This window comes from Cynocephalus volans, chromosome 4 (assembly GCF_027409185.1).
Source record: "Cynocephalus volans isolate mCynVol1 chromosome 4, mCynVol1.pri, whole genome shotgun sequence".
NCBI lineage: Eukaryota > Metazoa > Chordata > Mammalia > Dermoptera > Cynocephalidae > Cynocephalus > Cynocephalus volans.
This window is the reverse complement of record NC_084463.1, coordinates 103,314,874-103,386,962: the sequence shown is the minus strand read 5'-3', so window position 1 is coordinate 103,386,962 and position 72,089 is coordinate 103,314,874. Positions and strand designations below refer to the sequence as shown.

Genomic DNA, 72,089 nt, shown 5'->3' with positions numbered 1-72,089 from the left:
AAAAGTGCTTAACACAATGCTTGGTACATAGTGCTCAATAAAATGTAGGTAATAAAAATGAGACTATTTTCCCTGCTTAATGCAGTAGTTCTGTATTGCTGCAAATACCATACTTAAATGGGTAAGTGAGAGTTGGAGGCTAAGTGAAAAGAAAAAAAAAAAAAAAGCAGCTTGACCTGCATTGCTGAAGCTTTTCTCTTGTCCTCTGATTATACGCCACTGAAGATGTCCTACCCAGTGGCCATACACAGCAAGGTTCTTCCAATCCAGTTCTCAAGTTTAGGGTTTTGGTTTGTTTGCTTGCTTTTTTAGTTTCTTCATCACTTCGGTGAAAAGGTCTCCCTTACATTTGCCTACAACCCCATCTCTAATAAGAAAGCCTAGGATTGGTTAACACCTCTTTCACCATATAACAACTCTTGTCAAATTGAAATCAAATTAAGGATGGAGTGGAAGTGTGTATGACAAATATCTTTTATCCAGGCTACAGTACCACTTCATGTATTTTTCATGTTCTTATCACATCATTTTACTTCCTAAGAACATGGACATGTAGCTTAGTCCCAGACCTGGACTCAAGATCTCAAGTGCGGACCAGACCGTATTAATTCCAAATGATTTCATTTCTCAAACCCTCATTGCCCTAATATTGCGTCTGTCAGGGCCTCATCCTGGTGAGTCACCACATCAATTGCGTGACTTGCGCGGACGTAACTGTTGTATATAACCTGAGAACTGTTACTTAAGTGTCCAGGCAGTCTTAAATGAAGGGTTCTTATTTACCAGGCCTCAAGATTAGCCTGTCTTTAGCTCTCACTTCCTGCCTCCACTCTATAGAGGGCTTCCAGGCTGAGAAGTTGCCATATCTTGAACCTTAGATACTGTCTCTACCCACTCCTCTTTAATTTCTCATCAGAGGCCTGGCCCCCATGAATAATTGGATGGATCCGATTGATGGAAATCTGTGTTCAGGATGCCATCTACTGCAGATGCCACAACTCAGTGTTGAGCTCACTGCTTAAAGAGCTGCAGAAAAGCCTGAGGATCCAGAATGCCTGCTCCCCACTCACCACTGGTCCAGGATCTTCCTCTTGGCTGCCCTGGATCAATCACCTGCCTTCTGAGGGCAGCCTCCACTGCTGCCCTGCCCCATCTGTCCCCGCCCCAGCCCTGGTAGCTTCTGACTGAGCGTAGCTTAGATGACCTTGAGAGTGTTGGTGGTTTGTTTTTTGTTTTTTGTTTTTTTCTTTATTTACTTTTCTCATTAGCATTATTGGAGATTCACATATGTTATTAGTCTTTTAAAACAACAGGACATTCTGATGGTCGGCTATTTCTTTTTTTTTAATTTTTATTTCACTCAGCCTATTGCTAGTGAAAATATTCTTGCTAATATCAACAGCCATTGCTATCGAGGATCTGTTGCCAGTCCAGTGATTTCTTTTCATTCTCTGTTTTACTTGACCTCTCCAAAATATTTAACATTACTGCCTGCTCCCTCATTTATTGGTTAATTTTTTGATTGACATGTAACATATATTCTATAAAATACATAAATGTCAGCTGTACAGCTTGATTAACTTTTATAATGGCAACACATGAATACACCCCACGTAGCTACTACCCAGATCAAGATACAGACCCAAATGCTTCCTGGTTGTTGAGGTGCACCGTTTTCAGAAAGCTCTGCCCAAGTTCTCCTGAAATTCATTTCCAACTCTGCTCCTGCCTCTGCCTTCAACCCTACAGAGACATTCACATGAAGACCTGGAGGGTCAATCATTAAAAAGTAGCTTAGACTAGTCACTTAACCTCAGTCAGCTAATAATATGGACATGTGAGGATTTTTCATTCCTATTTAAAGATGAGGAATACAAAATTCAAATTAAAATTATGTTAAGTTAAAATCACTAATTCATAACTCATTTGAATGGAGCCTTTCTGTTTATGACAACCCGGTGCCCCTGCCTGAGTGCCGCCCCTCTCTAACTGAACATGTTCCCAATCAGCCTGACATCTTGACTTTTTTCTTTTTTCTTTTCTTATAACTCCCCTTGGTCCCTGAAAAGTTTCTCCACCGTCCCAGTGTTGGACTTACCCCTTCTACTCTCGGCTTTGCACCAAAGTAGTCATGTATTTTCATTCCCTCTCCCACTTGCCTCATCCTCCCATCATTTCCAAGAAAGGTCTTGGTATCAGCAGTACCCACCAGACCTGGCCAGATTTTCATAGTAGGATGGGGGGTTTATATCCTCCTTTCTGAGGTGACCCTGGTTTTGAAACTGCATGAGCCCAATCTCCAATCCCCAAGTAGTTACCCACGTAGTTATGTGGTGTTTTCTCTATTCAGCTTTCTGTGATGGGTCTCTGCCTGCTGGTCCACACTTCTTTAACTCAAAAGGAGAGATTCATAAAAGGCCCTTATGGTGAAGGGTAGAAGGTGCAGGAAGAAGGACAAAAGATCAAAGGTGACCAATGTAGAGTCATGGTGAGGACTATCCTCCTTTCCAAAGCCCTCCCACTGGGAGCCCTTTCTCCCCTTTAGACACTCTGTCATCCTGCCTTTTCCCTGGATACCCAGCCTTCCCTTGGCTTTTGCCCAGCAGCCAAACACTGTATCTCCTCCAGAGACTGGCTTCCTTTGTGCTCTGGCCCCTGAGGCTTTCCAGATTGCAGAAAGAGGAAGCTCCTTAGTGTATGACGAGTCTTTGTTTCATCAACTCCACAGAGGATACTTAAAAGTTAGACTGAGAATGTAGAGTGCATCCTGAAAGGAAAACAAAAGGCCCAGGATTGGTGAGATTTGTGAAAACCTGCTATGTTCCAGGAACCCTAATAAATGCTTTTAAAGATTCTCTCATTCAATTTTCACAACCTTTGAAGAAGTTGCTATCATTACATCTACATTTTATAGATGAAAATAAGGTACTTAGATGGTCACAAAGGTGGTAAGCCAGGGAGTCAGGATTTGAACTCTAACAATCACAATCCATTGCACTTTGTTGTACAACTATTCACACTGACAGTGCTCTCAATCTCTCAGAGTCCACTTCATTGTTTCTCAGTTCTGCCTGGGGACTCATGGTGCTTCACTGGTTAAATATTTCTCATTACACAGTGTTATAAAGTATCATTTGAACAAAGAAGGGAAATAAGATGTAAGGGATAAAACTGGGGGAAGAACCACAAAGCACAAAGGTATAAAAAGACAAAATATCCTCCAAAAAGAGAATAAACCAGAGAAGGTAAAGTGCAGGGTACTTGAAAGAGAATGAAAACGAAAGAGTCTAGAGGGGTGCTTGGGACCATGTGTTAAAAGTCATGACTTCTGCCTGGGCATTATGATGAGACAGGAATAGAGTTGAGAGAAAAGAGCCAGCAATAACAACATATAAAGATTTTTTTTTATTTGTTAATGGCCAAAAAAAATTTTTAGTATGAAAATATAAAAAAATCAGGAGATAATGCTGCATGCTCCAGTTCCCCAAATCCTTAGCAGAGAAAGAGTTATTCCTGATGCTAATGGTGAGTGGCCTTCCATTGTCTTTTTCCTGGAGGTAGCAGGTAGGAATGGCCTGTGTGCCTTCCTCCAGACCTAGCACACTGCTGATGACCTGCTGGATTTAAGTTCAAGTTACTAGGCTTAGGATCTATTTAAAGACCCATGTGTCAAGCCTGCAGGAGGACTAGTCCCACCAACAGCCATGCTTAAAATTTTCGACTCTAAAACCTATGGGTCTCTGTTTCCCATAGGATAATTCAGAGAACAGGCCAGAACATAAATATAAACAAAATGGAATAGTGCTAGGAAAAATGAGCAATCAATTGCAGAATGCAACTAGGATACTGCTTTAAAAGCCCCAGCATGAGACAGGGCAGCTGAACTGTTACAGTGCCAATGGGGACAGTTGGACAACTGTCTCCTAAGACTCAACCTGGCTCCTACTGAAGCATTAAGAACAGTGGTGGATCCTCACAAAGAGAAGGTGGCCTTAATCTCACTTTACCATAACCACTCACACGGCAGAAGAGTTCCAAGAGGAAGAAGTACTTCAAAGAGGACAAAGACTCAAGATAATATAATAATGATACAGAGGAAGGGTATTCCATGTGGAAGAAAAAGCTTTCAACAGCTTTGATTCTCCATTTTTTGTTATTATTTCCTCATAATCCTTGTCCTTAGAACTTCATAGTGTGCATAACATGGAAGAATCCCTGGAATTACATGAAACTAATCATTGGACAAACCTGCCGTAGCCTGTAAAGGAATAGAAAATTCAGAAAAAATAATTAAGAGGTGTGTATTTCAAAAATTGTGCAGGAATGTTTGACTATGTGTTTACTCAGTTTTGCCTTCTTGTGGTCAATATATTAAGGCTAAAGAAAACTGAGAAATATTGACCTAATGTTTTAAGCGTCAGGGAAAGTTCAAGTCCATTTCCTTCCCTCTCTCTTTTCATTTCTCTACACTGTACTCTACCCCCAACATAGGGGAGGCATTTAGAAATATATCAAAGAAATGTCCTCAGGAACACACATGATCCAAGTTTACTAACTTACTATTCACACTACCTGAAGTAGGGCCTCCAGTTCCTGAATATCCCCCACCCCAAATATTACTATGATTCCCCAGGACACACCTGTAGTAGGGACCCCAGATGGCACCCAGTGTGTATTATGTTCATGTCCATGTGTAACTCCTCCACTTGAGTGTGGCATGGACCTAATGCCTCACTTCTCGTGAACAGAATGCTGTAAAAGTGATGGGATTTCACTGTGGAGATTAAGTTACAAACAGACTATGCTTTCCATCTTGCTCTCTCTGTCTCCCTGTCTTTCTCACTCTTTCTGAGGTAAGGCAGCTGCCATGTTATGAGCTGCTCTGTAGAGATGTTGACATGGTAAGGAAATTAGGTCTCTGACCAATTTTCAGCAAGGACCTAAGTCCTAACAACAGCAACATGAGTGAACTTGGAAGCAGATCCTCCTCCAGTTGGATCTTTAGATGACTGCAGCCCTGGCCAACACTTTGACTGCAACCTACAAGAGACCCTGAAACAAAGACACCCAGTTAAGCCACACCTGGAGTCCTGACCCACAGAAACTATGAGATGATAATTTTGTGTTGTTTTAAACTGCTAAATTTGGAGGTACTTTGTTGCACTGCAAAACATTATAATCCAGTAGCTAACCACATGAATATTGTTTCACTTTTATGACAAGAGATTAGAGGTCAATGCTGCCACCACTGACCACTATTTTTCTATTGAGGGAAGTTACCTGATTGTGACTATCCTAGACCCTCTGGGTCTTTAAACTGCATGGCGACCTGTGAGAAAGATGACTCTCTTTCTCGACTGATAGATGGCTCTCTTTCCCCAATGAAAATAGAGAGACGGATCTCAAGGAAATGTTGCTTATGCCATGGTATGTCAGAGTTAACTTACAACCCTTTGTGCCTAAGGCCCTTATGTATACCCAGAGCAATGGACAGAGGACAGATGTAATTAAAAGCCTCCAGACTGAGCACCTAGCCCACCTCTCACATTCAACATGCCTTGTTCCTGCCCCTCTTAGGAGACATTGTCTGGAAGCTCTTCAGCAACACTCTGCAAGCAGCAAGCAGACCACTTTTGTGCTATCTGACCATTTCCCCCATATGCCCAGCACTATGTGGAAGACAGTTATAATGTGTAAAATTGAGAAGAGATTAATAGAGTATTCAAAGAACTGGAAAGTTATAACTAAGAAAGTAAATAGAAAATAGAAACAGAAAAATTGTATTATTCTAATAGAAAATAGAGCAAGTTACACAAAGAGTAGCTTTAATGGCTATAAAGTGTGTGTCAAGATGCTCAAATTCACTAATAATGAGAAAAATACAAAGATAATATTAGTCCTTCAGTGTGGCGAAGATAGAAAGCCAGATAACACCATGGATTAGTGAGGATATGAGGATATGAGAATACTGATGCACAAATTCAGAAGTGTATTCACACATCCCAGGGGAAGACTTCAATGATGGATGGAGCTGGTAGTTAATACCCCAGCTTGCTCAGCCCTCCTGTGGAACATCTCTAAGGTGTGTCCTATACAGTCTCTCAAAGGTCTCCAGCAGGATTGACCCCCTCCCTGCCCCGGTTAGCCACAGTTAAATCTATTCCTTATATTAACCCTGTATCGATATTCTTCCTTTCCATATATTATGCTCTACTATCCTACCAGTGCTACCTAGGATGATTTCTCAGAGAAACTACTTGTATTCCAATCGTTGACTCAGGGTCTGATGCTGAGAAAATATTATCTAAGGTAGTGTTATTCTTGCCTTGTTCCTAATCTTAATGGGAATGTTTTACTGTTTCTCCATTCAGTAAGATGCTGGCTTTAGGAATGAAGTTTACACATCAATTATAAATGATTTTTATTTTTTGGAGCATTTAATGAGCAATAGATGCCAAAGGACATTTTAAAACATCTCTGGGGAGGGTATATTTTGTTTTTCTTTAGATCTATTAATATGGTGAGTTATATTAAAGGATTTTCTCATTTTGATCCACATTTACATTCATGGAATAAATTCCACTTGGTCATGACGTATTATTTTCTTAGGGCAGTTGGATTCTGTTTCCCTATATTTTATTTAGAATTATTGGTTCTGTACTTGTAAAGATATTAGTCTTTAGTCTTTCTTTTTTGCAAAATCTTTACCAGGTTCCACAATCAGTGTCATAGTTGATTTGTAGAGGAAAAAAGATGGTGTTTTTGTTCTTTCTCTGTGATTATTCTCTTTTTTTTTAATATTACTCTCCTATTAATTCATCTGATCCTAGTGGTTTTTGTGTGAGTAGTTATTATTCAGATTTACTTCTTTAGTACAAATTTGTGTGCTTGTGTTTTCTACCTCTACTGAGGTCAATTTTGATAAAATGTCTTGTACCAATTTCACCCACAGTTTCTCACGTATTTGCATAGAGTTATGTAAAGTAATCTCTAATCATTTTTATTTTACTTAATAGGTTTCAGTTGATATTTCCATCGTCATTTTATACTTTGTATACTGTGCTTTTTTCCCCTTGATTAGCATTTTCTCTGCTGTGTTGTCAAAGAACAAGAATTTTTACTTATTAGACATTTTTAAACTTAAGACCTTATGTATACACTAATCTTTTTTTTAAGATAATTTATTGTACATATATGTGGGGTACAAAGTTGACTTTCAGTGATTGTATACAATGTGTGATAGTCAGATCAGGATAGTTAGCTTATTCATCATTATGATATATAATCATTCTTTGTGTCCATTAACCAATTTCTAATTAACCCCCCTCTCTCTCCCCCTCCTTTCCCCTTTTCTACCTCTAGTAACCACAGTTCTTTTCTCTCCTTCTGAAAGTTCAATGTATTATTGTGATTGTTGTTTCTTTCTTTCTCTCTCTCTGTCTCTCTTTATTGTTTATTTGTTTATGTATGGATTCAGCTCCCACTTATGAGTGAGGACATGTGGTGTTTCTTTCTGCACCTGGGTTGCTTTACTTACCATAATTTTCTCCAGGCTCATCCATGTTGCTGCAGATGGCAGAATTTCATTCTCTTTTATGGCTGAATAGTATTCCATTGTATCTTATTCTTTACTTTTTTGTTTTATTTTAGCTCATATTGCTTTTCTGTTTATAACATCTAAACTTAGAAATTCTATTTAGTTTTTGTTTTATCAATATAAGTATTTAAACATATAATTTTTCTCTGACTACTGCTTTTATTTCATTGTTTTTAGTATATACCTTTTTTTTTTTTTTTGAAATTTTTTTAATTGTGTGTTGGTTTTCTTTCTTATCCAAAATTTTTTAATAAATATTTTTAGGATTTCCAGGTGTATGAGTCATTATAAAGTCTTATTATTGACTTATTATATTGTACTTAAGACTATTTAATATTTGTGCTTAATAGAACTTATTAAAGTTTTCTTTGTTATATAATATATGGTCACTTTTTGTGCCTATACTAAAGAAAAAAAGAACTTAATAGGAGCTAAGGGCAGCCCCATCCATCCAGGAACAGACAAGAGAGCACACTTGGGGTCCTAGGCAGGAGCTGAGGACAGCATCCCCCACCCAGAAGCAGGCAAGAGAGCATGCTGAAAACATTACTTCTGCACGGGTGGACAACCACAGCCAGTGCCATAGCCATGGCTGCTGCAAAAGTGGCTCACCACCACAGCAGTGGCCACAGCCACTGTGCAGGAAGCCCACCAGACACCTGACTGTATTGACTCAAGGAGAGTCACCAGCAGAGACCAGAAAAAGAAGAGGATGTCTCTCCTTAAAGCCCACTCCAGAGTAATAGAAAAAGCTACTGCTCTACCAGATAACCAGACATCAACATGGAGATACTAGAAATACAAAAACTCAAGAAAATAGGACACTACAAAAGAGTACAGTTGATTCTCAAATACCAGACCCTACAGAGCAGGAAACCCTTGAAATGACTGAAAGGGAATTCTAAGCAACAATCTTAAGGAAGCTCATTGAGATTCAAGATGATGCAGTCAGACAACATAATGAAATGAAAAAAAATCCAGGATATGAAGGAGGAAATTTACAGAGAGATTAATACCTTAAAAAGAATGTAGCAGAACTCATGGAACTGAAAGATTCAGTCAATGAAATAAAAAACAAAACTGATAGCTTAAGTAGCAGGCTAGAACAAGCAGAAGAAAGAATTTTTGAAGATAGTCATTTTGAAATAACCCAGACAGAAAAAAAAAGGAAAAAAGAATTTTAAGAAAATGAAGTAAATCTAAGAGAGCTAGCAGACAACCTTAAGCACAAAAACATTCAAATTATGGGTGTTCCAGAAAGAGAGGATAAAGGAAAAGGCATGAAAAACCTATTCAACAAAATAATAATGGAAAACTTCTTAGGTATAGGGAAAGACAAACACCTTCAGATGCAGGAGGCTCTAAGATGCCTAAACAGATTCAACCCAAAAACATCCTGTCCAAGACACCTTATAGTCAAACTGGCAAAGCTCAAAGACAGAGAATCTTAAAAGCAGCAAGGGAAAAGTATCATGTCACCTATAAGGTAGCCCCTATCAAACTAACAGCAGATTTATCAACAGAATCTCTACAGGCCAGAAAAAAAATGGAATAATATATTCAAATGCGAAAAGAAAAAAACTGCCAGCCAAGAATACTATACCCAGCTATCCTTCAGAAATGAGGGAAAAATAGTGTATTTTCCAGACAAACAAAAACGGCAGGAATTCACCACCACATGACCAGCCCTATAAGAAATTCTCAAGGGAGTCCTGCATCTGGAATCCAAAAAATGATAATCACTACCATGAATACACAAGAAAGAACAAAACCAACTGGTAGAACAAAAACATAAATGAGAAACAGAAAGAATCTAAATCTTACCACCACAAAAAACCATAACAACAATGTAACAATGCCCCTGCTTCATTTCTGATTTCAGTTATTTTGGTCTTCTCTTTTTTTGGGGGGGGGGTCATTCTAAAGAAAGGTTTGCAAATTTTGCTGATCTTTTTAAAAAATCAACTTTTGGTTTTGTTGATTTTAAAATTTTTTTCTAATTTTTCTTGTGATTTCTTTCTCGTCCCATGAATTGTTTAAATGTGCATTATTTAATTTCCATGTATCTGGGTTTTTCTGAGATATCTTAGTGTTGTTAAATTCCAGTATAATTCTGTTGTGTTCAGATAGACATATTCTGTATGATTTCAACTTATGAATTGACCCTTTCATCATCATGAAGTATCATTTTTACTTTGGGTGATATTCTTACTTTCTGAAGTATAGTTTATGTGATATGCATATATTCACTTCAGCCTTCATATGCTTACTATTTGCATGACGTGTGTATTTTTAGCCACATTTACTTTCAACTTATTTGTATCTGTATATGTAAAGGACATATTTTGTACATTAAACAAAAGAACTTAAGCTCAGCCAATGAGAGGTAGCAAACAAATTTATAATTATATAACCAAGGATTTTCCACTGGGATAGATAAAACAAGGCAACTGTTTCATTGCAACCAATCAAATAACTTCTTTATTTTGTTTGTTTATCCCATAAACACCTGCCCCTGATGATAGGTCATCATAACATTAAACCTTTTCGGTATGGTGTTTCCCAGTCTATGAATGGCTTCTTACTTGAATAAACTCTTTAAAATTTTATTGTGCTTCAGATTTTTCTTTAACAATTAACAATACCTTTGCCAGCATGACTCAGACATTGACAGAAATGAAAGTTTATGACTGTTCTTTTAATGACAGATGGGAGGACACATACAACTGAATTAGGGAGGTAAATAATATAATAGAACAATCTGTGCGTTTTGCAGAAAACAATTAGTCATTGCACATGTTGGAGAATGGAATGTGAAAGCACTGACTGAATCACATAAGTCCAAGATAAGACAAAAGTATTCCTAAGTCAATCAAAAGTTGTTTTCATCTATCTATAAGGCACTGATACTCGGTTGAAAATAACTGGTCAGTGAATTAGCTTGAGCATGTCACACCTACATTCATGTGTTATCATTCCCTTGATTGTTTTATGAACTCAATGTTAAATCAAACTAAAATTTGGACTGAGAAAGCCTCCGTACTTGCACACTTAAGTACTTAAGTACAAACCACAACCCTAGTATGTAACCAAATTGAAAAGCTAATTTAGAAGTGTGCTTCTGTAGCAATAGGTGAGTCAGAGCCAATCACAGCAGCCGTACTTCAACCACACAAAGGCAGCCAACTGTTTAAACTGTGTTTAAATAAGACAAATGCCACGCTTTAACCAATCCAGCTATTTCTGCACCTCACTTTCCTTTTCTGTATGTCACTCCCCTTTTTCTGCAAAAAAAAAGATTTTTTCTAAAAATCTTAACCAACCACACCACAGCAGCTGAGTCCCTCTGAATCTGTTCTGACTCTAGGGCTGCCCGATTCATGTATCTTTTAGGGATTTTTTTCTCTGCTCAATTAAACCCTCTTAAATTTAAGTTGTCTAAAGTTTTTCTTTTAACATCAGGAATGTTACATTTCCTGATTTGAATGTCATGTTAAATGTCCCATGAACAAACAACAGGAAAAATTTTGACAACAGAGTCATTGGCCCCTTTCAAAATGGAACTGATCTGTCAGATCTTATCAATGACCATATCTTCTATGATATGTCAGGTGATGTGCTGAATCATAAAAAGACCAAAAAAAAATTTTTTTTAAATGTTCCCCTTAGCTCTTAGGTATTTTGATTTGACAACTGAAATATCAAGTACAGTAGTTTTCTTCATTTTATGAAGATCTTAATGAAACCACAAAGACTACAAATCAAAAGATCAGTACTTACTGAATCTATTTCAATTGTCTACCGTATGTATGACTATATATACACACATGTATACATATACATACATAAACACACACGTATGTATTCATTTAATGACCATAGAAGGGTTTCAGTTTCCAGTGATAGCCAGGATAGTGAGGCTGCTAAGAATTGACTTCCAGACTGAGTTCTTGACCTCTTCACCACTTGCCACACAAAGCAGGTTGACAAATCCTCTCTGAGATTTTGGAAAGTAATTCCTAACAACCTCTCATTTTATCCAGAAGATTTATTACCTTTTAACCAGATCATTTAATTACACTGTCTGAATGTCCTCATTTGTAAATTGAAGATCATATAAAATATATAACTTACCTCATTATTTTAAGAAATAAATGAGTTAGTACTACATGTACAAAGTTAATTATATTGCCTGGCACAAAGTTAAGTGCTTAATTAATATTTATCATTACGATCATTAATAAAAATAATACTAGTTTCAGGGAGAATACTCTATGTAGTTGTTGAAGTAAGATTTCAGCTGAGCTTAAGAAATTATCAAGGCTTTTCACACCCTTTCTACTCAAAGTATGGTCCTCAGACAAGTAGTGTAAGTTTCACCTCGGAGCTTGTTAAAAATGCAAAATTTGGTCTTTCACCTCAGACCCACTTAATTTTAACAAAACCTCCCAGGTGATTTGTATACATATTAACATTTGAGAAACACTATCATAAACCACTCCTTTTTTTAATTGAAACACAATTTATTGTACATATCTGTGGGGCACAGCATTGAATATCAATACCTATGTGCAATATGTGATGCTCAAATCTGGATAATTAGTATATTCAACATTATACAATGTAATCATTTTTTGTGGACTTTTACCAATTTCTTGCTAATCCCCTCTGCTGCGTGCATCTGGGATATGGTGTTAAGCCCTAGAATGAAACCAAAAAGGAGAATTTAGAGGCTGAGGTTATAGCTAATAAGGTGGCAAATAAGTCTATATTCAGTAACTCCAATGACTCCAACTTGGTTGGATCAGTTTTACAGTCTTTTTATAAATGAAAATCTGCCACTTAAAATGCCCTAAGACATGCATTGGACAGCTCAGGAAAGTATAGCATGAAAGGAAGAGGTTTTAGGCAACAAACGGATGGATTTTAGGCAACAGTGGAAATCTTTGACTGCCTGTAGGCATTGCAACCTCAACTCTATGTCGTTGGGAACTAGTGATTAAGTCTAGAATTCACCAGGCCAAAGCTTTGTTTAGATATGCCACCTAGGCGTAAAGGCAAGTGTCACACTTGTGTGTAGGTGTGTTCGTGAGTGCATACATGTATGCATGCAAGTAAGCAGATACACAATTCCCATTTCAATCATGCAGCCCTTTTAGCTTGAGCTAATTTTCACTAGAATTCTTATATTTTCCAAGGGAACAATTTCATTCTGTGCCATCAAAAGCCAGCAATACTACCATCTAGTGACAAAAGCCTGAAAGATTCCAGTTGCTTCTCTACACAAGTATCTCTTTATTATAGAAAATACACCAGAATTTTCAAAGCAACAGAATAATTCTCCTTAGAGTCAGGTCCCTTTAGTTCAGGGTTCAAATCAAGACACAAATTATTAAGGCCTTTGGCCTTCTGTCAGGATAATCTATTATTTCCAGCTATCTGCATGCATCCTTCTCTAAAGTTTCCGTTGTTAGAAAGTGAACCAATTAATAAAACACATCTTAAGTGTTTCATTTTATTGTCCAAATTTTCCTGTTTCCCATATTTTAGTTGTAATAGTTTTGTCTCTGTTTATTATTTCATGTATGAATGAAAAATAACCAAAATTGGGATGATGATTGTATTTTTGCTATGTCTGGTTACATAGTATTTTATTCATTTTTGCTTATTTTTTTACCTTAATTAAATTTTTTAATTACGCTCAATTTTATTGTATCTGTTTCATGATTTCTTAGCAATAAGGAAATATGATAGTAAGCATGAAAGCAACAATAAAAGAGCTCATTGTACAGTCAGGAAAAGTTTGAGGGTTTATTCCATTAACCCACCCACAAGTCCTTTCAGAAGACTAATCAGTTATGAACTTTCCCCAGTAGTAGACTGTGTAGCACCACACAGATCCCCCTACAGGGACGAAATATTCATTTACTCAGCTAGAGTGTCAGCTGCTGGGAGCTCACAGCTACATTTCTTTCCAGGAATTACCTTCAGACAAAGGGAACTGCACCACCCTAATGAAATGACTGTCCAATGATTGCGTCCAAAGACCTGTCTCCCTTGCCCAATTTAGGACAAGTACATAAAACCATCTCAACTCCAGAGTTGCTCATAGGATCTTCTAAGAATTCTGAAGAAACTGCATTGTAATTTTCCTTCTACCTCTGAAAAATCCCCTTTTCTTCACATCTGCTGGGATGTTTTCCCTGAGCATACTTCTTTATAAACTTTCTGCATGAACAGTCTGTTTCTGCCCAATTAAAGACAGTGGACAGCAGGATCAGCCACAGAAAGAACATTCTCAACTGTGATTACATGCTGGCAGGCTGGAAATGACCCCTCAGAAGGCTGTTGTCTATGTTGTCCTGGACACAATAGAGCAGACAGTCCTTGTCATGGTAGGTCATATGACTCTCTTCTCCTTCTTTTGCTAGATAAAAATGTACATTTGAGGGATAGGAAAAGTTCACTAAAATGTGACTAACAGTGGTTATGTTCTTTATTCTGAGTTGGTTCTACATGTGATCACAGCACTTAGGGTTTAAGTAGGAGAGTGTTGTAGGTAGCCAGTGATCCCTACCTCCTAGTATTCATGCCCTTGTGTAATTACGTCCCCTGAGGGTCAGCAGGACCTAGTAACTTGTTCTAACCAATAGAATGTGGAAAAAGCATTCAAATGTCACTTCCAAGATGAGGTTACAAAAAGACTGTGATTTCCATCTTTCTCACCCTTTCTTACTTTCTCTCTCTCAAAGCCCTAACTCCTGGGGAATCAAGCCAAACTTCCATGTTGTGGGAAGCCCTATGGAGATGGCCATGTGACAAGGAACTTATGTCTCCAGGGAACAACCAGGGAGGACCCAAGGCTGCCTCCAGCCATGAGTGAGCTGGGAGGTGGATAATCACATCAGCTGAGTCTTGATGTGACTGTAGCCCTGGATGACACCTTGATCGCAGCCTTCTGAAGGACCCTGATTAGAGGCATCCTGCTTAGCCATGTCCAGATTTCTGGCCCACAGAAACTGTGACATAATATGTCTTTGTTTTAAACAACTAAACTTAAATTTAAATGGGGTAATTTGTTGTGAACCCGTCGATAACTAATAATTGATACTTCCTAAAGTATATTATCCCCAATCTATAAACATGGTCTTTTCCAAATCAAGTACTATGTGTAGAGCCCCAAAAGGTAGTGAGAATTGCATGTTTGGAACGGTGTATAAATACATGGCTGAAGGGATAGTGTTGTGGGCTGAACGCACAGAGGAATCCCATACCGGCGTCAGTGTTACAGCTCTTTATTTTGTGTTGCAGCTCTTTGTTCAGTGTTAGAGTGCCCCTTTTGCTTATAAGCAAGGAGAGCACTGGGGAGCAAAGACTCCTAAACCAGTGTCTCCCAGAACAAAGGAAAGGACCACCTTATATAGCCTAAATTCCCACCCTTTTCCCACCCAAGTTCCCATTCAGGTCCTCTTATGTAAATAAGGAATGCAGTCCTGCTAATTTGGATTGGCTGATTATGGGACACAATCCACTAGTCACTTCTGGAGCCTAATTTGCATCCGGCCCTTGGGGGATGTGAGACTGCCTTTATCTCACAGAGGGCAGGTACAGGAAGCAAGCAAGCTAAGTCACAGAGGCCAGAGTCTGCAGTTAAGGCAGTCAAGCGTAGAGTTTCTAAAACAGTTTCTCAAGTGGAAAAGGGGAAAGGCTTAACAATTAGAAAAATAAATGCTGGTGAGGTTGCAGAGAAAAAGGAACTCTCATACATTGTTGGTGGGACTGCAAAATGGTGCAGCCTCTATGGAAAATGGTATGGAGTTTCCTCAAACAATTGCAGATAGATCTACCATATGACCCAGCTATCCCACTGCTGGGAATATACCCAGAGGAATGGAAATCATCAAGTCGAAGGTATACCTGTTCCCCAATGTTCATTGCAGCACTCTTTACAGTAGCTAAGAGTTGGAACCAGTCTAAATGTCCATCATCAGATTAGCAGATATGGAAAATGTGGTACATCTACACAATAGAATACTACTCTGCTATAAAAACGAATGAAATACTGCCATTTGCAACAACATGGATGGACCTAGAGAGAATTATATTAAGTGAAACTAGTCAGGCACAGAAAGAGAAATATCACATGTTCTCACTTACTTGTGGGAGCTAAAAATAAATAAATAAATACACAAACAACCTGGGGTGGGGAGGGAAGAAGACACAACAATTCCTTGAAGTTGATACAACAAGCAAACAGAAAGGACATTGTTGGGAGGGAGGGGGGAGAGGTGGGAGGGAGGGAGGTTTCGGTAATGGGCCACAATAATCAACCACATTGTATATTGACAAAATAAAATAAAACTAAAAAAGAGAGAGAGAGAGAATGCTAGGTCCTTTACTCTGTAGTTTCTTATAATCTGGATTTTGTCTGTAACAAAAAATATGTTTCTTCATTTCACAAATTTTCTGTAAATTATAAGCTTTATCTGGAGGTTCAACCAAAAAAAAAAGAAAATGCTAAGGGTTCCCTGCAACAACTGGAAATCAGTTTCATGTTACTGGACGTCCTTATAAGTTGACTCCAATCACACCTGTCTCTAAAACAGTGTCATTCATTTTCAGACAAACAAGTATGAAACAAAGTTAACTGAGTGACAAGAAAATTTTTTCAACTCTGAAAAATTTTAAATAGGAAGAAAAGTCAAATAGTACAATAAAAACCTGTATACCCACCAATGAGATTAAATATGTATTAACACTCTGCCATGTTTATGTTAAGTGCACATGGATATATGTGTATGCATGCACTGATGGATTTTGGACGTGACCAGCGCCATTGTGCACACAATAAGCACAAAATAGCCACTGGCCTTGTCTTCCACTCCAGCACCAAACCCCTCCCCACCTTCCTTTACGAGAAGCCTCATAACATAAACAGAAACCCTTTTGCTTCTGCAAGGGTGCAGTTCTCCACCCTGGTTGCATAGTTTCCACATTAGCATAATGACCCTCCTTGATGGTATCAGCCAGCCCTTGGTGCACTATATAAGCTCTACAACCCCCACACCTGTTGCTATCCCCCATTTTCAGGGCAGCCCCATGCTGTTCCCCACTTTGAGTGCAGCCCAGCAGATTCTTTTCCTTTAATAAAGCTTGAATGGTACCCAGCATCTCGGCTCACTTTCTTTCATGCACATGTGTATGTTTACATATATATAAAACACACACCACATACACATGATACACACATAATGGTATTTCACCTCTAAATACTCCAACGTGTGTCTCCAAGCAATGAACATACTCATACATAACGTTAGTATTCATCTCACATTCAAATTACTCCACTTGCCCTAAAGACTTAATTAATAGGTGATTTACTTTTTTAAACTATAAGTTATTTAATGTTCGTGCATTGCACAAAATAATGCTGCTTTATTCTCTTTTAATTTGGAATAATCCTCTCACCTTTGCCCATGAGCAAACTCCAGATTCTCTCCCGCATTTGTTTGGTCCTCATGCCATAGATGATGGGGTTTAGGGTGGGTGGGATGACCAGGTACAAGTCAGCTAACAGCACTTGGGTGTGCAAGGACACTACGTCCTGCCCTACCCAGGCTACATAGATCGATGCCATCCCAGGTAGATAGTACAGAGCCATAACCCCCACGTGGGAGCCACAGGTGCTTAATGCTTTCAACTGAGCATTCCTTGAAGAGAGAGCAAATACTGCCCTGAGAATCAAGATATAGGAGGCAGCAATGAAGGCCACATCAGAGCCCACAATAATGAAGGAACAAATCAGACTGTAGAGACTGCTAGGCATGGGGTCGGTACATGCTAACTTGGCCACAGCTATGTGCTCACAGTAGGAATGGAGAATCACATTGGAGCCACAGAAAGGCAGATGACTCAGCATCCAACTCAGTGGAGTCATGGATATGACAGCTCTGATGGCAATGGTCACACACATTCCCAGCATCACCTGAGGTGTCAGAATTCTCTTGTAGTGTAGGGGCTTGCAGATGGCTACATAGCGGTCAAAAGCCATGGCCAGCAGCAGCCCTGTCTCCACAGCTGTGGCTGCATGGACAAAATACATCTGAGTGAAACACCCATTAAAACTGATGGAGCTGCCTCCTGAGCAGAAGGTGCTCACCATCTTGGGTACCACAGAGGAGGCCATAACAATGTCCTCAACAGCCAGAACACACAGGAAGCAATACATGGGCTCTTGCAGAGTGGAATCCACCCAAATTACAGTCACGATGAGGGTGTTTCCTAACAGGGCTACGGTGTACATGGCACTCAGTGAGATAGCCAGCCAAGGATGTGAAGACTGCAAACCTGGAATACCCACAAGGAAGAAGGTGGCAGGGAGTTCCATTGTGTGGTTGTAGGGTGGCCCCAGCATCACAGGTGAGACTGCTTTCCTGTTAATGCATAAAGTGATGTAAGAAAAGGATGCAATCCTGTAAAATGTGTTCCTATCTGTGGGGCTGGGAAAGTCTGTGGATATTGTCAGCGTGGTGGTATTCTCAGGATCACAAAGCTGACATCTGATAAAGTTATCCTGTTTCACCTTCCATCTTTCTCAACTTTATTTGCCTTACCAATATCTATTTATCATTCAAGGATCAGTTCATGGGTTACCTCTTTTTGGAAGTCTTCTTTGCTCTCTTTCCTCCCACATTTCATGGCCAGGCTAAGTTAAATACCTTCTTTCTCAGCTTTCATAGAATCTCCCATGTTGACAACTGAGGGACAAAAATAATAATTTTAATACTCTATCTATGACTTTACTGTATACATTCTAGTGTGTGTTTCTTTTCCTGGTCTTATTCCAAGTGTGGGATTATTAGCTGTGATGCACAAGTCCATTGAAAGAAGATATGTGTATTCATACTATACAGTTTTTGCAGAATGAGTGATAAATCGAAGGACAGAATTTGTCTTTTATTTCTTTATGCATGGTTACTAAGACATAAGAATTGTTCAGTAAAATGATGAACTTCTCAATGTCATACCTTGCATCTTCAGTATAGTGCCTGGACAAAACAACACTGAAGCATCCTTGTGGTTGAAGAAATTCATTAATGGATTCAAGAAAATAATGCCATTAGAGAATAGCATTATCACTTTTTACAGTAGATAGTACATTGTCTAGAAAGATTTATAATCCCTACCTTCTCTAAATTTTAGCCTAGGTTTCCTTTTGTGCTATGTTCAATTAATAGATTAAGTAATTACAAATAAAAACTTTGGAACTACCTTATAGATGAACCTCCCCAATAAGTTTTAATGATTTTTCAGTATAGCTAATTCCCTCTCCCTGATAAAATACCAATACATTCCAGACAACAAGGAAGCACATTGTATGTAGCACTACTATGTAGAAAAATATAGTATTCATAATCTGAGTGTATTTCTTCATTTGTGAAACAGTACAACCATCTATTCCAAACAAGACAGTTGGTATAATATAAATAACATTAAATATTTTTTCCAACATCACATCACAAGTATGTGACTCTCAGATTTCCATCTGTGACTCATAGCTATGACTCCCAGATGTCCATCTATCCCAAGATTAGTAACTAAGAAAGCAATTATGGACACTGCCAAAAAAAAAGAAAAAAATGTTAGGGGCTTCAATCACCAAGTTTTCATGAGACAAAAAGAGCTACTACTCTGTGCAGCCAGGAGCTGAGCTCCAACACCTGCCGATTTCTGTTTATTGCTGCATTCATCCTCCATATGCTTCATCCAGGTGTTACCATATCATATAATGTGCAATAATCTGGTTGGGTAAACCTGAACATGAGGGGTCAGCACTAACTACCATTCCATCCCTGTGTGCTGTTCCTTTGCTTACTCTCCCCTCTGGCTGGTTTCCTTGATTCCTTATGGAGTTTGGGCCTGTGCACCTTTCCCAGCCATCTGAGAACACTCCCTATTGTGGGACCTTCTTCCTCTGGGGTACCACTCCACCTTGGGGGCCATTGGTCGAACTTCTTCAAGGGACCCCTAGTTTCTCTTTTTTAAAAACAGCATAGAAGTCCTACATACTTTTGTGTATCCCACTCAAAATGTGGTGTTGATCCTACATCAACTAGAGGCAGAATAGCAGTGTGGGTAAAGGCATTGGTTCTAGATTGATTCTCCCTAGACGGAAAAGCCTACTCTCTCACATCCTAGCCATTATGCCTTGGTCAAATTATAAAAGCTCATTGATAAGATGAAGATAACAGTCTCGCCTTTATAGAGATGTTTTGATGTTTAAGTGAGAAGCTACGTAAATGTGCTTAACAAGATAGTTGGTACATAATGCTTAATAAGATGTAGATAATAAAAATGAGACTATTTTCCCTGCTTAATGCTGTAGTTCTGTATTGCTGCAAATACCATACTTAAATGGGTAAGTGAGAGCTGGAGGCTAAGTGAAAAGAAAAAAAAAAAAAAAAAAAAGCAGCTTGACCTGCATTGCTGAAGCTTTTCTCTTGTCCTCTGATTATACGCCACTGAAGATGTCTTACCCAGTGGCCATACACAGCAAGGTTCTTCTAATCCAGTTCTCAAGTTTAGGGTTTTCATTTGTTTGCTTGTTTTTTTTTAGTTTCTTCATCACTTCGGTGAAAAGGTCTCCCTTACATTTGCCTACAACCCCATCTCTAATAAGAAAGCCTAGGATTGGTTAACACCTCTTTCACCATATAACAACTCCTGTCAAATTGAAATCAAATTAAGGGTGGAGTGGAAGGAAGTGTGTGTGACAAACATCTTTTATCCAGGCTACAGTACCACTTCATGTATTTTTCATATTCTTATCACATCATTTTCTTCCTATGGACATAGACATGTAGCTTAGTCCCAGACCTGGACTCAAGATCTCAAGTGCGGACCAGACCGTATTAATTCCAAATGATTTCATTTCTCAAACCCTCATTGCCCTAATATTGCATCTGTCAGGGCCTCAGCCTGGTGAGTCACCACATCAATTGCGTGACTTGTGCGGAAGTAACTGTTGTATATAACCTGAGAACTGTTACTTAAGTGTCCAGGCAGTCTTAAGTGAAGGGTTCTTATTTATCAAGCCTCAAGATTAGCCTGTCTTTAGCTCTCACTTCCTGCCTCCACTCTATAGAGGGCTTCCAGGCTGAGAAGTTGCCATATCTCGAACCTTCAATACTGTCTCTACCCACTCCTCTTTAATTTCTCATCACAGGCCTGGCCCCCCCGTGAATAATTGGATGGATCCAATTGATGGAACTCTGTGCTCAGGATGCCATCTGCTGCAGATGGCATGTACTCTCTTGGCCAAGCCCCAGACTAACATCCACCTTGTTCTCAGTCCTGACACTGTGGCATGCATTTGCCCTTCCATGTACCTCCTGGAGAGCTTAGCACTGACTGACTCCACACCCAGGTGAAAGCAGCAGCTGTGGTGGGAGTCCTCAGGAGTTGTCTAACAAGCCAAAGTTATGAAACATGATTGCAAACTGTGGTCTTTATTGAAACAAACAAACCAACAATAAAAACCAAAACCCTAAGCATAAGAAATGCTGTATAACAGAACAGAGTGAATCAAGTAGTGGGCTCAGCATCACAGTCAGATTGAAAGAACATTGCTGTGCATAGCCACTGGTGAGACATCTAGTGACAGATCACGAAAAGATGGAGGGAAGCTTTTGAAGCAGAACGGTGGTAAAGAGTGAGAAGAAAAATAAAGTCAGACTACCCTTTAGACTGCTCAATGTGTTCTAGATGCCACAACTCAGTGTTGAGCTCACTGCTTAAAGAGCTGCAGAAAAGCCTGAGGATCCAGAATGCCTGCTCCCCACTCACCGCTGGTCCCGGATCTTCCTCTTGGCTGCCCTGGATCAATCACCTTCCTTCTGAGGGCAGCCTCCACTGCTGCCCTGCCCCATCCGTCCCCGCCCCAGCCCTGGCAGCTTCTGACTGAGCATAGATTAGATGACCTTGAGAGTCTTGGTTTTGCTTTTTTTTATTTATTTACTTTTCTCTTGATTAGCAGTGCTAAAGATTTACGTACATTATTAGTTTTTTTTAACAAACAGGACATTTAGTTTGGTTTGTTATTTGTTTCAGACTTTTTTGTTTTGCTTTTTTTTTCACTCAGCCTATTGCTACTGAAAATATTCTTGCTAATATCAACAGCCATTGCTATCAAGAATCTGTCACCATTCTAGTGATTTCTTTTCATTCTCTATTTTACTTGACCTTTCGAAAATATATAAGATTACTGCCTGCTCCCTCATTTATTGTTTAACTTTTTGATTGACATATAGCATATATACTGTAAAATGCATAAATCCCAGTTTACACCTTATTAAATTTTTATAATGGGAACACCTGAACACACCCATGTAGCTACTATGTGGTCAAGATACGGACACAAGTGCTTCCTGGCTGTTGAGGTGCACCATTTTCAGACAGCTCTGGCCAAGCTCTTCTAAGACACATTTTTAGCCCTGCACCCGTCTCTGCCTCCAGCCCTGCAAAGACATTCACATGAAGACCTGGAGGGTCAATCACTGAAAACTAGCTTATATAAGTCACTTAACTTCAATAACTAAATCATAGGATATGTGAGGATTTTTCAATTCTACTTAAAGGATGATGAATACACAATTTAAATCAAAATTTTCTTTAAGGTAAAAGCAGTAACTCGTTTGAATTTAGCCTTTTGGTTTAGATAACCCTGTGCCCCTACCTGAGTACCCCTAACTGAGTCCTGCCCCTGTCCAATCAAACATGTTCCAAATTAGCCCTACCATTTGGTTTCTTTTCTCATAATTTCCCTTGGTCTCTAAAAACTCTCTCCACAATCCTAGGGTTGAACTTGCCCCTTCTCTCTGCCTTGAACCAAAGTAGTTATATGTTCCCATTCCTTCTCCCACCTCCCACATTCTCTCATCATTTCCATAACAAGGTCTTGGTATCAGCAGTACCCACCAGATATACGCAGCCCTTAATATTAGGGTGGAGTGTTAATAGCCTCCTTTCTGGGTGACCCTACCATTGCAACTCCACTAACCCAATTCCCAACCCCCAGGAAAGTTACCCACATCCCTGGAGTTTTCTCTATTCAGCTTTCTCTGATGGTCTCTGCCTGGTTGTCCAAATTTCTTTCACATAAAAGAAGGGGGGATTTATACAGGACCCTTAAGAAGGAGCACGAAGAGGTACGAAAATCAAAGATGAACAATGAGTCATGAGGAGGACTATTGTTCTTTCCAAAGCCCTCCCAGTGGGAGCCCTTTTTCCCCTTTAGACACCTGCCTTTTCCCTGGCTTCCCCTGGCCTCTGCCCAGCAGCCAAACACTGCATCTCCTCCGGAGACTAGTTTTCTTTGTGCTCCAGCCCCCAGGGTTTTCCAGACTACGGGAGGAGGCAGATGCTTAGTGTCTGACAAGTCTTTGTTTCTTCAAGTTCTCAAAAGATAACTAAAAGTTAGAAGAGGTTTGATCCTGGGCCAGTGAGCCTCAAAAAAAAGAAGAAAAAAAGAGAGAAACAAAAATACAGAGTGCAACAAGAAAGGAAAGCAAAAGGCCCAAAATTGGTTAGATTTGTGAAAGCTGTGTAGCAGGTACCCTAATAAATGCTTTTCAAAGATTTTCTCAACCTTCTGAAGTAGCTGCCATCATTACATCTCCATTTTACAGATGAAAGTGAGGTGAATAGAAGGTTACAAAGGTAGTAAGCCAGAGTCAGGATCAAACTCTAGCAATTATAATTCACTGTCCTTTGCTGTAGAATCATTCACACTAATAGGGTACTTAATATCTGAATGTCCACATCACTGTCCTTCAATTCTTCGTGGGGACTCATGGTGAGCTTCACTGGTTAAATATTTCTCATGACACTGTGTTAGAAAGTATTGTTTGAACAGAGAAGGTTAACAGGATGTGGAAGAGACCAAGGAAGATAAAAATTTCAAACTGAGGAAAGAATAGCAAAGCACAAATGTATGAAAAGACAGAACACTCTTCAAAAATGGAACAAACCAGAGAAGGTAAAGTGCAGGGTAGTTGAAAGAGAATGAAAATGAAAGAGGCTAGAGGGATGCATGGGGTCATAGGTTAAAAGTTATGATTTCAGCCTGGGCATCATCATGGGACAGGAATGAAGGTAGGAGAAAGAAGCCAACAGCCTCAAGATACAATTTTTTTTTTAGTGGAAAGTAATATACATAAATATATGGAAATATAAAAATCAGGAGACAATGCAAATGCTCCCAGTTCCCCAGATCCTCAGCAGAGACATAGTTTCTCATGATGAGACTGGTGAGAGCCCTTCCGTTGTCTTTTTTCTTGGGGTGGGGGTGGGGAGGGCCTTTGTGCACTTCTCAGCCTGACTTACAATATTCCTGATGACCCAAGGATTTAAGTTCAATTCACTGCGCTTAGCACCTATTAGGAGACCCAGGCTTCAAGCCTGCAAGAGGACTGCTTCCACCAATTGCCGTGTTTAGAACGTGTGGGTTCCTGTTCCCTGTAGGATAATTCAGAGAACAGGCCAGAACATAAACATAAACAACAATATTGAATATTGATAGGAAAAGCTGATGATCATTGTAGAAGGCAATTAGGATGGTACTTAAATAGCCCCAGCATGAGATGAGGCAGCTGAACTGTTCCAGTGCCAATAGGGTTAGACGGACCACTTTCTCCCAGGCCTCAACCTGGCTCCTGTGGAAGCATTATGAACCCTAGTGGATCCTCACACGCAGATGGTTCTTTGTCTCACTTTCCACACCCACTCACATGGCAGAAGAGTTCCACCAGAAAGAAGAAGTACTTAAAAAGGGTGAAGACCCAAAATGAAACAATAGTGATACAGAGGAAGGGTATTCCGTGTGGAAGAAAAAGCTTTCTATATCTTTGATTCTCCCACCCTTTGTCATTATTTGGTCACAGTCCTTGCCCTTTGACCTTCGTAGTTTGCATAATAGGGAAGAATCCCTAGAATTACATGAAACTAATCATTGAACAAAGCTTCCATATCCTGTAAAGAAATAGAAAGCAGAAAAACTAGGTAAGAGTTATGTATCTCAAAAATTGGGCAGAAGTGTTTGACTTTGCATCCATCCAGTATTGCCTTCTTGTGGTCAAGATATTAAAGATACAGAAAACTGACAAATATTGTCCTAGCTCTTTAACCTTCAGAAAAATGTTTAGTCTAATCCTTTCCCTTTTCATCTCTTCACACTCCCCCAAAGGGGAAGCAATCGGAAATGTATCAAAGATTTATCCTCAGGAGCACACATGTTGTCCAGGTTTACTCATTCACTTACACAAGCTGATGTACTACCTCCATTTCCTGAACATCCCTTGCCCCAAATATTACTAAGATTCTCCAGGAAGTACCTGTAGTAGGTACCCCAAATGACACTCAATGGTCCCTTTCACGTGTTTATGCCCACGTGTAACACCTTCCCTTGAGTGTGGAACTAATGACTCACTCTCAAGAATAGAATGCTGTACCTGTTGGCCATTTGTATGTCTTCCTTTGAGAAATGTCTATTCAGCTCTTTTGCCCATTTTTTGATTGGATTATTTGTGTTTTTTTTACTGTTGTTTTGAGTTACTTGTGAATTCTGGATATTAATCCCTTGTCAGATGTGTCATTTGCAAATATTTTCTCCCATTCTGTAGGTTGTCTTGAAAAAATGCACAACATCACTAATCAGGGAAATGCAAATCAAAACTATTGAGATATCATCATCACATCCCGGTTAGACTGACTATTATCAAAAAGACAGAGAATAACAAATGCTGGCGTGGATGCAGAGAAAGAGGAACCTTCCTACACTGCTGGTGGGACTGTAAGTTAGTGCAGCCATCATGGAAAACAGTATGGAGGTTCCAGGTGCAATTGAGAATGAATATTCTTTATTATCAGAGTGAAAGTTGTTAGTCATATTGTTTAGGTTTTATATAGTTTTACTAATTTTGTGTACTTCATTTTTCTTGGACTGAGAATGCGACGTTAATGTCTTCTACGATTAGTCTGTTTCTAGTCCTCTATATATCCCCTATGGTTTCTGTTGCATGGAGGGGTTGTTTCATCATTTGGCATGTATACATATATAATTTATGTCTTTTTTATAAACTAAGAAGCCTTCAGCATTATAAAGTATCTTCCTTTATATCACTTTTAATTGTGTTTTAACCTTAAATCTTCCTGCTCTGATATCAGGAAAACAGCCCACGCTTTATATTTACATTTGCATGGTACACTTTTTCCATCCCTTTATTTTAGCCTATCTGAATCCTTTGTTTTAGGGTTGGATTTTGCATTCTGAGATAGTCTGAAAAATTCTTTTAATTGGTAAGTTGAACTAATTTATATTTATTGATATGAATAATACATTTGATCTCAACACTATCATGTTATTTTATTTATATTTACCATATTGCTCTATAGGGGCTGTTCTCTTTTCATGTTAGGGTGGTTTGTGTTATTTTCTATTTGATATCTTTATATTAATAAATTTTATAATAAACTTTTATTCTCCCTTCTTCCTATTTGGGCTTTCGCATTTTTGCCTGAAAGTTTCAAACAATGTGTATTTTTTCCTGTATATTACCTGTGTGACAATGAGTGATCTCATTTTAACCTTCTCTTTTCACTCTCTTTTCTGCTCTCATTTTTATTTGCATTTTTTCCACATGGTCAGAACATATAATATTTGCTTGCCATTCTTCACCCTTGCTTCACATTTTTTGTCTTAGCTAACTATTAAATATATTCACTACTCACCATCAGTCCATTTGCCAAAGTTTTTTCAGTCATCTTCTGGTTGGGTCAAACTTACTCTCTACTATTATTCCTCAGGAAAGGAGAACAAGTAGAATATTCCATGTCCATAATATCTAGCATAATTTTTCTGTATCCTTGATATTGCAAGACAACTTAGCTGGATATAAAATTTTAATTCACACTTTCTTTTCTCCAGTATTTTTTTTAAATGTTGCTCTACTATTATCGAAATTGCATGTTGCTGTAAAGAAGTATAATTCAGAACTGATTTTATTTTTCTTGTAAGTGACTTTGGCTTTTTTGGTCTGAAGACCAAAAGCATTGTTTCTTTATTTTTAATATTTGATGAACTCACTAATATTAGTCTCAGGATTGACAATTTTGGTTAATTTTTCCCAGTTGTACAATGGGTTCTATTTAAATCTATGTTATGACCATCTATAATTCCTATTTATTTTCCATTTTCTTCATGGATTCCACATACATAAAAATCTAAAATGTGACCCAGCTATCCCACTGTTGGGAATATACCCAGAGGAATGGAAATCATCAAGTCGAAGGTATACCTGTTCCCCAATGTTCATCGCAGCACTTTTTACAATAGCCAAGAGTTGGAACCAGCCCAAATGCCCATCATCAGATGAGTGGATACGGAAAATGTGGTACATCTACACAATGGAATACTACTCAGCTATAAAAACGAATGAAATACTGCCATTTGCAACAACATGGATGGACCTTGAGAGAATTATATTAAGTGAAACAAGTCAGGCACAGAAAGAGAAACACCACATGTTCTCACTGATTGGTGGGAGCTAAAAATTAATATATAAATTCACACACACACACAAAAACTGGGGGTTGGGGAAGAAGATATAACAACCACAATTATTTGAAGTTGATACGACAAGCAAACAGAAAGGACATTGTTGGGGGGGAGGGGGGAGGGAGAAGGGAGGGAGGTTTTGGTGATGGGGAGCAATAATCAGCCACAATGTATATCGACAAAATAAAATTTAAAAAAAAAAAAATCTAATATGTGTATATACATACACATATATTTATCTTAGATTTCTTTGCCTTTCTTATATGTCTGTCACTTTCTCTTTGATCCCTTTTACCTCTTTCTTTATCTTGTTCTCCAACCTGGGTGTTTTAATTCTATTTTCAATATCCGTAATGAAATTTTACATTGAATCTCTTCTCACTTGGGCAAATTGTAATTTAGTTTACATTTCTACACATGATTTCCTATTTTTCTTAATTACTTTCCTTAGTCCAGTCAAATTTTCTTTTAAATCTTCCTGATTTTTGTTCATTTATTTCTTCCCAAGTTTTGAGTTCTTATGTGAAGAATTTTTTTAATATCTGTAAATGCTTACGACATTGATTCACATTGTTGTGTTACAGTTTTCCTTTGCCTCAAAGTTTTTGTTTGTTTAATTGAGGGAAGTTGAAGAAGTTTCAAAGGCTAAAATACTTTAATTCAAGTTTTTTTCTTATTATAATACCTGTATATAGATAATGTCTGTCATTTTCTGTTCATATGAAAACATATATTTTTCTAAGCCAACAATAACAATTTTATGTAAGCTTGTTTGGAAATTTGTGGCGATGCACTACATCTTAATTCATGAGTGCCCTGTTGATATAGTAACAAACAGTTTATAAAATAGTACTATCAATAACATCCTTATCTGGGGAAGGGAGAGTAAAGGTACTTCTCTGTCTTAAAATTTTGGAATTCTGTGATTTTTCTTTGTTTCTCTAGAACTCTTAATTTTCACTGCTTGTTTCCAGGTGTCCTTTATCACTAGCCCATATTATTTTTAGTATAAAATGGATGCAGCACAGATTAACCACTTTCCATGGTTGTTTCTGTTTTCTCCTCTGACCTTTAATGCTGGCAATGGTGTATCCTACATGTTGTATAATATTTATGTAATGTAGTGTGAACAATGCATCTCAGAGTCACTAATGTACTGTGAACAATGCATCTGAGTCACCTCCCTCTGAGTGATGCCACTTAAATGTACCACATACAAGTGTGTTGTCATTATGAACTTAACAGTTTGGTTTTGACTTTACAAGTAGATTAACTGTTGTGCTCTGTACAGAAATAATGCTAACTTAATTTTTTAATACTGTGAATATGGTGACCATGTTTTCTACGAGTTCAGAAAATAAAAATGAGAGTGATTTTAATACTGGTGTTAAAGTTAACTAAAATGGAGACCAGGTCTAAGAATCCCTGAGCAGACCAAACTAGGTAGGACACGACCTAAACCTTGCTTGACTGGCAACCATGAGCGAAACTTAACTTGAACTGTTTCTTTTAATCACCTGTATTACAAAAAAAAAAAAAAAAAAAAAGCCAGAACCAATTAAGTTCAACCAATCAGAAGTAGCCAACAAACTTAAAATTATAACTATGGACTTTCCGCTGGAGAGACCAAATAAGGCAACTGTATCATTGCAAACAATCAAATAACTTCTTTATTTTGCTTCTGCATTTACTCCATAAATACTTCCCCCTGATGATTTGTTATCAGAACATTAAACCTCTTTTGGTGTGGTGTTTTCCAGCTTACGGATTGCTTCTTACTTGAATAAACTCTTTAAAATATTATCATGCCTCAGATTTTTCTTTAACAATGCCAATGCCAACATGACTCTCACATCACCAGAAATGAAGGCTAATGACTATGTTAGTTTAATGACAAATAGGAAAACATATACAACTGAACTAATGAGGTAAATAACCTAACAGAACATTCTGCACAATTCACAGAATTGAATTTGAGGTTGCACATGGTGGAGAATGGAAGGTAAAAACACTGACTGAACCATGTAAGTCCAGAATAAAACAGATAAGTATTTCTAAGTCAGTGAAAAGTTGTTTCCATGTCTCTAGAAGGCACTAATGCTCAGATGAAAATAGCTGGCCAGTGAACTAGCCTGAGCATGTCACACAAACAAACTTGTATTATCATATCATTCTCTTGATTGTTTTATGAACTCAGGAATGTTACATTTCCTGATTTAAAGGTCAAGATAAGTGTCCATTGGAAAAACAAAGAAAATCTTGACAACAAAGGTGTTGGCCCCTTATAAAATATAGCTGATTCTGTCAGATCTTACTAATGATCATACTTTGTATAAAATGTCATATGATGTGCTGAATCATGGCAACATCAAAAGAAAAGTTCTCTTTAGCTCTCAGGTACTTTGATTTGAAAACTGAAGTACAGTAGACAGTAGACTTCTTCATTTCTGTGAAAATCTTGATGAAACTACAAAACATAGAACAAAAGATCAATACTCAGTTGAATCAACCATATAATTATACACAAGAAAAGATAATACAAATCTTTCCAAGAACTTTTTGAAGTACCCTCATATTTACATTTATCTATATATATACACACACATGTCTATGTATATAAACACACACATATATATTCATTTAATGCCCATAGAAAGACTTCAATTTTAAATTGATTTCCAGACTGAGTATTTGCCCACTTGCCAGACACAGTGGGTTGACATGTACTCTCCAAATTTTTGGAAAGTAAACCTAACAACCACTCATTTAAACAAGATAATGCATCATCTTTTAACCAGATCTTTAGTCTATGTCTGAATTTCCTTACTTATAATTGGAGATTATCTATATCATTGAATGCATTATTTTAAGAAATAAATGAGTTAGTATTACATGTGCATAGTTTATCATATTGGCTGGCACAAAGTTAAGTGCTTAATAAAATATTTGTCATATTATCTTTTTTGTCGTTTTTTTGGAGGCTAGTTGATTACAGGGATCAAACCCTAACTCTGGTGTTATCAGCACCCATAAACTAACCAACCGAACTAACCAGCTAGCCCTTTTCACTATGATCGTTAATCAAAATAATACTTTTTACAAGTGGAGTGCTTTATGTAGTTGTTGAAGATAAGATTTAAGGTGAGCTTAGAGAATTATTAGGGTATTTTAAATCCTTGCTACTCAAAGTAATGATCCTCAGACAAGCAGTTTAACAAGTACCTTGGAGCTTGTTAAAATGCAAAATTTGGTCTTCCATGCCTCCCAGGTATTTGCGTATATATTAATATTTGAGAAGCACTATTGTAAAACACTTCTTTTTAAAATCACTGCTGCAGGTATCTGGGGTATGTCATCAATCCCAAGAGTGGAACCAAGAAGGAGAATTCGGAGGCTGAGATTTTAGCTAATAAGGCAGCATATTGGTCTATCTTCAGTAACCGTAATGACTCCAACCTAGTTGGATCAGTTTTATAGTCTTTTTATAAACAGAAATCTGCTACTTCAAATGGCCTATGACATGCGTTGGACTGCTCAAGAAAGCATAGCATAAAAAGGAAGAGATGGTTTAGTCAACGAGTGAGTGAACTTTTGGCAGTAGTAGAAATCTTCAACTACCTGCAGACATTGCAATGTCAGCACTTACCATTACTGGGAACTAGAGATTACAGCTACAGTTCACTAGGCCAAAATCTTTGTTTGGATGTGCCACCTAGTCAAAAAGGCAAGGGTCAGGCTTGTGAGTGTAGGTGTGTTTGTGTGTACGTACATCTATGCATACAGGTGTTGATATACAATTCCCATCTAAGTCACATGGCCCTTTTTGCTTGAGATGATTTTCACTAGAACCCTGTCATATTTTCCAAGGGAATAATTTCATTTTGTGGCAACAGGAACTAGCCATAAAACCACCTACTGACAAAAGTCTATAAGATTCCAGTTGCTTCTTCACAAAATTATCTCTGTTATAGAAAATGCGGCAGAATTTCCAAAACAGCAGGATAATTCTCCTTAGAGCTGGATGAGTTAAATAAATCCCCTGAGGTCTGGGTTCAGATAGACACACATGAGTTGTTAAGGCCTTTGGTCTTCTGCCAGGAGATTCTATTACTTCTAGCTGCCTGCGTGCATCTATCTCTAAGGTTTCCATTGCTAGAAAGTGAACCAATAAATAAAACACATATTAAGTGAGCATTCAATTTTATTATCTAAATTTTGTTTCCCATATTTGAGTTCTAATAGTTCTGTCTCTATTATTTCATGTCTGAATAAAAAATAATAAAATTTGAGAAGGAAAATGTATTTTTGTTATGTCTTTTACATTGTATTTCATTGATTTTTGCTTATTTTTGATTATACTTTTAAATTACATTCAATTTTATTATATGTGTTTTATGATTTCTTAACAAGAAGAAAATATGATAATAAGCATGGGAGTGACAATGGACATTCTATAGTCAAGAAAATTTCAGAGTTTATTCTCTTCACCCACACCCAGCTCCCCCCAGAAGACTAATCAGTTATGAACTTTCCCCCATAGTAGACTGTGTAGCACCATGAAGATCCCCCATCAGGGTTGAAGCACTCACTCATGCAACAGCTAGAACGTTAGCTGCTGAGGGCTCACAGCTACATTTCTTTCCAGGAATTACCTTCAGACAAAGGGAGCTGTACCACCCTAAGTTATGCACCCTCCTAATGCAATGACTGCGTCCAATGACTGGTTGATGCTGGGTTGAAAGACCTGTCTCCCTTGCCCACTTCAGGTCAAGTGTTAGACCAAGAAATTGATGTCTCCAGTGAGCAGCCAGGGAAGACCTGAGGCTGCCACCAGCCAAGTGAGTGAGCTCAGAGGCTCAGAGGCAGATCTTAACTTCAAAGTTCCTCATAGGATTGGCTGAGAATTCTGATGAAACTGCACTGTAATTTGCCTTCTCTCTCTGCACAATTCTGCTCCCTTCACACCTTTTGGGATACTGTTTCTGAGCATACTCCCTAATAAACTTTCTGCATGAACAGGTCTCAGAGTCTGTTTCTGGGGAGCCCAACTTAAGACAGTGGATAGCAGGCACGGCCACAGAAAGTAGATTCTCAACTGTGATTACTCGCAGGCAGGCTCGAAAGGACTCCAGAAATCTGTTGTCTATGTTGTCCTGGGCACAATTAGAGCAGAGATCCCTTATCATGCTGGGCCATTTTCTTCTCTTCCAGTTTTCTTTTGCTAAATAGAAGGTACTTTTTGAGATGTAAGAAAATTTCACTAAAAGGTAACTAATATTGGTTATGTGTCTTTATTCTGAGTTGGTTCCACATGTGATCATAGCATTTAGGGTTTAAGTAGGATGGGTGTTGTAGGCAACCAGTGATCCCTACCTCCTGGTATTCATGCCCTTGGGTAATTATTTCCCCTGAGGCCAGTAGGACCTAGTAACTTGTTCTAACCAATAGAATGTGAAAAAGCATTAATATGTCACATGCAAGATGAGGTTGCAAAAAGACTGATTTCCATCTTTCTCACTCTCTCTTACTTTCTCTCAAAGCCTCACTCTTGGGGAATCAAGCCAAACTTCCATTTGTGAGAAGCCCGATGGAGATGGCCATGTGACAAGGAACTGATGTCTCCAGCGAACAGCCAGTGAGGACCCAAGGTTGTCACCAGCCATGAGTGAGCTGGGAGGTGGGCAATCACATCAGTTGAGCTTGATATGACTGTAGCCCTGAATGTCACCTTGATCGCAGCCTTCTGAAGGACCCTGAGTTGGAGAAATCAGCTCAGCCATGCCCACATTTCTGACCCACAGATAGTATGATGTAATACATATATTTTTAAGCCATTAAACAAATATAAAAGAGGTAATTTATTATGCAGCACTAGATAACTAATATGAAGGGCTGGTACCTCCCACAGTATATTATCCCCAACCAATAAATATGGGCCTTTCAAAAGCAAGGAGTAAGTATAGATCTCCAAAATCTGCTGAGGAATTTAATGTTTGGAACCATGTCTAAAATACATGTCTCCAGCAATAGGCTAACAGTGTCATGTCACAAGATTTCCTTACTAGTTGACTTCAGTCACATCTGTTTCTAAAGAAAGTGTCATTCATTCGCAGACAAACAACAATGAAACAAAGTTGACTGATGGCAGGAAAAATTTTTTAATCCTATGAAAAATTTTAAACATGCAGAAAGTTGAAATAGTATCATAAAACAATAAAAACCTATATATCCAACACTGAGAATAAATACTTATTCATATTTTGCCATATTTGTTCTAAATAAACACATAAATAAATGCATACACATGTACATGTGTATTTATATATACATATTATATACATACATATATTTTAAAAACACATACTACATATACAGAAGACACACACATAAGTATACTTCACCTCTGAATACTCTACTGCAAAATGCATCTCCCAGAAATCACATTCTTGTACATAACCATACTAATCACATCATATTCAAATTTCTCCAGTTGTCCTAAAGACTTCGTTAATAGCTACTTTACTTTTTTGAACAAAAGTTATTCAGGGGTCACACATTGAGCACTAGGTTATGTTGCTTAATTTTCTTTTAATTCAAAATAATCCTCTCACCTTTGCCCATGAGCAAACTCCACATTCTCTCCTGCATTTGTTTGGTCCTCATGCCATAGATGATGGGGTTTAGGGTGGGTGGGAAGACCAGGTACAAGTCAGCTAACAACACTTGGGTGTGCAGGGGCACTACATCCTGCCCTACCCAGGCTACATAGATCGATGCCATCCCAGGTAGATAGAACAGAGCCATAACCCCCATGTGGGAGCCACAGGTGCTTAACGCTTTCAACTGAGCATTCTTTGAAGAGAGACCAAATACTGCCCTGAGAATCAAGATATAGGAGGCAGCAATGAAGGCCACATCAGAGCCCACAATAATGAAGGAACAAATCAGACTGTAGAGACTGCTAGGCTTGGGGTCGGCACATGCTAACTTGGCCACAGCTATGTGCTCACAGTAGGAATGGAGAATCACGTTGGAGCCACAGAAAGGCAGATGACTCAGCATCCAACTCAGTGGAGTCATGGATATGACAGCTCTGATGGTGATGGTCACACACATTCCCAGCATCACCTGAGGTGTCAGAATTCTCTTGTAGTGTAGGGGCTTGCAGATGGCTACATAGCGGTCAAAAGCCATGGCCAGCAGCAGCCCTGTCTCCACAGCTGTGGCTGCATGGACAAAATACATCTGAGTGAAACACCCATTAAAACTGATGGAGCTGCCTCCTGAGCAGAAGGTGCTCACCATCTTGGGTACCACAGAGGAGGCCATAACAATGTCCATGGCAGCCAGAGCACACAGGAAACAATACATGGGCTCTTGCAGAGTGGAATCCACCCAAACTACAGTCACGATGAGGGTGTTTCCTAACAAGGCTATGGTGTACATGGCACTCAGTGAGATAGCCAGCCAAGGATGTGAAGACTGCAAACCTGGAATATCCACAAGGAAGAAGGTGGCAGGGGGTTCCATTGTGTGGTTGTAGGGTAGCCCCAGCATCACAGATGAGACTGCTTTCCTGTTAATGCATAAAGTGATGTAAGAAAAGGATGCAATCCTGTAAAATGTGTTCCTATCTGTGGAGCTGGGAAAGTCTGTGGATATTGTCAGCATGGTGGTATTCTCAGGATCACAAAGCTGACATCTGATAAAGTTATCTTGCTCCACCTTTCATCCTTCTCAATATTCTTTGTCTTACTAATGTCTATCATTCAAGGATCAGCTCATAGGCTATCTACTTCTGGAAGTCTTCTCTGTTCTCTCTCCTCCCCCATTCCAATTGTAATACTTTTATCTATTACTTTATTGTATGCATTCAGGTGTGTGTTTCTTATTTATAGTCTTATACCAATGGTGTGATCATTAGCTGTGATTCACCAGTCCATTAAAAGAAGATATGTGTACTCATAGAAAACATTTTTCATCAAGTGAATGATAGAGGAATTTGTCTTTTATCTTTGTATGCATAGTTACTAAAATTAATAATTGTTGAATGAAACAATAAATTTCTTCAGGTCAGTATGTCATTTTTCTTTTTTGTTTTCTTTTTGTTGGCAGTTGGCCTATTGCCTTGGTGTTACAAGGCCACACTAACCACCAGAGCTAACTGGCCAGCCCTAATATGTTACATTTTGTATCCTCAGTATAGTGCCTAGACAAAACAAGAATGAAGCATCCTTGCAGCTGAAAAAATACAGTAATGGGTTCAGGAAAATAAGATCATTAGAGAACAACATTACCAATTTTTACAGGAGGTAATACATTGTCTGGAAATACTTATAATCCCTACCTTCTCTAAATTTCAACCTGGATTTCCTATTGAGCTAGGTTCAATTAATAGATTAAATAAGTCCAAATAAAACTTTGGGACTACCTTATGATGAAACTCTGCCCCAGTGAAGTTGCTATGATTCTTCTCTATAGCTAGTTTCCTCTTCATGATAAAATATCAAGATATTACAGATAGCAAAGAAGCACAATATACCAGCACTATGTTGAAAAGTATACTATTCATAATTTGAGTGTATTTCTCCATTTGTAAAATAGAACAGAACAGACATCTATTCCATACAAGACAGTTCGTATAATTTAAATGAGATTAAATATTTTATCTAAGATCACGTGGCAAGTATGTAACTCTCAGATGTCCATTCATCCCAAGATTAACAGTCATGAAAACAACCATGGATACTGACCAAAAAAAAAAAAAGTAGGGGCTTCAATCAACAAGTTTTGATGAGACAAAGAAAGCCAGTACTCTGTGCAGCCAAGAGCTGAGCTCCAACACCTGCCAATTTCTGTTTATTGCTGCATTCATCCTCCATATGCTTCATCCAGGTGTTACCATATCATATAATGTGTAATAATCTGGTTGGGTAAACCTGAACATGAGGGGCCAGCACTAACTGCCATTCCATCCCTGTGTGCTGTTCCTTTGCTTGCTCTCCTCTCTGGCTGGTTTCCTTGATTCCTTACGGAGTTTGGGCCTGTGCACCTTTCCCAGCCATCTGAGAACACTCCCTATTGTGAGCCCTTCTTCCTCTGGGGTACCACTCCACCTTGGGGGCCATTGATCGAACTTCTTCAAGGGACCCCTAGTTTCTCTTTTTTTAAAACAGCATAAAAGTCCTGCATACTTTCATGTGCCCCACTCAAAATGTGGAGTTGGTCCTACAGCATCAAGAAGCAGCATAGCAAAGTGGGTAAAAAGCATTCGTTCTAGATTCATTCTCCCTAGACTGTAAAACTTACTCGGTCACATCCTAGCCATTTTTCACTGATCAAATTAGGTAAACATCTATGAGATGGAGGTAATAATATTTAAGTGAGGAGCTACAACAAAGTGCCTAGCACAGTGGTTGCTACATAGTGCTCAGTAACAGGTAAACAATAAAAAATGATACTATTCTCCCTGCTTGATGCTATAGTTTTAGATTACTCCACATAGCATATTTAAGTGGATAAATGTGATTTAAATGTCAAGTTAAAAGAAAAGTAAAGCAGCTCAATCTGCACTGTCTGAAGCTCTTCCCTTGTTCTCCATGATCTACCACTGAAGATGACTCACCCATCGGCTGTATGCAACAAAAAATAATCCGTGATAAGGAGCTCACTATCTGTTCCATTATAGGGCAGTTCTCAAGTTTAGGATTTTTGTTTTGCTTGTGTGTTTGCTTACTTTTTTTCTTTCTTCACAGTCTCTTCAGAGGACTGTGAAAAGGTCTCCCTTCCACTTGCCTACAACAACCTCTAATAAGAAAGCCTAAGAGTGGTTAACACCTCTGTTGCCATATAATAACTCTTGGCAAATTGAAATCAGACTAAGAATGGAGTGGAAGTGGGTATGACAAATATCTTCTATCCAAGCTAAATTGCTGCTTCAACTGTTTTTCCTATTACTATAACATTATTTCACTTCCTAGGAAATGAACTAGTAGCTTGATTGCAGGTATGGACTCAACATCCCAATTATGGACCAGATCATATTAATTCCAACTGATTTCATTTCTCAAACCCTCATTGCCATCATATTGCATCTCTCAAGACCTCAACCTAGTGGGTCACACCAGTTGTGTGACTTGTATAGACTTAACAGTAGTCATAGCCTGAGAACTGTTACTTAGATGTCCAGGCAGTCTTAAATGAAAGATACTTATTTGCCAAGCCTCTAGACTAGCCTGCCTTTAGCTCTCACTTCCTGTGCATTCACTTAATAAAGGGCTTCCAGGCTGAGAAGTTGCCATATCCCAACCCTTGGATACTGTATCTACCAACTCCTCTTTAATTTTTCGTCAGGGGCCTGGCCCCTCCCCAAATAATTAGGTAGATCAGATTGGTGGAAATCTGTGCTCAGGATGCCATCTGCTGCAGATAACATGTACTCTTTTAGCCAAGCACCAGACTAACATCTACTTGTTCTCAGTCCTGACACTGTGGCATGCATTTGCCCTTCCATTTTTGTCCTGGAGAGCTTAGCACTGACTGACTCCATACCCAGGAAAGCAGCAGCCATGGTGGGAGTCCTCAGTATTTGTCTAAAAAGCCAAATTTATGAAACATGATTGCAAACTGTCGTCTTTATTGAAACAAACAAAAAAAACCCAATAACCCTAAGTGTAAGAAATGCTGTATAATGGAACCGAGTGAGTAAAGTAGTGGGCTAGGCATCACAGTCAGATTGAAAGAACGTTGCTGTGCGTAGCCACTGGTGAGACATCTAGTGACAGATCACCAGAAGACAGGGGAAAGCTTTTGAAGCAGAACGGTGGTGAAGAGTGAGAAGAAAAATAAAGTCAGGCTAGATGCCACAACCCAGTGTTGAGCTTCACTGCTTAAAGAGCTAAAGAAAAGCCCGAGGATCCAGAATGCCTGCTCCCCACTCACCGCTGCTCCAGAATCTTCCTCATGGCTGCCCTGGATAAATGCACCTTCCTTCTGAGAACAGCCTCCACTGCTGCCCTGCCCCATCTGTCCCCGCCCCAGCCCTGGCAACTTCTAACTGAGCACAGCTTAGATGATCTTGAGAGTGTTGGTGGTTTTTTTGTTTGTTTGTTTTTATTTACTTACTTTTCTCTTGATTAGCATTACCAGAGATTTACATACATTATAAGTCTTTTAAAAGAACAGGACATTCTGATTGGACAGTTATTTCTTTTTTAAAATTTTTATTTCACTCAACCTATTGGTACTGTAAATTGCTAATATCAACAATGATCTCCAACAAGGATCTGTAGCCAATCCAGTGACTTCTTTTCATTTTTTGCTTTACTTGACCTCCTGAAAACATTCAACATTATTAACTGCCCCTTTATTTTTGATTAACTCTTTGATTGACATATAACATATATACCATAAAATACACAAATCTCAGGTGTATAGCTTGATACATTTTTATAATGGCAACACATAAATGTACCCACATGGCCACTACCCATATCAAGACAGACGCAATTGCTTCCTGGTTGTTGAGGTGCACAATTTTCAGAAAGCTCTGGCCAAGCTTTCCTAAGGCACATTTTCAGCCCTGCTCCTGCCTCTGTCTTCAACCCTGCAGACATTCAAATGAAGACCTGGAGGGTCAATCATTGAAAAGTAGCTTAGATAAGTCACTTAACTTCAAAAACTAATAAGATATGTCAAGGATTTTTATTCTATCTAAAAGATGAAATTTAAAATATTTTACAGTAAAACAACTGATACCTAACTCATATGAATGGAGCCTTTCTGCTTATGATAAGCCTGTGCTTCTTAGTATTTCCCCTCTCCAACCCCAGTATGCTACCAGTCAGTCCTACTGCTTGTTGGTTTGTTTGTTTTTCTTTTCTCCTAACTCTCCTTGGCCCATGAAAAACATCTCTCCACCATTCCAGTGTTGGACTTACCCCTTCTTCTCTCTACTTTGAGTCAAAGTAGCCACATGTTCCAGTTCTCTCTCCCACCTCCCTCATCCTACCATCATTTCCAAAAAGTCTTGGTATCAGGAGCACCCACTAGACCTAGTCATACCTTTATGGGAAGGTTGAGAGCTCATATGATGGTTCTTCAATAAGTTCATGGAAAGATTGGTATTATTTTTAAATTCCGTTTTTCCATAAACTTTTTGAAGTATCCTCCTATCCTCCTCTCTGAGGTGACCCCAGCCTTGTGACTATCAGCCCAACACCAGATCTCCAGGCAGTTACCCACGTCCCCAGAGTTTTCTCTATTCAATTTTCTCTCATGGTTTCTGCCTGAGATTCCACATTTTTTTCACTTAAAAGAAGGAAGATATAAACAGGACCCTTAAGGAGGAATAGGAAGAGGGACACGAGATCAAAGATGAACTATGTAGAATCATGAGGAGGAGCATTGTCCTTCCCAAAGCCCTCCCATTGGGACCCCTCTTTCCCCTTTAGACACTCTGTCATCTGCCTTTTCCCTGGATGACCCAGCTTCCCTTGGCCTCTGCCCAGCAGCCAAATACTGTATCTCCTCCAGAGACTGGTTTTCTTTGTACTGTGGCCCCTGGAGCTTTCCAGGTTGCAGGAGGAGGCAGAGTCTTAGTGTATGATGAGTCTTTGTTTCATCAACTCCGCAGAGGATACTTAAAAGTTAGACGAAGAATGCAGAATGCATTCTGAAAGGAAAACAAAAGGCCTGAGATTGGTGAGATTTGTGAAAGCCTGCTATGTTCCAGAAACCCTAATAAATGCTTATAAAAGATTCTCTCACTGAAAATTCACAACCTTCTGAAGCAGCTGCCATCATCACATCTAAACTTTATAAATGAAATTGAGGTATATAGAAGACCACAAAGGAAGTAAGCCAGAGAGTCAGGATTCTAGCAATCATAATTCACTGCACTTTGTTGTAGAGCTATTCACACTGAGTGTGTACTTCATCTCTCAAAGTCCATTTTGTTGTTTCTCAATTCTGCCTGGTACCGTGTGGTGGTCTTCGCAGACCCAGTCTGCAAGCTCGCAGAGGACTAGTCCCACCAACTGCCAAGCTTAGAAGTTTCAAGCCTAAAAGCTTTGGGTCCCTGTTGCCTGTAGGACAATTCAGAGAAAAGGCCAAAACATAAACATAAACAGCAACATGGAATATCAGTAGGAAAAGTGTGTAATCAATTATGGAAGGCAATCAGGATGCTACTTAAGAAGCCCCAGCATGAAATGAGGCAGCCGAACTGTTACAGTGCTACTGGGACAGAAGGACAACTATCTCCTGAGATTCAACCTGGCTCCTACTGAAGCGTTAACAGCAGTAGTGGATCCTCAGAAACAGAAGGTGGCCTTAAACTCACCTACCACACTCAGTCCATGGCAGAAGAGTTCCAAGAATAAGAAGAAGCACTTCAAAAAGAACAAAGCCCCAAGATAACACAATAATGATACAGAGGAAGGGTATTCCATGTGGAAGAAAAAGCTTTCAAAATCTTTGATTCTCTGGCCTTTGCCATTTATTTTCTTACAATCTTTGCCTTTAGAACTTCATAGTCCGCAAAACGTGCAAGAATCCCTAGAATTACATGAAACTAATCATTGAAAAAGACACTATAGCCTGTAAAGACATAGAAAAGAGAAAAATTAGATGAGTTGTATATCTCAGGAAATGAACAGAAACATTTGACTTTGTGTTCACCTGTATTGCCTTCTGGTGGTCAAGATATTAAGGCTAAAGAAAATTGAGAAATACTGACTTAGCTCTTTAACCTTTTCAGAAAAGTTCAAGTCTGTTTCCTTCTCCTCTCCCTTTTCATCTCTCTACTATGTAATCTACCCCAACATAGGGGAGACATTTAGATATATATCAAAGATCTATCCTGAGCAACACACAGCATCCAAGTTTACTAATTTAGTCACGCTAGCTGAAGCAGGACCTTGAGCTCCTAAACATCCCCTGCCCCAAGTATTACTGCAATTCCCCAGGAGGTACGTGTAGAGGGACTCCAAATGATACACCATGGTCTCCTTCTGGTGTGCATGCCTATGTGTAACTCCTTCCCTTGAGTGTGGCATGGACCTAATGCCTCACTTCTCATGAACAGAATGCTGCAAAAGTGATGGGATTTCACTGTGGAGATTAAGTTACAAACAGACTATGCTTTCCATCTTGCTCTGTCTCCCTGTCTTTCTCACTCTTTCTGAGCTAATGCAGCTGCCATGTTATGAGCTGCTCTATAGAGATGTTGACATGGTAAGGAAATTAGGTCTCTGACCAATAGCCAGCAAGGACCTAAGGCCTAACAGCAGCAACATGAGTGAACATGGAAGCAGATCTTCATCCAGTTGAAACTTTAGATGACTGCAACCCTGACCAACACTTTGACTGCAACCTATGAGAAACCCTGAAATAAAGGCACCTAGTTAAGCAACACCTGAATTCCTGACCCACAGAAACTATGGGATAATTTTTGTTGTTTTAAGTTGCTAAATTTGGAGGTACTTTGTTACTCAGCAAAACATTATAATCCAGGCCGGCCTGTGGCTCACTTGGGAGAGTGTGGTGCTGATAACACCAAGGCCCTGGGTTCGGATCCCATATATGGATGGCCAGTTCGCTCACTGGCTGAGCATGGTGCTGACAACACCAAGTCAAGTGTTAAGATCCCCTTACCGGTCATCTTTAAAAAAAAAAAAAAAAATTATAATCCAATAGCTAACCACGTGACTATAGTTTCACTCTTATGACAAAAGATTAGAAGTCAATGCTGCCACCACTGGCTGCCATTTGGCCTTTGGGGGCAGTTACCCAATTGTGACTATCCTGGACCCTCTGGGACTTTAAACTACGTGGTGATCTGTGAGGAAGATGACTCTCTTTCCTGACTATTAATGGTCTGGTAATGCAGTCCTACTGAAAACAGAGAGACATATCTCAAGGCAATGTTACTAAAGCTATGGTATGTCAGAGTTTACTTACAATCCTGTGTGCCTGAGGTCCATGTGTACACCCAGAGCCATGGACAGAGGACAGATGTAGTTAAAAGCCTCCACATTGTTCACCTAGATCACCTCTCACATTTAATATGCCTTGTTCCTGCCCCTCTTAGGAGACATTGTCGGGAGGCTCTTCAGCAACACTCTGCAAGCTGCAAGCGGACCACTTTTGCATTATCTGATCATTTCCCCCACATGTCCAGCACTATGTGGGAGATAGTTGTAATGTCTAAAACTGATAAGAGATTAATTTGTACTGGATTTCGCATTTGTCTCCAAGAATTTAATCCTATAGCCAATTGCGCACTTCTCCCCTCTTTCTTTTGACACTTGTCTTTTGTCATTCATATCACATCTGTTCCCCAGGATCATTCTTTCAACATCTGAAGAGGCACACTCTTCAATGTGTCTTGTCCGATTTTTAACGTTGTCAAAGGATTTTTCACTTCTGATGTCATAGACCAGCATAATTCCCATGGCTCCTCTATAGTATGCTATTGTGATTGTTCGGAATCTTTCCTAATTTGCAATGTCCTGTATCTGAAGCTTAATTTTCTTTCCATATAGTTCTGTCATTCTGATTTTAAAATCAATTCCAATGGTGGAGATGAAGTTGGTATTGAAGGCATCCTCTGAGAAGCAGAACAGGAGGTAAGTCTTGCCCACTCCTGAGTCACCAATCAGCAGCAGCTTATACAGATAATCACATGTCTTCACTATCTTCTTGCTCTGGCCCTCTGACCAGGGAGCCAGAGGAGGCAGCAAAGAAAGGCAGGGAGGGGGCCTCGCCTACCCCACCACCCCACGCGCCCTCTTTTTTTCTTGATTTCAGTTTTTTCTGCTGTCTTGTCAAAAAACAAGAATTTTGATTTGTTACTTATGTTTTAAAACCTAAGATATTATTTATATGTGCACTAATCTTTATTCTTTACTTTTTTGTTTTATTTCAGTTTAATTTGTTGTTCTGTTTATAACCTCTAATCTTAGGAATTCTATTTATTCATATTTTTGGTTTTTTAAAGCTGTAATTTTTCTCTTACTACTACTTTTATTTTATTCTCCTGTGAAGTGTTTTTAGCATATACCTTTTTTTGCAATTTTCGATTTTAATTTGGTCTTCTTTTCCTCCTAAAGTTGTGTAATAAAGAATTTTGAAGTTTTCAGGTGGAAGAGTCATTTTAAAGTCTTGTTATTAACTTGTTATATTTTATTCTAAGATGTTGGTATTATTCTGCTTCACGGAACTTAAAAAGTTTTTTTTTTATTATATAATATATGGTCAATTTTTTTGCATGTTCCAGGTACAACTGAAAATGTATACTCTCTATTATCAGAGTGCAAGTTATTAGTCATGTGGTTTAGGTTTTGGATAGCTTTGCTAATTTTGTCTATTTAGCTTTTCTTGGGCTGATAATGTGATGTTAATGTCTTCTACTATTAGCCTGTTTTTATTCTTTTGCATGTCTCCTATGGTTTTTGCTCTATGAAGGGGGTTGCTGTGTTGTTTGATGCATTGATATTTATAATTTATATCTTCCTTATAAATAAGGCCTTTAGCATTACAGAGTAACTTTCTTTGTATTACTTTTAATTGTGTTTTAGCCTTAAATCTATGTGATCTGATATCAGGAACACAGCCCCTGCTTTATATTTGCATTCACATTGTATGCATTTTCCATCCCTTTATTTTAGCCTATATGAATCACTCTGTTTTAGGATTGGATTTTGCATTCTGAGCTAGTCTGAAATTTCTTTTTAACAGGTGAGTTAAACTAATATATATTTATTGATATGACTGATATAGTTGATCTCAACTCTATCATGTTGTTCATGTTATGTTTACCATGTTGCTCTCGTGGTTTGTTTTCTTTTGTATTTCTTTTGGTGTTAGGGTGGTCTTTGTTTTTATGCTATTTGATATCTTCATACTAATAACTTTAGTAATAAACCTTTATTCCCCCTTTCCCTTAGTTAGGCTTTCCCTATTTTGCCTATCAGCTTTAAATAACATCTTTAGATTTCCATCAATTACTTATACAACAATCAATGAACTAATTTTTACATCATCTTATCTCTCTCTCCTCATTTTTATTTGCATTCTTTCTACTTAGTTAGAATATATAACATTTTCTTCACATTCTTCACACTGTTTCACATTATTTAAGTCTTAGATAGCAAGTAAATACATTCATTTCTCATCACCAGTCCTTTTGCCAAAGTTTTCTCATTCATCTTCTGATTGGATCAAACTTACTCTCTGCTGTGATTCCTCAGGAAAGGAGAACAGGTAAAATCTATGTCTGTAATGTTTAACATTATTTTTTCTGTATTCATGATATTGAAAGACAATTTAGCTGGGTATAAATTTTTAGTTCACACTTCCTTTTCTTGAGTTTTTAAAAACTGTTGCTCTACTGCTGTTGGATTTGTAGGTTGTTGTCAAGAAGTATAATTCCAAACACATTTTTTTTCTGTAAATGAGTTGGGTTTTTTTCTGAAGATTACAAACATTTTTTCTCTATTTTTAATATTTGATATAGTCAAAATACTAGTCTCAGAGTTGAAAATTACAGATAAATATTTTTTCAGATATACAGTGGATCCTTTAAAAAATGTATATTAAATCATCTTTAATTCTCATTTTCTAATCTTCTTCATGGATTCCACATATAAAGAAATCTAAGATACATATAATACACACATATATAAGCTATTACTTTCTCTTAGATCCCTTTCACTTCTTTCTTTATTTTGTTTTCCAAACATGGTATTTTTAATTCTATCTCAAATGTCCCTAATGAAATTTTACATTCAATTTGACCTCTCTTGGACAAATTGCAATGTAGTTTACATTTTTCCACCTGATTTTGTCTTTTTTAGAATTACTTTCCTGAGTCTGGTCAAATTTTGTTTTTTATCTTCCTGATTTTTGTCTACTTCTCTTCTCAGGTTTGAGTTTCTGATGTGGGAATTCTTTTTAAAATCTGCAAAAATGTTTAAGACATTTTAATTCATGTTGTTGTATTACTATGTACCTTGGCTTCAGAGTTTGTGTTGTTTGTTTATTTTTGTTTCTTTGTTTTGATGGGGGAAGGTTGAAAATTTTCAAAGGCTGAAATACTTTGATTCAAGATTTTTCTTTTCTATTTATAAGACCTGTGTATAGCTAAAGTCTGTCATTTATTGTTCATTTAAAAGCATATATTTTCCTGAACCAGCAATAGTAATTTTATGTAAGGTTGTTTGAGAAACCCTGATGCTTTTCTATAATTCTGAGTTCATCAGTGCCCTCTTGATACAGTAACAGTTTTGTTTTTCAATAATATTGATAGCATCTTTATGTGGGGGAAGAAGAGTAAAGGTATTCATGTGTCTTTAGATTTTGTTATTCTATGATTCTCCTTTGTTTATCTAGAACTCTGTTTTCCCTGCTTGCTTCCAGTTGTCCTACATCACTAGCCCACACTGTTTTTAATGTCAAATGGATACAACACAGATTATCTACCTACTCTGATCATTTCCCGTGTCCTCCTATGGCCACTGACATTGGCAATGATGTATTCTATATATTGTGTAATATGTGTATGTGATGTACTGAAATGTATCCTTCTGAATGACGCCACTTAAATATCCCACATGCAAGTGGGTTGTAATTGTAACCAATAACAGTTTGACTTTACCAGTAGATTAACTGTTGAGCTTTGTAGAAAAATAATGCTTATTTAATTTTTTTAACATCATGAATATTGTCACCCTGTTTTCTAAGCGCTTAGGTAATGAAAATGAGAGTGATTATAATACTGTTCAAGTAGATTAAAATGGAGACCAGGCCTAAAGAATCCCTGAGCAAATAAAACCAGTTAGGACTCATAAGTGACCTCAAGCTTACTTGATTTGCAAACACAACCCTACCTTAACTTGGACTATTTCTTTTAAATGTGTATATTAAAGAATAACAGAACTTAAACTCAACCAATCAGACTTTCCACTGGGACAGACCAAATAAGGCAACTGTATCATTGCAAACAATCAAATAACTTCTTTATTTTGCTTCTGCATTTACTCCATAAATACTTCCCCCTGATGATTTGTTATCAGAACATTAAACCTCTTTTGGTGTGGTGTTTCCCAATTTATGAATTGTTTCTTACTTGAATAAACTCTTTAAAATATTATTGTGCCTCAGATTATTCTTTAACAATGCCAATGCCAGCATGACTCATACATCACCAAAAATGAAGCCTAATGACTGTGTTATTTTAATGACTGATGGGAAGACATATACAAATGAATTAGGGAGGTGAGTACCCTAACATAACATTCTGTACATTTGCAGAAAAAATTTGGGGTTGGGCATGTTGGAGAATGGAATGTGAACACATTGACCAAATCACATAAGTCCAGGATAAGTCAAACAAGTATTCCTAAATCAATCAAAAGTTGTTTCCTTCTCTCTAGAAGGAACTAATTCTCAGTTGAAAATAGCTGGCCAGTGAATTAGGTTTAGAATGTCACACAAACAGTCATATATTATTTTATCATTTTCTTGATTGTTTTTGAATTCATGAGTGTTTTCTGATTTAAAGGTCAAGTTAAATGTCCCATGGACAAACGACAAAGAAAATTTTGACCACAGAGGTGTTGGACCCTTAGAGAACAGAGCTGATTCTGTCAGATCTTGCCAATGATCATACTTTCTATGATAGGTCAGGTGATGTGTTGCATCATGGGAACACCAAAAAAAAATTTAAATATTTTCCCCTTAGCTCTTAGGTACTTTGATTTGAAAATTCAAGTATCAAATACAGTAGCCTTCTTCATTTCTATGATGATCTTAATGAAACTGCAAAAAAAAATAAATCAAAATATCAATACTTATTGAATCTATTTAAATTGTCTGCCATATTTATGAATATATACACATATACATACATAAACACTCATATGTATTCATTTAATGCCCATAGATGGGCTTCCATTTCGAATAATAGCCAGAATAGCCAAGCCATAAGACTGACTTTCAGATTGAGTATTTGACCTGTTCACCACTTATCAGAGAAAGCGGGTTGACATTGTCTCTCCAAGTTTTTGGAAAGTAACACCTAACAACCTATCATTTAAAGAAGAGGATTTATTACCTTATAATCAGATCATTTAATTACTCTATGTCTGAATGTCCTCACTTGTAAATTGAAGATCATGTATAATACATCATTTACTGAGAAATTTAAAGAAATAAATGAGTACTTCATGTGCAGAGTTTATTATATTGCCTGGCACAAAGTTAAGTGCTTAATAAATATTTATCATTATGATCATTAATCAAAATAAAACTTGTTACAAGTGGAATACTCTGTGTAGTTGTTGACCATAAAATTTCACCTGAGCTTAGCAAATTATCAGGGTCTTATACCCTTGACACTCAATGCATGGTCTTCAGACGAGCAACGTAAATATCACCTGGGAGCTTGTTAAAATGCAAAAATTATTTTTCCACTTCAGACCCACTTAATCAGTATATTTTAACAAAGCCTCTCAAGTGGTTTCCATACATGTTAACATTTCAGGGCTGGGGCTGGCCGGTTAGCTCACTTAGGAGAGTGTGGTGCTGGTAACAACAAGGTCAGGGGTTCTGATCCCCTTACCCACCAGTTGCAAAAAAAAAAAAAAAGCAACATATTAACATTTTGGAAGCACTATTCTAAACCACTCTTTTTCTAAATTACCAGTGCATGCATCAGGGATATGGCATTAAACCCCAGAATGGAACCAAGAAGGAGAATTTATTTATTTATTTATTTATTTATTTATTTTGTGTGTGTGTGTGTGTGTGTGTGTGTGTGTGTTTATTTCTATTTTATTTTATAGCTGGATAGTAGAATATCACTAACAATCATTGTCATTACAGAAAAGAGAAGCAATTTTTTTCACATTTGTACATGAAAAATGTTTCATTTCTTTTTAAAAAGTATTTTGCAATGAAAAATTAAAATCCATACCTTTTAAAATTTAAATAATCACATTCATAATTTTGGTTGCTGACTTCTACTCAGATTTGATTAAGTATTTGTTCCTTCAACAGCCAGCACATAGCTGGAAGAATGACTTTGGTAATTTTCTTGATCATATGGTGACTGAATAATTGTAATTATCTTTAGCTGTCATTTTTTGTCATGGTTTTGAATCAGTTGTGTATTTTATAAGAATTATTTATTTGAAACTGGGCCATATGATTCATATGTTTCTTAACAGTTCCCACCTAAACCATAGGATGGTGCAGTGTGCTAAAAGCACATGAAAAAGTAAGTCCCCTGCCAGCTTCTGGACATGCTGAGGGAAGAACAACACAGACCATTCCGGATGTGTTGGTCTCTCATAGTGACTGAGTGTTGACACCAGTGGTGATCCATATCTAATTATCCCTAAATCTAAGAAGTATTTTTTCTCTTTTCTTTTTTTAATTTATTTTTTATTATGAATATTCATGAGATACAAATTACCAGAAATTGCTTTTGTACCCTGTGTCCCCACCCAATAATCCCCCAACCTCGTCCCCTTCCCCTTCTCCCCCACCCCAGCACTCCACTTTGTAGCCCTAGGAGTGCTCACTCCCTCTGTAAGGGACACTGCTGTGGTCTTTCTTTCCTGCCTTCCTTTCTCTCTTAGCTCCCACATATGAGTGAGCACATGCAGTATTTATCCCTCCGTGCTTTGCTTATTTCACTTAACATAAGTTTCTCCGTATACCACTATGGAAAATAGTATGGAGGTTTCTCAAACAACTACAGATAGATCTTCCATACAATCCAAGAAGGAGAATTTAGAGGCTGACCTTATACCTTAAAAGGTGGCATATCAGTCTATATTCAGTAACTCTAATGACTCCAAACTGATTGGATCAGTCTTATAGTCTTTTTATAAATGGAAATCTGCCACTTAAAATGGACTAGGATATGTATTGGACAGCTCAAGAAAGTATATAGCATGAATGGAAGAGATAGTTTAGTCAACAAGTGGATGGATATTAGGCAGTAGTGGAAATCTTTGACGGCCTGCAGGCATTGCAACCTCTGAAGTCATGTGGGTGGGAACTAGGAATTAAGTGTTCAGTCGACTAAACCAGAGCTTTGTCTGGATGTGCACCTAGGAATAAAGGCAAGACTCACACTTGTGTGAGTAGGTGTGTTTGTGTGTGCATACATATATACATGCAAGTATCGATACACAATTCCCATTTCAATCACGCAGCCCTTTTTGCTGTGGTTAATTTTCACTAGAAACTGTCATATTTTCCAAGAGAAGAATTTTATTTTGCGCCATCAAGGATCAACCACAATACCACCTAATGACAAAAGTCTACAAGATTATCTCTTCATTATACCATTGCTTCTTCACAAAATTATCTCTTTGTTATACAAAATGCAGCATAGTTACCCAAAGAGCGAGATAATTTTCCTCAGAGTTGGATCAGTTTAATAAGTTCCTTGAGGTGAGGGTTCAGGTCGAGACACATCGATTCTTAGGTTCTTTGGCCTTCTTCCAGGAGAATTTATTATTTCCAGCTCCTTACAGGCATACTTCTTTAAAGTTTCCATTGCTAGAATGTGAACCAATAAATGCTAACACATTTTAATTGAGCATTTAATTTTATTGTCTAGATTTCCCATATTTCAGTTAAAATAGGAAACAATGTGTCTAAATAAGAGATTACATGTCTAAATAAAAAAGTCAAATTTGAGAAGGAAAATGTATTTTTATGTCTTGTTTACATTGCATTTCATTGATTTTTGCTTATTTATTGACCTTAATTATATTTTTAATTACGTTCAATTTTATTATATCTGTTTCATGATTTCTTAAGAAGGAAATATGATAATAAGCATGAGAGCTACAGTAAAAGAGTCCATTCTATAGTCAGAAAAAGTTTAACGGTTTATTCCCTTAACCTACCCCCGAGTCCTTTTAGAAAGCTAATCAGTTATGAAATTTCTCCATAGTAGACTGTGTAGCACCACACAGATCCCCCATCAGAGTTGAAGCACTCACTCACGCAGCAGCTAGAACATTAGCTGCTGAGGGCTCTCAGCTACATTTCTTTCCAGGAATTACCTTCAGACAAAGGGAGCTGCAACACCCTAAGTTATGCACCTTCCCAATGTAATGACTGCATCCAATGACTGGTTGATGCTGGGTTGAAAGACCTGTCTCCCTTGCCCAATTCAGGACAAGTGTTAGGCCAAGAAACTGATGCCTCCAGTGAACAGCCAGGCTGAGTGGGCTCAGAAGCTCAGAGGCAGATCTTAACTTCAGAGTTCCTCATAGGATTGCCTGAGAATTCTAATGAAACTGCGCTGCAATTTGCCTTCTCTCTCTGCACAGTTCTGCTTCCTTCATACCCTTCAGGATGTTCCTGAGCATACTTCCTGATAAATTTCTGCATGAACAGGTCTTAGAGTCTGTTTCTGGGGAGCCCAATTTAAGACAGTCGATAGCAGGAATGGCCACAGAACGTAGGTTCTGAACTGTGATTACACACTGGAAGGCTGGAAATGAGCTCCAGAGGTATGTTGTCTACATTGTCCTGGGCACAATTCGAGCAGAGAGTCCTTATCATGCTGGGTCATATTCTTCTCTTTTCTTCTTCTTTTGCTAATTAAAAGGTACATTTTGAGGAGTAGGACAAGGTCACTAAAAGGTAACCAATGTGTCTTTATTCTGAGTTGGTTCTACATGTGATCATAGCATTTAGGGTTTAAGTAGGAGGCTGTTGTAGGCAGACAGTGATCCCTACCTCCTGGTATTCATGCCCTTGGGTAATTACTTCCCCTGAGGGACAGCAGGACCTAGTAACTTGTTCTAACCAAAGAATGTGGAAAAAGCATTATGATGTCAATTCCAATTGAGATTACAAAAAGACTGATTTCCATCTTTCTCACCCTTAAAGACTGATTTCCATCTTTCTCCCTCTCAAAGCCCTCACTCTTGGGGAATCAAGCCAAACTTCAATTTGTGAGAAGCCCTACAGAGATGTTGACGTGACAAGGAACTGATGTCTCCAGTGAACAGCCAGGGAGAACCCAAGGCTGCCACCAGCCATGAGTGAGCTGGGAGGTGGATAATCACATCAGTTGAATCTTGATATGACTGTAGCCCTGGATGACACCTTGATCGCAGCCTTCTGAAGGACCCTGATTAGAGGCATCCTGCTTAGCCATGTCCAGATTTATAATCCACAGAAACTGTGACATGGCATATGTTTCTTTTAAGCCACTACACTTAAATTTAAATGGGGTAATTTGTTATGAAGTTGTAGATAACTAATACAGATGGCTGATACTTCCTACAATACATTACCCCCAACCTATATACATGTTCTTTTCCAAATTGAGTACTGCATATTGATTTTTCCAAATCAAGTAATAGAGCCCCAAAATCTAGTGAGGAATTACATGTTTGGAACTATGTATAAATACATGGCTGAAGGGATAGGATATCAGTTTCATGTTACTGGATGTACTTACAAGTGGACTTCCATCACATCTGTCTCTAAAGAAAGTGTCATTCATTCTCAGACAAACAAGCAGGAAACAAAGTTACTAAGTGGCAGGAAAATTTTATCACGTCTTTGAAAAATTTTAAATATGCAGAAAAGTCAAATAGTACAATAAAAACCTGTATACCCACCAATGAGATTAAATATATACTAATAGCTTGCCATATTTTTGTTAAATACACACATGGACATATGCATATGTAAGTACATATGTGCTTACATATATGTATATATGTATATAAAATACATACTACACATACACATGACACATATGATGATACGTCACCTCTAAATACTCCAACATGCATCTCCCAGCAATGGACATTCTCCTACATAACCATAGTACTCACTTTATATTCAAATTTCTCCAATTGTCCTAAAGACTTCCTTAATAGCTGCTTTAGTTTTTGAACTAAGATTTATTCAAGGTTCACACACCACACTAAATTATGTTGCTTTAAACCAGACAAGTGACAACCACCTAGCCACTGCAGAAAGTGCCCAAGGCTCTCTTGAGCTAGGGCAGTGGGGGACAGAGGGCCTCAGCCACACCCTGCTGACACACACAACTAGCCCAGTGACAACCACTGAGCCACTGCAGGAAGCACCCTGGGCTCTCCCAAGCTGGGGCAGTTGGGGGGTGGAGGACATCTGCCACGCCACACCCCCTGACTCCCACAACCAGCCCAGTGATGACCACCAAGCCACAACAAGAAGTGCCCTGGGTTCTGGAGCTGGGGTGGTGGGAGGTGAGGGATTTTGCCACACCGTCTTGACATCTGTACCCGGCCTGGCAATGACGAAACCACCCTTGGAAGCCCCCAGTTTCCCCTGTGGGAATGTGGGGGGTGCCACAAGCCTCAATCCCACCCCTTCTCTTTTCCTTCTGCCATCCCATTTCCTTCCCCTTTCCCCTCTCCTCTTCTCTCCCAACTGCTCCTCAACAACATCACAGAATGTAAAAAAATAATAATATTAATATAAATAAATAAATAAATAAATTGTGTCACCCAATTTTCTTTAATCCAAAATAATCCTCTGATCTTTTTGACTTTACTAACCTTATTTGCAATTTCATAAATGTTTGTTTTATTTTACCTTTTTATTATGAAACATCTTAGAAAATATAAAGATGTAGAATAGTGTAAAGACCCCTGTCTACTTATCTCTCAACTTTGGCTTCAAAAACTATCAACTCATGATTATTCTTTTTTTTTTTTTCATAATCCCACTTTATTTCATTACCCTTCTCCTACTACTATGTTTATGCTCGTCAACATTTATTATTGTAATCATTATATTTTTTAAATAAGATATAATTTACATATATTGAAGGGCACAGATATTAATTGTATGGTTTGATGAAGCTTAATAAGTTTATAGACAAGTACTACTGTCCCAATTGAGATATAGAATGTTTCCATCACCAATTAAAATTCCTTCATAGCTCAGCCTGGGTGAGTGCACACTGACCAGAGAGGTGTGCCCAGAGGGGCCTGAGAGCCATGGTGACCACACACCCCAAGGCACCCACATGGGAACAGGTAGGCGCTGCTTCTGGACTCCCAGCCCAGTCCAGTCCCCACAGCCCAGAGAGGCCCAAACCTTCCACCCACAGGCACTGAGGCAGCCATGTAAAATTGGCAGTTCTGGCAGGATCCTAGCCAGACAATAGTGTTGAACCAGTGGGCCATGAAATCCCTTGCTACAATGACTAAACACCAAAGGAAAGATAGCAGAAATATAGAAAATCAAGAAAGTACACCACCAAAGAATAATAACTCTCAAGCTCTAGATCCTATAGAGCAAGAAGCCCTTGAAATGACTGACAAGGAGTTCTGAGTGATAATTCTAAGGAATCTAAATGAGATACAACAAATCTCAGCTAGACAACACGATGAAATGAGGAAAAGTATACAGGACCTGAAAGAAGAAATGTACAAGGAAATCAATGCCCTGAAAAAGAATGTAGCAGAGCTTAGGGAGCTGAAAACTCATTCAATGAAAAAAAAAAAAAACACAACAGAGTGTTTAACCAGCAGGCTTGCAGAAGCAGAAGAGAGAACTTCTGACCTTGCAGATGGGCTGTTTGATATAACACAGGCAGACAAAAAGAAGAATTAAAAACATTGAAGAAAATCTAAGAGAGATATCAGACAACCTTAAGCACTCAAATATCAGAGTCATGGGTATTCCAGAAGGGGAGGAAAAAGGAGATTGCATTGAAAACATATTCAACAAAACAGTGACAGAAAACTTCTCAGGTATAGGAAAAGACACAGATCTTCAGATTCAAGAAGCTTAAAGATCCCCAAATGTGTTCAACCCAAAAAGGTCTTCTCCAGGACATGTTATAGTCAAATTGGCAAAACTCAAAGACAAAGAGAGAATCTTAAAAGCTGCAAGAGAGAAGTGTGTCAAGTCACCTATAAGTGAGCCTCCATCAGACTAACATCAGACTTTTCATCACAAATCCTAAAAGCCAGAAAGGAATGGGATGATATATTCAAAACACTAAAAGACAGAGATTGCCAGCCAAGAACACTTTATCCCACAAGGCTATCATTCTGGAATGAAGGGCAAATAGTATATTTCTCAGATAAACAAAAACTGCAGGAATTCACTACCACATGACAACTTTTACAAGAAATTTTCAAGGGAGTACTGGGTTTGATACCTGAAAAATAACCACCACTGCCATAAAAACACAAGAAAAATCAAAACCCACTTGTAAATAAAAAGTGCTAACAATGAAGAGAAAAAAAAAAGGTTATCTGCCACCCCAAGAAACTAAGAAATATGGAAGACAAAGAGTAAATCAGAAAGAAAGGAACAAAAGACACTTAAGACATCCTATCAAAAATCAGTAAAATGCCAGGAGTAAATCAACACTTTTCTATAACAACTCTTAAACTTTAAACTAAAAACATAAGAAGAGGTAATGAGGGCCACTACATAATGATGAAAGATTGATCCATTAAGAAGACATAACAATCATAAATATATATGCACCCAATGTCAGAGCAGCCAGATTTATAAAACAAACTCTATTAGACCTAAAGAAGGAAATAGACACTAATACCATAATAGCAGGGGACCTGAACACCCCACTGTCAATATTGGACAATCATCTAAGCAAAGAATCAGCAGAGAAACAAAAGATCTAAACAATACTCTACACCAATTGGACTTGGCAGATATCTACAGAACATTCCATCCAACAACCTCAGAATATTCATTCTTCTCATCAGCACATGGATCATTCCCCAGGAGAGATCATATGTTAAATCACAAATCAAGTCTCAACAAATTCAAAAACATTGGGATTATCCCATGTATTTTTTCAGGCCACAATGGATTAAAATTAGAAATCAATAACAAACAAAATTCTGAAAACTATACAAACACATGGAAATAAAACAGCATTCTACTTAATGACATATGGGTCCATGAAGAAATCAAACAGGAAATCAAAAAATTTATTGAAACTAATGAAAACAATGATACATCATACCAAAACCTGTGGGATACTGCAAAACAGTACTAAGAGGGAAATTTATCACATTAAAGCTTATTTCAGAAGAATGGAAAGATGGCAAGTGAACAACATAATACTTCACCTTAAAGAACTAGAAAAACAAGAACAATCCAAACCCAAAGTTAGCAAACAGAAAGAAATCATTAAGATCAGAGCAGAACTTAATGAAATTGAAATCCAAAAAAGAACACAAAAGATCAATGAATCAAAAAGTTGGTTTTTTGAAAAGATAAATAAAATTGACAAACCATTAGCATGGCTACTAAAAAAAGAAGAGAGAAGATTCAAATAACAAAAATTAGAAATGAAAAAGGTGATATTACAACTGATACATCTGAAATATAAGGAATCATTCGAGACTACTATAAACAACTATATGTCAACAAATTTGAAAACCTGGAGGAAACGGATAAATTTCTGGACACACACAAGCTACCAAAACTGAGCCAAGAAGATGTAGAAAATCTGAACAGACCAATAACAATAAAGGAGATTGAAGCTGTTATCAGAAGGCTCCCAACAAAGAAAAGCCCAGGACCAGATAGGTTCACAGCAGAATTTTACCAAACATTCAAAGAGGAATTGACACCAATTCTCTACAAACTATACCAAAAGATTGAAACAGGGGCAATTTTCCCAAACTCATTCTATGAAGCAAACACCATCCTGATACCAAAACCAGGTAAAGATACAACTAAAAAAGAAAACTATAGGCTAATATCCTTGATGAATATAGATACAAAAATCCTCAGTAAAATAATAGCTAACAGAATACAGCAAGACATACACAAAATTATACACCATGATCAAGTGGGATTCATCCCAGGGATGCAAGGTTGGTTCAACATACGCAAATCAATAAATGTGATACACCACATCAATAAAATCAAACACAAGGACCACATGATCATCTCTATTGATGCTGAAAAAGCATTTGATAAAATTCAACACTCATTCATGATAAAGACTCTCTATAAGTTAGGTACAGATGGAAAGTATCTCAACATGATTAAAGCCATATATAATAAACCTACCACCAATATCATCTTGAATGGGGAAAAGCTGAAAGCTTTTCCTTTAAGAACAGGAACTAGACAATGATGCCTACTCTCACCACTTCTATTCACCATAGTGTTGGAAGTACTAGCCAGAGCAATCAGAGAAGAGAAGAAAATAAAGGGCATCCAGATTGGAAAAGAAGAAATCAAACTGTCCCTGTTTGCAGATGACATGATCCTATATATTGAACAGCCTAAAACCTCTACAAAAAAACTCTTGGAGTTTGTTGAGGTGTTAAGGCCACACACCTCCTCCCAGAACTAGCCACGACCCCACCCACATACGCATATGTAATCTGTTGAAAACATTCGCCTGGACAGGAGCGATAAAGAAGGTGCCTGACGGAAGCCGCCCAGGTGTGGCCAAGGAAAGACATAGTTTAAAATTATTGGATAAAAGATATTTCCATGCTCATGCTCACCGCGTGATTGCAATAGCAAAGCATTAGAGCAAGATGCATGCTTACATGACCTTTAAGATGATAGGTTGAAGTTTGGAAATCCCCTTGCCATATGCTTATAAAAGCATGTGCTTGTGTGGAAATAAACAGAACGGCTTGATGGAACCCCTGCCACGTCTGAGTGTCTCTCTGTGGGGCTGAATAGGTGGGCAGCATACTCACCTTCCTCCCAGGCTCTCCTGGCCACTAGGGTGGCAGGAGTAATCCTACCGGTTCCTTCTCTTGCTCATCCCATGGCGGGCGGATAAAAGGGGCTACTGGGAGGTTCAGGGTCTGCCACCCCTGAGCCCCCGCAGGAGTTGATAAATGATTTCAGCAAAGTAGCATGATACAAAATCAACACACAAAAATCAGGAGCATTTCTATTCTCCAATAGTGAACAAGCAGAAAGAGAAATCAAGAAAGCCCATTTACAATAGCCACCAGAAAAATAAAATACTTAGGAATTGAGTTAACCAAGGAGGTGAAAAATTTCTATAATGAGAACTACAAACCATTGCTGAGAGAAAGTAAAGAGGACACAAGAAGACGGAAAGATATCCCATGCTCTTGGATTGGAAGAATCAACATAGTGAAAATGTCCATACTACCCAAAGTGATATAAAAATTCAATGCAATCCCATCAAAATTCCAATGGCGTTTTTCTCAGAAATGGAAAAACTATCCAGACATTTATATGGAATAACAAAAGACCACACATAGCCAAAGCAATTCTGAGCAAAAAAAAAATAAAGCTGGAGGCATAACACTGTCAGACTTTAAACTATTGTACAAAGCTGTAATAACCAAAACAGCATGGTACTTGCATAAAAACAGACACTCTAATCAATGGAATAGAATAGAGAATCCAGAAATCAACCCACACACCTACAGCCATCTGATCTTTGACAAAGGCACCAAGCCTATACACTGGGGAAGAGACTGCCTCTTCAACAAATGATGCTGGGATAACTGGACAACAATATGCAGGATAATGAAACTAGACCCAAACCTCTCACCATATACCAAAATCAACTCAAAATGGATTAAAGAATTAAACATAGACCCTGAAACAATAAAACTTCTCAAAGAACGCAAAGGAGAAACACTTCAGGAAGTAGGACTGGGCACAGACTTCATGCATATGACCCCAAAAGCATGGGCAAAAAAAGGAAAAATAAACAAATGGGATTATATCAAACTAAAAAGCTTCTGCACAGCAAAAGAAACAATTAACAGAGTTAAAAGACAACCAACAGAGTGGGAGAAAATATTTGCAAAATATACATCTGACAAAGGATTAATATCCAGAATATACAAGGAACTGAAACAACTTTACAACAAAAAAAAAAAGTAACCCCATTAAAAAGGGCAAAAGAGCTAAATAAGCTTTTCTCAAAGGAAGATATGTGAATGGACAACAGACACATGAAAACATGCTCAACATCACTCAGCATTCGGGAAATTCAAATCAAAACCACTTTGAGATACCATCTCACCCCAGTTAGGATGGCTAACATCCAAAAGACTGTGAATGATAAATGCTGGCGAGGTTGTGGAGAAAAAGGAACTCTCATACACTGTTGGTGGGACTGCAAAATGGTGCAGCCTCTATGGAAAATGGTATGGAGGTTCCTCAAACCATTACAGATAGATCTACCATATGACCCAGCTATCCCACTGCTGGGAATATATCCAGAGGAATGGAAATCATCAAGTCGAAGGTATACCTGTTCCCCAATGTTCATCGCAGCACACTTTACAATAGCCAAGAGTTGGAACCAGCCCAAATGTCCATCATCAGATGAGTGGATACGGAAAATGTGGAACATCTACACAATGGAATACTACTCAGCTATAAAAAAGAACGAAATACTGCCATTTGCAACAACATGGATGGACCTCGAGAGAATTATATTAAGTGAAACAAGTCAGGCACAGAAAGAGAAATACCACATGTTCTCACTTATTGGTGGGAGCTAAAAATAAATAAATAAATACACAGACAACCGGGGGGAGGGGAGGGAAGCAGACACAACAATTACAATTCCTTGAAGTTGATACGACAAGCGAACAGAAGGGAGATTGTTGGGAGGGAGGGAGAGATGGAGCGGGGAGGGAGGTTTTTGTAATGGGCCACAATAATCAACCACATTGTATATTGACAAAATAAAATAAAACTAAAAAAAAAAAAGGAAGGAAAGAAGAAATCTAGGGTTATCAGAGGTGGTAGGGGGCAGTGAGAGGAGGATAGGGAGAGATTGAACAAGGGGCATAAAGAATAAGTACAATTTGTAACAATACATATGATAGTAATATTGATTTGATCAACATATATCAACATTGAACCCCCAAAATATGTACAATTATGATTCAATAGAAATTTTTTTATAAAAAAAGAACTCATGGGGGAAAAAAAGAAGACAAAGGTGGACTCTCTCTGAGAGAGACACCCTAAAACTACCAAATAGAGCCAGACAGCCGTGGTGGAATGAGGGGTCAGACACATACTCCCATGCTTACAAGATATATGTACGTTATTGTCTGTCATGGGGTTTTTCATTTCTCTAACTAAGCAGAAACTAGTTCTTGAAAGATGTCAAATCAGCTACAGCTAGAAATTTTCCACACTGTCCTTCAGACAGTCCTCTGGCATCAGTCATTGACCCCCCACTCCTCAATCTTGAGAGCCCACTGCAGCTCCAATATTATGGAGGGCCAGCTTCACGGACATCTCCTGACAAGCCCTCTGACCCCTGGTCTAGCTCTGGCTGGTTTGAGTCTGTGCACAGAGTGACTTTTGTGCCCTACAGTTACCTTTTGACATCAGAAGCCAAATTTCAACTCATTTTAATACTAAATCTCTACCCCAAAATGAACATGAGACATGGGATATGTATATTTACTCGCTGCGCATGCACATGACTTCCCTTATAAATATCCATAAAATTCCTCTGAACCTGCTGAACTTGTATATATAGCTGACCCTGCAAGGCATTATAAAAAACTCACTTTCTCCCTCCCTTGATGAAGTACATACTTTCAGTCCCCCCACCAATCCCAGGTCATGTTTCCCCAATCTACAGATTACCTCTCTTTTTTTTTCTTCTTCTTCTCTGAAAATAAAACCTCTCCTTTTCTTCCTCTGGAGATCTCATGGTCTTTTGTTTAACCATAATAAGCCATTAAACGTAAGTTAGTGCTGCCCCGAGCTCTGTGAGCTGCTCAGCAAATCAGTGGAGCCCAAAGAGGGGTTGTGGGAACCTCCATTTATAGCTGGTCAGTCAGAAGTTCCAGAAGCCTGGGCTCACAACTGGCATGTGAAGTGGCGAGACAGTCTTGGATTTGGAACCCTTAACATGTGGGATCTGACACTATGTCCAGGTAGTGTAGGAACTGAATTATAGGACACCCAACTAGTGTCCACCGGAGAATCCCTGGCTTTCTTGCTAGTGGGGAGAGATCACTGAACATTTGGGTCACAGAAGTCAGTCTTCTGTGTTAATGACTGTGCTGTGAGAACAGAGGAAAAAGTTTGTTTTTTTCTGACTTAGAACTAGCTAATTCTAAGAGCCATTCTGTTGTATAGTTACATCCTCCCTATCCCTGGGGAGGATATAGTGTATTTAACCCTATTTATTGGCCTAGCAGCCAGAAGAGGAGGTGAGAGCAGCTCCTGAGTGGGATACCTGTTGCTTCACAGAAGTGTTACTCTTTCTAGAGAAGAGTTGGTCACCTCTGAAAGCCCAAAGCATTTGGGGTATCTGCAGTTCCAACATTCTCAAGGGTGGTCATCTTGATATCTCCATGTCATGTTTCAGTGTCCCAGGTTTTCTTAGACATGGCCCAGATCTTAGAATAACAGACCTTCTTGCCTAAGCATCCAAACACTTCTGGAGTTCTGTGCCTCTAAGACTTGTCTTCAGCCTGCTGCTCAGCTGTGTATCATTGTAAATGAGTCTCTTTGACTTGCAAAGAGGCCCCTAAGTCTCCATGCCTATCTATCAACTGTTTAATAGCCCTCAAGTTCATTCTTCTGTAGGACATCAATACAACCTAGAAGATCCATACCTCTCACCGTATACTAAAATCAACTCAAAATGGATTAAGGATTTAAATATACACCCTGAAACAATAAAACTTCTTAAAGAAAACATAGGAGAAACACTTCAGGAAATAGGACTGGGCACAGACTTCATGAATACGACCCCAAAAGCACGGGCAACCAAAGGAAAAATAAACAAATGGGATTATATCAAACTAAAAAGCTTCTGCACAGCAAAAGAAACAATTAACAGAGTTAAAAGACAACCAACAGAGTGGGAGAAAATATTTGCAAAATATACATCTGACAAAGGATTAATATCCAGAATATATAAGGAACTCAAACAACTTTACAAGAAGAAAACAAGCAACCCAATTAAAAAATGGGCAAAAGAGCTAAGTAGCCATTTCTCTAAGGAAGATATACAAATGGCCAACAGACATATGAAAAAATGCTCAACATCCCTCAGCATCCGGGAAATGCAAATCAAAACCACACTGAGATACCATCTAACCCCAGTTAGGATGGCTAAAATCCAAAAGACTCTGAACGATAAATGCTGGCGAGGTTGCGGAGAAAAAGGAACTCTCATACACTGTTGGTGGGACTGCAAAATGGTGCAGCCTCTATGGAAAATGGTATGGACATTCCTCAAACAATTGCAGATAGATCTACCATACAACCCAGCTATCCCACTGTTGGGAATATACCCAGAGGAATGGAAATCATCAAGTCGAAGGTATACCTGTTCCCCAATGTTCATCGCAGCACTCTTTACAATAGCCAAGAGTTGGAACCAGCCCAAATGTCCATCATCAGATGAGTGGATACGGAAAATGTGGAACATCTACACAATGGAATACTACTCAGCTATAAAAACGAATGAAATACTGCCATTTGCAACAACATGGATGGACCTTGAGAGAATTATATTAAGTGAAACAAGTCAGGCACAGGAAGAGAAATACCACATGTTCTCACTTATTGGTGGGAGCTAAAAATTAATATATAAATTCACACACACACACACACACACACACACACACACACACACACAAACCAGGGGGGGAAGAAGATATAACAACCACAACTACTTGAAGTTGATACGACAAGCAAACAGAAAGGACATTGTTGGGGGGGGGGAGGGAGAAGGGAGGGAGGTTTTGGTGATGGGGAGCAATAATCAGCCACAATGTATATCGACAAAATAAAACTTTAAAAAAAAAAAAAAAAAGAACAGTCAAAAAAAGAGAAAAAAAAAAAATACAACCTAGAAGAAACCAAACTCCACTCTCTTTGTAGGTTGTTCTCCCCCTAAAGGTTCCCCTCATGTCTTTCAAATACTTGAATCACTGCACCTGCAGTGGTGTTTTGAATTAGACATGTGAAATAATTATTGGAGGACACACTTGTGAGAGAAAATGGGGAGAGAGCTGGAGGAGGCTGGAGGCTGGGGGATCTATTGGAGAATGATGCCAGTCTAACCTCTGTAAAGGATTGGGAGAGAAAAATAAGAAAGGAAGGTCTTTAGGTTCTTAAAAATGCCCTAAGATTCCAGCAAGGCCAATGGAAGTCCTGGAGCCATAATTCCCTGTCAGATGTGTTCTGTCTCACAGGGATGGACCCACCCATGGGCCCACCCTATGTCGCTATCATACTGGGTCGTTGGCTGGAAACACCTTCCGGGAAGTGTGGCGTCAGCAGGAGCTCAATGGTAGCGTTTACATGGCAACAGTTGAGGCTATCAGGCAATTACATTCCCTGCTGTAGGAGATATCGGAGGTGCATCTATAGGTTGCCACAACGGTCTTCATAGCTTATGTTTTGCAAGTTCCTTCACTTTCTATGCTTAGGTGGCCAACTTAATACCTCTTGTCTGCATCCAGATTTTATAGTTTTTATATTGAAATACATAAAAATGAGAATTGAGGGAATATGCTCTTGTAAGCAGTCTGGCTCAGACTGTACAATCTTTGCAGAATGAAGACAAGATTCACTCATGTGCTATTCTGAATTCCAAATGGTACCCAATTTATGGCAAACTGCCTTCAGTATACACCCTTTGAAAATCTAAATTTTTGTGCTGCAGGAGAATAATGCAAAATTTATCTTTTTTTTTTTTTTTTAACTTAATGGTTAGATGATATTTTTGTCACTTCAGAGGTAATTCTGGGTCCTTGGAGCTTGCCCCCTCACTCCTCCACAGAAGTGCCCATATGAGCCAATGAGCATATACTTGGCACTTACTAAACATCTGGTCCCCAACCATGGTGGGGATGGGTAAAAAAACTTAGTTTATGATTGCTTCTTCAAACACAGGGAGAACACTTGATCCCTCCAAGCTCAGACAAAAGGTTAAAGAAAGCTACTCGTGAGTGAGTATGCAAGTTAAGGATGATGTAAAGAGAAAATATGCATGTAACTGGAACTCTAAAATGATCATGCATTCCAGATATCCCTACGGGGGGGGGGCCAACTTCCACTAACTGGCCTGGCCAAAGCAAACCTCAAGATCATCAATCTCTCTGGGTGTCATGTAGTGCTCTTCCACCTGCACTTGACCACTTTCCTTTCTGCCATGCCCAATGGTAGTTTAGGTACCTAAAGCCTAGTGTAGTCAACATTTTTCTTAGTTTGTTACAGAATTAGTAATCAGACATAGATTCAAAGCAGGTTTACCCTTTGTCATCCCTCTGGGAAGAGAGCACTGTAAAGGACACTGCTCTGTTAATCTGTACACTTCCAGTTTGGGGAATAATAGGTACAGCTAATGTCTGCTGTGTTGGGAATGTCAAAAACACAATGACACAGACCTCAGGGGAGAGGCCTTTCAGCTCTCCCACATTTAAGGAAAACTGAAGATCAAAAAACTTAAAACTGAGGAGCTCTAAAGATTTAAAACAAACTGGGCTTCATTTCTGGTTTTATCTCTTATGAACTGAGTGACCTTGTGAGATTCTTCTATTTCTTCTAGGAACCTCAGCTTCTTCATCTGCAAAATGAAGATAGTAATCCTTGCCTTACAGTGTGGTGGTGAGAATTATGTCAGTAACTTTCAATCAACGGTAGCTAAGTGCTTTATGCATATTAACTATTTCCTAGGTATTGAGCTTACATTTAATCGGGAGGGATAAAATCAATGTTTCTATAAATTGTAACTTGTAACTTATTTTGTACTGATGCATTTTAAGAACATAGCACATCATGAGTAGGAATCCTACAGGTGGTTCAGGGAGGGTTTCCTTCCATGGATCTCTACATGCCTCAGGCCTACAGAGGAGAGATGAGGGCAATGCTGAGACATGACCGCCTTGTCTCATTTCACTCCATTGAGCTGATAAACTTTTTTACAGGTCACATTCTCTTTCATGAGTTGTATCCCCATACCTGCTGGGCACACGGGTCAGTCTTCTGAAACACAGCATGTTTTATTGGTTATAAGCAGTTTGAGCAGCATCTCAATTGCAAAAGACTGAGGAAATCTCTTTCTTGTAGCTAAGACAATTTTGAAATGACCCAGTTATGATTTACTTACACAGAAAACAGAGTAGAACGTGTTAGTGCATAACACCACCACTCCAACCAAAACGTCCAGCTAGACAGCATAAGTAACTTTGTATGCAGTCCACAAAGCAAGGGTGTTCTGTCCTATTTCCTCATGTGTAAAATGTAAACAGCAATACCTGCATCATAAGATGTCCAGATAATTTTAAGTAGTACATCACAGAAGTGCTGAGTAAACATTAGCTGCTACTTGTTACTGGTGTTGTCATTGTTCTACCTTCTTTGCAACTCAAATATCATTTTGTCATAAAGATAGATATCTCCCACCATTAGAACTTAGAGTTGTACACTCTTTCTTTAATATTCCTTTGGAACTATAAAAGTTGGAGACCACAGGGCCTAACATCTCAGACTACTTGCAGTTCTCATTTGGGAAGAAGCCCACCTTTTTTAAACACCTTCTCTATGAGCATGTTTGAGATAGAAGGAAGTAACAGTCATCCAATCTTAGCTTCTATTTTCAGGATTTGGAGAATCCTTTCTCGGATCTGCTTGGTGCGGACAGCATAGACAGTGGGATTGAGGACTGGAGGAATGAGGAGATAAAAGTTGGCCAGCAGCGTGTGGATTGGAGGAGGCACATGGTGACCAAATCGGTGAATGAGGGAAGAAACAGCAATGGGCACGTAAAAGATCAGGATGGCACAGACGTGAGAACCACATGTCCCCAGGGCTTTAAGCCTGGCCTCAGGGGTGGCCAGCCCCATCACAGCCCTGAAAATCATCACATAGGAGGCAGCAATAGCCACTGAGTCCAGGATAAGCACCAGAAATCCAATGCTCAGCCCATAGACATTGTTGACCCTGCTGTCACCACAAGTCAAGCTGACCACAGCCATGTGCTCACAGTAGGAATGGGAGATGACATGGGTTTTGTAAAGGGGCAGCCGCAGGCGGATCATCAAAGGCAGAGGTCCAATGTAGATTACTCCCCGAAGGAGGGCAGCCAGCCCCAAATGACCCACCACAGTGTGAGTGAGCACCGTGGTATGATGGAGTGGGTCACAGATGGCTACATAGCGATCAAAAGCCATGGCAAGGAAGATGCCCGACTCAACAGTGGCAAAGCAGTGGATAAGGAACATCTGGCCCAAGCAGGCATCCAGGCTAATGCCACCAGCACCAAACCAGAAGATTCCCAAAAGTTTGGGCATAGTGGAAGTAGACAGAACCAGGTCAATGACAGCCAACATGCACAGGAAGAAGTACATGGGCTGGTGCAGGCTGCGTTCTACCCTTACCACAGCCAGGATGGTGACATTTCCCACCACAGCCACCAAGTACATGGAACCAAAGGGAATGGAGAGCCAGATGTGCAGAGACTCCAGTCCTGGGATGCCCATGAGCTGAAAGGAGCTGGGTATTGAGCAGACATTATAAAAAGTGAGCATGGCTATTTATAAATGAAGCTTCTCACTTGTGCCCCAAAATGCAGCAGCGCTTTTTTCCCCCTAGAAATAAATGACAATACTTTACTCTTAGGTCTTAAAATAAAGAATAGGATCCTTGACTGGATAAGACACTATACAATAAGTCTTTTTAAAAATAAAGTTATATACTATGGCATTCTATAACTTATAACACTATAAGTTTCATGAAAATTTACCCAGTACAAGCCAAAATACATATTTGAATGAACATATGAATATCTTTTTGCAGCATGACCTTCAAGGAGTGATGTTCTTGTATCAATGAATAAATTGACTTAAGGTAGGCAGGGACCTATCTGGTCCTTTACCTCTGCAGCTGAGCTTTGAGGTCACTCTTGGTCCATACTGAAAGGCTTTGCAGATTGAGATTTCATTGGGGAAAAAAAATTGGAGCTGAGAGATACAGGGTCAGAGACTCCTGGGACTACCTAAACTCTGTGGTAAATGAAAGCTTAAGCTTGGGACCAGTGTTACCTACTGAATAACTGAAATAATGTCTAATCTATGGTCCAAAATCACAAGGTAGGGATGTAGGATGATGAAGACGGTGGGTGCTTCCAGAGGATGGAAACAGGTGACTCCTGAAAGATGAAAGCTGACGACTGAAGCTCAGTTTGTATATCTGATGCCCAAAGGCAGAACCTGGCAAGGATCTTCTCCCTTCCTGGAGGCTAACTATGAAGAGAAGATTGCAGAAGCAAAGAAGGTTATCACCAGGAAGGAAGAAGATATACATACACTCAGTGCAGAGTGGCATGAAGCTGAGGAGATAAATATTTGGCTGAAGAAATGCCCTTACTCAGAGTGGAGAGCAACTGACTGAAAAAGAGGTGTAAGTTTATAGAAAAGGCAGGGAAATAGTTCATGTTGTCTTGTTTTTGTTTTTTGTCTTAATCTAAAGGATCATACCAGAATGTGTTCCTTATGTACATTAGAGGAATATGAAGGAAGGTAGGGAGCATGTAAGAAAATTCAGAAGGTTAGGGGAGCTAAGGGCGAGGTTGGTTGATGGATTCAAAAATTCAATTAAAGAGGAATAAGTTCTAGCTTTGGTAGAACAGAAGAGTGACAGTGAACAATAACTGTATTTCAGAATAGCTAGAAGAGAAGATTTAGAATGTTCCTGATGCAAAGCAATGATGAGTGTTTGAGGTGATTGATATCCCAGTTACCCTGATTTGATCATTACACATTGTATGCATGTATCAAAATCACATGTACTCCATGAATATGCACAATTATTATGTGTCAATTAAAATAAATTGGAAATAAGAGTTTCATCTTCTCTATCTTAAGCCTAGTTAGGTTGACTATAGCAGAATAGTCAGTAGTCTAAGCTAAGGAATCCTCCAGGTCTGGTTTCAGATCCTGGCAGTGGAATCTTAGGCAAATTACTTTATCCTATTAATGAAATAGAATTAACCTCACTTCACAACAAAAGTTTAAAAAGCAAACTGGTTTTAGAGAAATTATCATGAAGATTAAATGAGAATGCAATGTCCGACACGTAGTAACACTAAGCATAAGCTCTTTTTATTCAGTTGAGATGAACATCTAAAACCGAAATATGTTCAGTAAACTTCAAATATCTATCTCCAGGGAGCCATGGTGCTGGGAGGATGACTGCTGTGTAAGCCCGTTGTACTGACTTTATCTCGCAGAACTTCTCTCCATAAACTGGGCTCATCTTAAGATTCTCACTACAAATGGGCATAGCATGTTGGCAGTAGCTGTAAAAAGGGAAAATAAAAAGGCTGTGTCATTGGAGCTGGAAAGCAAAAGGGTGCACAGGAACCAGCCTGTGAAGTGACCTTGTACAGTGGGACAAGGGTCTTAGCTGGGGGTTGCCTGGCTTGGCTTCTTTACCCTATATACTCATTATTCTCCACTTGCCCCTCCAGATCCCTGCCCAATGCCCCCAGAAGCTGACATTTATTGACCCCTCCTTTGTTCTGGTAACTATGCCCTCCCTTACCCGTTCAGGCCTGGGTTAGGTAACGATGCTCACTGTTAGTCCTGGTGCTCTCCATCCTTTGTTTCCTTAACCCTGCCCATGCCTCTGCAGACAGTCCTTTCAACTATCCCCTTGACCGTGACATGTATTTTTCCATGAATATCACACCAGATCCCCGCATATATAATCTTTACCCAGTGTTGTCTTTTGACAAGCAGACTGCTTCCTCAGCAGGACACAGAATCTGAAACTTGACAAGTCACAGAACTAATTCTAAAGGCAAAAGAGCTATAATCTCATGGTACTCAAGGTCTAGATTATCTCTTCTCTGGTTTTTACATTTATAATAAAGGGGGACTTGTCTATTTACCCTACCTTTACTCATTATGAAAATAGCTTTCATAACTTGAACGTGTTATGCTAAGCAAAGCTATAATAATGTGAAAAATAATAGTTTTGCCTCATTCCAGAAAAGACAGAGTTCTTGAATGGAAAACTGAGCAGGTTAAGTGGATCTTTCAGTTTCCATGGCTCACCCTTACAGCTGTTATTTCTCCTGTTAGGGGGGAAATTGTTTCAGTTTATCTTCCTTTCCAATGACATTTGAGTCCCTTCACTACTACCCTGGTGGCAGTGGCTCCCTTCTAGGTTTGGGCAGAGAGTATTATGTTGTAGGAAGATCTCACAGGTCCAAATCACAGATGAGGTTAATGTGTAACTAGTTAACTATGAGCACAGAAGGAAGTCATTTCTAGTGAAAGCCAGCAGGCTTCTTCCCTGTCACAGACCTCATTAGAGCCAAGTCAAATGTCCTCAGTCCTCCGGACTGACCTGAAGCCCTGGAGAAGATTTTCATCTCTTTGCTTTTCTTCCCCTCACCTGACAACACACAGAGCTGTTGTCCCAATGGAGTTTCACCTCCATTTCATCTTTCTCTTCCTATACTTCTCTGGGAACACATGATGAAACTGAAAAGGGTACACATGATGAAACTGAAAAGGGTACCCATGACTAGAGAGATGCACTTTAGCTGCTAAATAGGGGAGGACTGAGCCTTGGGCTTAGCTTTGCTGACCCCTGTATTTTCCCTGAGATCCTAACACTGAGAATATCTCTTTAGTTTATGCCTCCCTAGTCAGAAGCAGCCCTCATGTTAAATACAACAGGAGGCGACTGCAGCTTCTCTGCAGAGATGGTGTGAGGGTGTAAGGATTGACTGCAGGACAGCCTCCCACCTGATCCCTCCATCCAGCACATTCACCATAACCAGCTTTTTCCATTTCTCACTTGCTTGCTACCTTCCAACAAGGCTGAGTTTTTCCACTTGCCAACTGTATCATGTTCTTCCTTGTACTGCAATGGCACTCCTCCTATCTTCCTCACCTGGCATGTTCACCTTGCCACAGCTTAGATGTCACCTTCTTAATGAAGCCTGCTTCAAAAGAAACCTACTTCTGTACTGCAGTATTCTCGGAATTGCCTGCTGGCATATGTTTCCCCAAACAGACTGTTAGTTCCAAAAGGGTAGGGATCACACCTGTCTCGTTCACTGCTATAAGCCCTGTGCTAGCACCGTGCCTGGCTTTATTGAATGAGAATAAAATGACGTGCCTATTTACAGCACCTGGAGGGGGTTTTAGAGGGTCTTGCATTGACATTAGTGAACTAGAGGTCTCTTTGGACCCTTGTGTGTGGCTCTGTGTGGACTCCACCCTTCCTACATCCCCTTCTAAGAGAAATCCTTCCCTCTGAGTCTTTGACTTATAGGAGCATAATCTAAATTTAGCTGCCCAAGAGTCCCAGGTCTGTTCATAATTATAAGCTGGGGACTCCTGATGGCCTCTGCTCCCTTTCTAGATTCCTCTTTATAAGATGCTCTTACCTGGGCTGGGTTGTGTCATGGTGAGAGCCTGCGGCTCTGCAAATGCCTCAGAGGCCTCGCACTTATAAGCATTCGGCTCAGAGGTCTAGGGAATTCCATCTGGGCTCTGAACATCTCCACTTTCCCAGTGTGGAAGGATAATAGCAGGCTTTGTCCTAGAAGGATAAGCACAGAATCTAAATTTAAGCACAGCTATCCATGGCATGTCAGGGTTGGTCCAGAGGAGTCTAAGGGGAAGGACAGACCTCTTGAGTCATAATCCCTTGAGTCCAAGTCCTGCTCTTGCTCTTTATATCTGGCCTACCTGGAGTCTGCTATTACGAGTCACCAAATATAAATGAGAAATATCTTCTCCAAGGAGGGATAAAGAGTTCCCTTTGGCTCAGAGATAAGGGACCAGAGTTCAGCCTGGCTGTAAATCTCTAAAGTTTTATCTCTTTACCGTATTTGGGAGGTGATGGTAGAGTCCTGAATTAAGACAACCCAATGGCAACCCCCTAAAATAATTAGATTAGATACTGAAGATCTTTTCCCAACTCTGGTTTATATCATGAAAGAAGGACTCCTTGGACTTGAGTGGAGTAGTGGATCTCCTTTGCGTTTTTCTGAACCCAACCTTTCCCAACTAACATCTTTTTTCAAAGGAGAGAAGTTAAACTGATGAAATTTATCTCTTGAGGTATCCTAATGGGATGCTCATGGGTTGGCAGAGCATCACAATTTAGAATATCTGATGAGGCGATTGGTCTTTGAAGCTCCAAAGGCTTGAGTTTGCAAAGCCAGCCCAGTTACAGACTCACTGACCTCAAGCAAGGTATTTCACTTCCATTTCTTCAAGTGTAAAATGAGAATAATACCCATCTCTTCAGGTGGTTGTTATAACATAGAAACTGTACCTAAAGGGGCTAGTAAGACAAACATGATAGATACTTAATAAATAGCATCATTATGCATTACTGGTATTTGAGTCTTCAGGAGGGGTTAGCCCACATAAGCCCGGGATACACGACCTGGCTTTCTCCTTCAGACCAAGAGCCAGTATGGCCAGGGAAGGGGCCAGTGCCGTGGAATCATTACAGGAAGGATCTCATTTTCTCCTCCACTCTTTTTTCAGAAGATCCTACTTGTGTAGAACCTCAGGAGAAGTTGGGATCTTCTAGAAGCTTGCAACATGCTCCCCAAACTTAAACTTTACCTTCAGTGTAAAATTACTGGCCATTGCCAAAATATACAAGGTTCTTTCTTCTATGCCTATGACTATGCTGTACCCTCAGCCAAGTAAAGAAAAAGTAGGAATGTCATTCCATACAGATTCATATCCAGCTTTTGAAACTTGGTTCAGTATTCACCTTCTCTGATGGATAAACTAACTTTACCTTTGATACACTTAGAGTTTAGTAGGTGAGATAGTCCTCTTTGCATCTTGATGTTTTGCATGATATTTTTAAAATATCCAATAAATCAGTAGACTTGTTGAATCATGTTTAAGGTTATAGTAAGGCCTCACCCCTTAATTTGATTTTTATGTACCAACTCTCAACATCTTCATTTTTTTAACTGATGGAGAGGTGTGCAGAGGGACGGACATTAAAGACATCTCCTCTCCCCATAGGATAATTTCTAACTTATTTAATACACATTCAAGATGAGATGTGTATTCAGCCTTGGAAATAGCTGAGTCAGAAGTAAACATTGTTGGTGCCCATTCTAACACTGTCCAGGAAAGGACGTCATGGCCCCGAAATGAGATAGGGGCTCCATAACACAAAGGAAAAACATCAAGCGTGGTGTCATTAACTATTTTTTTAATTAAGTTTTAGTTTAATTGAAAAATAACAATTGTATTTATTTGTGGGGTACATTGTGATGTTTCAACACACATATAAATTGTGGAATGAATACTCTGGTTTCTCTTCAGATCGTATAAATCTTTCGCCTTATAAATTGTGGAATGATCAAATTAAGGTAGTTAGCATATACATTACCTCAAGTATTCATTATTTTTTGATATTATTTAAAATCCTTTTTTAGCTATCTTGAGATATACATTACTATTAACTATAGTCACTGTGTTGTGCAATAGAACACCAGAATGTATTCCTCCTGACTGTAACTTTGCACCCGTAGACCAGCATCTCTTCTTTCCCAACATCTTCCCCTGCCCTTCCCCACCCACCCCCCGCCTCCAGCCTCTGGTAACCACCATTCTACTCTCTACTTATAAGTTTGACTCTTTTACATTCTACATGTAATTGAGATCATACAGTATTTGTCTCTGTCTGTCTTATTTAAAATAACATAATGTCCTCTAGGTTCATCCATGTTGTCACAAGTGAAAAGTTTCCTGATTAAAACACATTTTTAAACAACTCATGGATCTAAAAAGAAATAAATGTTCAAAATAATGTATGATAAAAATAAAATAAATGGTAACCTAC

General features: G+C 38.8%; 3 protein-coding genes and 1 pseudogene across 3 annotated transcripts; all 4 read right to left on the bottom strand.

The window, feature by feature from the left end:
• Nucleotides 1-17,042: 17,042 nt before the first annotated feature.
• Nucleotides 17,043-18,072, bottom strand: LOC134376295 (olfactory receptor 52I2-like). The gene has a single exon (XM_063094888.1). It carries the CDS (start codon nucleotides 18,009-18,011, stop codon nucleotides 17,043-17,045), a length of 969 nt encoding a protein of 322 aa, XP_062950958.1. The 5' UTR covers nucleotides 18,012-18,072.
• A 15,725-nt stretch (nucleotides 18,073-33,797) lies between these two features.
• On the bottom strand, nucleotides 33,798-34,827 carry LOC134376294 (olfactory receptor 52I2-like). The gene has a single exon (XM_063094887.1). It carries the CDS (start codon nucleotides 34,764-34,766, stop codon nucleotides 33,798-33,800), a length of 969 nt encoding a protein of 322 aa, XP_062950957.1. The 5' UTR covers nucleotides 34,767-34,827.
• A 7,606-nt stretch (nucleotides 34,828-42,433) lies between these two features.
• LOC134376293 (ras-related protein Rab-8B-like) lies at nucleotides 42,434-64,798 on the bottom strand (annotated as a pseudogene).
• Nucleotides 64,799-64,822: 24 nt separating this feature from the next.
• LOC134376291 (olfactory receptor 52M1) lies at nucleotides 64,823-65,776 on the bottom strand. The gene has a single exon (XM_063094886.1). It carries the CDS (start codon nucleotides 65,774-65,776, stop codon nucleotides 64,823-64,825), a length of 954 nt encoding a protein of 317 aa, XP_062950956.1.
• Nucleotides 65,777-72,089: the final 6,313 nt, after the last annotated feature.

Bases quoted from the DNA above. Each gene is read 5' to 3' on its own strand.
- LOC134376295 (XM_063094888.1), bottom strand. From the start codon at position 18,011: ATGCTGGGGCCACCCTACAACCACACAATGGAACTCCCTGCCACCTTC.
- LOC134376294 (XM_063094887.1), bottom strand. From the start codon at position 34,766: ATGCTGGGGCTACCCTACAACCACACAATGGAACCCCCTGCCACCTTC.
- LOC134376291 (XM_063094886.1), bottom strand. From the start codon at position 65,776: ATGCTCACTTTTTATAATGTCTGCTCAATACCCAGCTCCTTTCAGCTC.